General features: G+C 42.5%; 1 protein-coding gene across 1 annotated transcript; it reads left to right on the plus strand.

The window, feature by feature from the left end:
• The first annotated feature begins 705 nt into the window (after positions 1-705).
• TPCN2 (two pore segment channel 2) lies at positions 706-30,477 on the plus strand. The gene is made up of 25 exons (XM_083601898.1): positions 706-1,024; positions 5,718-5,779; positions 6,209-6,285; positions 9,651-9,828; positions 10,162-10,278; positions 12,176-12,282; positions 13,314-13,386; positions 14,880-14,979; positions 15,676-15,741; positions 16,462-16,526; positions 17,200-17,297; positions 17,393-17,474; positions 17,580-17,666; positions 19,209-19,328; positions 20,068-20,127; positions 20,216-20,344; positions 20,715-20,764; positions 21,515-21,614; positions 21,731-21,802; positions 23,171-23,244; positions 23,393-23,477; positions 23,628-23,710; positions 24,723-24,804; positions 25,943-26,028; positions 26,885-30,477. The coding sequence occupies exons 1-25, from the start codon at positions 847-849 to the stop codon at positions 26,961-26,963; spliced, it is 2,310 nt and encodes a 769-aa protein (XP_083458024.1). The 5' UTR covers positions 706-846; the 3' UTR covers positions 26,964-30,477.
• Positions 30,478-61,960: the final 31,483 nt, after the last annotated feature.

Here is a 61,960-nt window from a genome sequence, read left to right on the forward strand (position 1 = left end):
CTGCTGTTAATGTGTGACTGGGGCAGCACATCCCTGCGGCAATGATATCTACCCTATTGAATTAAGTCGGTCGGCGGATGAGTGGGTGGGTACCTGCATTATAGGATGGAGCAGATACTTATACGGAGGTTAACGCCCCCTGTTGAATTCGTCACTGACTGGGTGGGGGTATACAGCTGTGCGGGACTACAGCTTTCTGCCTTTGGTCACACGACGAGAATTCCTCTGAGCATGAACAGAAAGCACCTCCCAGCACAGCCCGCCTGGAAGCATCTGGGAAGTTGAACCCGCGTTTTAACGCAGGCCTGAGCTCCGGAGCTCCTCTCTTTGAATAGCAGAATAGAACGGTAGAGTAGGAAGGGACCGTGAGGGTCATCTAGTCCAACCCCCTGCAATGCAGGGCTCCTTATTTGCCCAACGTGGGGCTTGAACCCGCAACCTTGAGATTAAGAGCCACATGCTCTATCGTCCGAAGATTCTTCGGATCAGGGAAGATCCCGCGGGTCTGGCCCTTTAGTCCCCCTCTCAGCAAGACCAGAATCGCACGGGAGTTCGACGGCCGCGCAGAAGAGGAGCCCCCGCGGCTGAGCAGCGCTGCGAAACGGGCGAACCGCGCGAACTGCCCCCTTCTCTCCCTCCCCCAGCGGAGGAAGCCCCGCCCCGCCTCTGACTATTGGGCGCCACAGCCGGAGAGGCACTGAGGCGACAGCCCACCCTGTGGGGAAAGCGGCTCCTCCCCCCGCGCGGCGCGGACGGAGCGCCCCGGGCTCCGCGCCAGAGTCCCGCCCCCTCGGCTCGCGCGGCTGCCTCCGCCTCCTCCAGCTTCGGGAGCCGCTTCCGCTCGCCATGGAGGAGGCAGGCAACCCCGAAAGAGAGCCTCTGCTGGCGACGCCGCTGCCGACGGCGGCTCCCGGCGGCCCCCGAGGGCTGCGTCGCCTCTACTCGGGCGGGGACCGCGCCGCCCCGGGCGACGGAGGATCCGGCGGCGGCTCCGAGGCCTCCCGGTCTCCCCCGGGCGGGAACGGTGAGCCCAGGGGGGCGTCGGCGTCGTGGGGAATCGGGGCTGCCCGTCGACTGCTGGATCCTGATTCTGACCCTGGAGGTGCCCGGGCTTGAGCCAAGCCTCGGAGTTGCATCCTGGGATGCCCAAGAGCCGTCCCTTCATCCTCACCTGCATGGGGCTGATTGGACGGGGGTGGGGGGTGAGGCGCCTGCAGCACAAGCCTCCGCATGCGCTCTCTCTCTCTCTCTCTCTCTCTCTCTCTCTCTCTAATTTTTATTCAGTTTTCTGTTTTACCATTTAAAATACCCATTTAAACATCCTTAAAATACCAGTGACTTTCCTTCTTCTCTTTCCATGGCTCATTTTGCATATCATAAATCCCTGCATCTTTTACAAAAACTAAACCATTCAGCATTCCATTATTACATCCATCTCTGCATGCTTTCTCTCAATAGGGCTTCGTCTCCTGGGTAAGTAGGTGTGGGATCTCGTAGCTTTCACAACAGAGTAGTTTGTTCCTGCTCAGGGAAAATGGGCACTGAAAATGGGCGCCCTTGGTCAGTAAGGCCTGCATGGGTTCTAAAGTGCCCCTGAACATGTGCAGACAGGAGGACTCAAGGTCCGCTACCGGCACCTCAGAGACCTCGTGAGGCATTTTCAGAGCAGCAAATGCAACTTTCTCAGGATTAGAAATTAATCACTGTTACAGGCTTTTGCCCCACCATTTGCTGTGCTGTAACCTTAGCCTCCTGTTTATGACGGTCTCTGCTGGTGTGGCAGCATTCCTTCTGTTTTACTTCTTTGCCTGCTTAAATATTGTTGGGTAAGCTGGAGTTACAAGAAAGAGCAGAGAGAGAGAGAAAATTACATTTACAGCATGTAGGACAATACCTATAGAGCCTGTACTTTAGATGGTACAATGAAACATCAACCTTGGATGCATACTTCTTGTGCCTTGTGTCAACTTCTGTGATGGAAGTGGTACAGCAGATCTGCTAATCGACTGTCTGCATTTCTGGATTACAGAGCCATTTACTAATCCATCCATATTAAACCATACAAACAATTCCATGGCCTAGAATGTTGCAGGTCCAGTGCCACATCCCCAGGGATACTGGGCTGTGAAGTGATACCCTCCCAATAAATACAGAACAGTAACTCCACAGTTCACATAACAGTAGGAAAGCAATCACTTTTCATAGCACATGTTTATATATTGTTTCAGCAAGGATTCCATGCACTCCCATCAGTCATTTGCATTTGCAATAGCTAAGTCTAGCTCAGACTTTTGTGCCTTTTCCCTGAATTATTTGAACTCTATGAAGTACTATCGATGCACAGTGCTATGATAAATGTCAGCATAGTGACTGGCAGCATTTACATCCAAGTTTTTAACTGAGACGATTCATCTGTGTTGGTGATTCAGTTCCACATCTTGAGAAGTCACTCTCCCTATAAGCTCTAGGGCACACCCAAGTTCCACCCACAATAACATTTGGAAATCATTTGTTCATACTTTCCTGGACAATGTGAATACTTGGCTTAAAAGAAGGGCACAACATTTTTAGAACAGGGTGGCTGCGTTTGAAGCATCTAAGAACATACAGAGAGCCCTTGCTGGATCATGCCAAAGGTCCATCTAGTCTAGCATCAGTGGCCAACCAAATGCCTACAGGAAATCCACTAGAAGGGCATGAGTGCGGCAGCACTCTCCCTATATGCATCCCCAGTGACAGAGGCATACAGGGTTCAAAATTAGCAGGGTGTCAGGTGCATTTTGCACCTAAAGATTCTCCATTTACAAACACCTCCAAAAGCCTGGGTGCCATTTTTTGCACCTGGGTGCCATTTTTTGCACCTGGCTGACACTCAAGGATTACTGAAATATACGTTCTTTGAAGCTTCGTAGTATATGTTAAGGATAGACAATATGTTAAGGAGTTTAACAATAAAGAGTAGAGTGTTTTGAAAACAGAAGTATGGTACCAATATTTTTTAATTTTAAATACCAAATTAAACATGTATTAACAATTTGTGCTAAAAATGTAGTATTAACAATGTGTCACTTATGTGAATTGCATATTATCAAAGTAATAAATAAAAAGTGTTGCCAACTCCCCCCCCCGCCCCCCCGGCGACTAGACATTCTGTTTTGCGCCCACAACTCAGATCCCAGGAGTCATTTGGCTCCTAGCTTTTCTATCCCAGTTTCTAACACTGGAGGCACACCACCTTCGACACTGAAGGTACATCACTGTGTTCAGTTCAGATGCACCATTCCTTCTAATGTGGAACTTTGTGTGGTGGTGGGAGTAGTTCTGCAAGTTTGCAGCAGAAGTTTGTTTGCACAAGACTGATTGACTGATGGCCATAGTCTAGCCCTCAATTTCCTCTTTTTCCATCTTCAGGGCAATTTTGCACTTTAAAACGTTTCCTTTAAAAAATATTAATTGAATAGATTGACTTGCAAATGGTGCTTTTTAAAATGTCGGGCAGCCTGTGCAAAGCAGCATAGGGACAAGACCCATCATGGCAGCACTGGCATTTGTTTCCTGGTATATACAGCTGTCACTTCAGTTGCAAAACTGGAAGGAAGGGAAGCTCACTGGGTATCTGAGCTGGGCAGCCTGCTGTGAGCTTTGCAGTATGTTCCAGAATTTTATCTCCTGCAGACAAGGAGCTAGAACATGGGAAGTCTTGCAGATGTGGACCACAACTTCCATTATCCCTAACCATTGACCATTGATGATGCAATTTGCAGTCCGAAACATCTGAAGGGTACCATGTTGGCTGTGTCTAGGATGGAGGTTCCTTCTCCTGAGCTATTCTGGATTTAGAAGGGCAATTCATAAATATATACTTGTCTCTTGAGTGCTTCTGTTGCATTCCCTGGTGTCCACTTTTAGGATTTGGACCCCAGTCCACCAAGAACTTATTCACAAGCCTCATTACAATGGCTGGGAGTAATGCAAGAGCACAGCTGTTCTCTTAACATGCATGTTTGCTTCTAGAGCTTCTTATCCCATAGAGCCTGATATGTGATCTTGCTTGTTGGCTCACTGCCTATTTGGGGTGCAACTTTGTATCCAAAAGGTGGACAGTCTCAGACTTGCTTGTTACAGGAATGGCTTGTTGCTGCTTTCCTGTAATTGCTTTCACCATGCTGATTTGTCAGTACTCCCTCTGCTAATTTACTTGCCTGTATGCCCTTGCTGGAGAAGAGTGAATGTAAGGACAGCACTAAATGAGGGGTAATCTGCTGCAACCCTCTATTTACAATTGCTGCTGTTTCCTTGAGTTAAACCCTTTCATCTTAAACAAGAGGGAAGCGGTAAACAATGTGAAAATTACCTCATGTATGAGGCAGTTTTGAAGTAAATCAAGAGTGTCTTAGGTTGCAAGCCTAAGAAGACATATTAGGGAGGAAGCTCTGAGGAGCACAGTGAGAATTACTTCAGAGCAAATATGCAGAGCATTGCGCTGCACGTGAAATTTCTCATTGGACATGCTTTAGCATGTAGATGTGATCGCAGCTGGAAATCAGAAAGGAAATAGGTGGGAGCCAGAACATTCTTGTTGCATCCTGTTAACCAGGAAACTGTCCAAAATGACTGAAATCATGATCAAAGGGGTAATTGTGAATGGCCCCTCATATTCCTTCTGGACCACTCAATTAACATTAGTTTTTGAAGGTTCAATCACACACAAAAAACTGAAGATTAGCTAGTGGTACCTCGGGTTAAGTACTTAATTCATTCTGGAGATCCGTACTTAACCTGAAACTGTTCTTAACCTGAAGCACCACTTTAGCTAATGGGGCCTCCTGCTGCTGTTGCTCTGCTGGAGTACAATTTCTGTTCTCATCCTGAAGCAAAGTTCTTAACTGAAGCACTATTTCTGGGTTTGCGGAGTCTGTAACCTGAAGCGTATGTAACCTGAAGCATATGTAACCTGAGGTACCACTGTAATTCAAAAATACTTTTTTTCTTGATGCCAAAGTTCCTGAAATATGACTATATAGGATTCTGGCTCTTTAGAAAAAGAGGACTTTTGGGGCACATTAGCAATAAACTCTGGACCATTTCTAAAGGAATCTAACGAAGCAGTATGGTGTCCTGCCATTAAGGCGATGTCACCCACCCATTAGGATGATGTTACCAAATTGTCAGGTGGCCATGCTTTAAGAAAAATGGTCTCATGTGCCATATTGGAACCTCTGCTGGACTATGATTTGCCCAAAGGCTGAAGGTTCTCCATCTCTGCTTAAAGGAGAACATTACAGATTTCTCCTCAATTGATTTTTGTTTGTTTGTTTTAGCACAAATTTGGCACTGGTGGCATCTTCAGTCTTCCTTCCTAATATATGCAAGCTCAGCACAGCAGAGATAGGTATAAGGCTAACACATGAATGTTCACCTCATTACTGCTGTTATATTGGTTTAGATAACCTAAAATCCAGTGCTTGTATTAATACACAGAGCCTTGTCTTAATCCTGATGGTATATCAGTAGAAGGGCTCTCAGCTTCCTTTCCTCCTTCCTTCTATTGTATTCACTGAAAAGAGGCTTGAGATGTGATGACACATAGTCTGACATTCTCAGCAGCCAAAAGGCTAAATTAAGCAATACCAACACTTTGTGCGGGATCTTCATGATTAATGAAACTAGCTATTAGCTTTGTTGGGATCACAGAAATTACTGTTGTATCTTTGCAGTTGCCGATGACCAAAATCCCTACTTGAACCAAGCAGTAGTGTTCATTGAAGATGCAATTCAGGTAAATGTCTCATCTGCCAGGCTATGGCCAAAGTGGAGATAACTGATTAGTGCCCAGCAAAATAAACTATTGCATAGGACTTGAGCATTCTGTTTTCCTGGTGAGCTGCCAGTTTATGGCACATAGTTAAACTAATGTTAGGCTCAGCAGTCCGGTCTTACCAGCTGTGCAGTAAGAGACTGCCCTAAATAATTTTAGGGAAGCTTGATTTCTGCATATTTGTGTTTTCATCTCTTTGGACAACCGGGATTGCATAATTATTGCTCATGACACTTGTAAGAGCCATTCTGTGTTGGGAAATCAGCTTGTTTAAAGGTTAGTGGATGTTGCCTTGAATAGTGCTTGCCTGTATAAATTGATATGGCTTGACTTTGAATAACAGAGCAATTGTGATGCCTGAGTGATCAATCTTGCCTTTCATCTCTCTAGTATCGTTCCATAAATCACCGTGTGGATTCTTACTCCTTGTGGCTTTATCGGCGGTATTACTCAGAAGTTTGCCAATGGTGAGAAACTGGGCTCTTTTCTCTTGCTTATCTCTGATGCTTAAAGCCTCTGTCACTCTCTGACTCCACAAATCCTTGGTTCCTCTGTCAGTCCAAGGCATTTTTGTATTTTCCTAACTATCCCTCTTGGGATTTCCTATCTGGCTTCTGCAAGTCAGCAGCTACGTTGGCCACTTTCATTTTGCAGCACTAACCATGATGCCTCTCTCCAGCACTCCCAAGTTGGTAGGCTGGAGAAAGAGACCTTTTGCTAAACAATGTGACATTGCTACAAATATTGCTGGTCATCACAGATATAAAATCGCCCCTGTCCAACCAGATGCCTGTGGAAAACCTCACAAACAGAATGTGAGTGTAGCAGCACTCCGCAGCTGCTGTTCCCCACCAACCTTTAGTCAGAGGCCTTATTAGAGTGTTTCAGCCACATTTTAAAATTCCGTTTAAGATGAAACGGAATTTGCACTTTTGTCTGCTCTTGTGATAGCATAACACCCCACTGGATGAAAGCAGAGGTATGGGAAACCAGAAATGGTTGAATAGTTAAGACCCAACAGCACAATCCTATGTATGTCTCCTCAGAAATACAACCCACTGAGTTCAAGGGACTTACTCCTGGGAAAGTATATATAGGATTGCAACCCAAGGGTTGAATTCAACATAATGTTAAGCAGAATGTTTTGTTGGCACAATAACCCCCCCGCACCTCCCCTGTGCCCCCCTGCATCTGTTATATAATAATTATTTATAATAATTTATTATTTATACCCCGCCCATCTGGCTGAGTTTCCCCAGCCACTCTGGGCGGCTCCTGTTTCCATCAAAGAAGGCTTGACAAAACGTAATGTACACTCGCTTGAGGATGCTACTAAAATGATTTGTTGGCAATTTTTTTTTTTAAGTTTCCATTATTATTTAAAGCTGAAAATGTATGGATTTGGGGATAGTGTGGGGAGAAGGGGGCAGTCCCATTATGCTGGTGTTAATCCTGTTTAAGTGAATGCCACCTACATTTCTTATTTCTTCCTTTTTCTTTTTTTGGTTATTTATATTTTTTTTGAAGTTATTTCAATTAAAAGAAATAAAGTGATACAGAAAAACAGAAGGGAAAGTAAGGGGGGAAATAACAACAAAGGCACATATGAAAAGAATAGATAGATAAATATGCAAAAATGCAATATATTATATTTCCATACATTCTTATATAAATTGGTATAGTGTTATTATCCTTAATAGCAATGTAAATGTTAATAGCTTACTGCATTTTGTATAAAGGCCTTCCAGATATTATCATATTTATCCAAGCAAAGTCTGCGTCTGTAAGCATTCTGTTCACAGGTTGCGAGTGTTGTCATATTGTCAATTCATTTTTAAAAAGAAATCCTTAAGAAAAATTCCCAGGATTACAAAAATAAATGCAGATACCCTCTACCTTGTTTTAAGTTGTGATACATTCCATGTTATTAATCATCCTTTATTTCTGCCCTTCTTCCCAAAGTACCCTAGAGTGGCAAACAACAAAACAAATTTATTTGTTTAGAAACAAGCCAAATATCCTCACAAGTATTCATTTGAAAGCTGCCAGAATGTATTTTTCAGCCACCAAATGTGTGAGCGAACAGGAATGTTTTAAAATCCTGCCTAAACATTAATAACATAGGCCAATGACACCCTCCCCAAGGGCGTTCCATAGGTCATGGGTTGCTACTGAAAAGAACCTGTCATAGTTCAGCACCAGTTCCCGACTTTGCCAACCTTCATCTCCTAAGCTAGCAAAATGTCACATTTCCAGATTCTTCCTATCACAAGCTTAGTTGCAAATGGCAGGAATGCCAAAATGTGCCGGTGATAATTTAAATCCTCATGGCTTGAAAATGAGGAATATCACTGAAATATATGTGGCATCTATAGCAGGTGTGGGAAATATTTGGCCCTCCAGATGTTGCTGAACTACAACTTCCACCAACTGTTGCCATTGGCAGCACTTGCTGGTGTTGATGGGAATTGTGGTTCAGCAACATTGGGAGGGCCAGAGATTCCCCATGCCTGATCTGCAGTGTTCGCTATTGCAAAAAAGGTTTTATCAGCCACATTTTTAAAGGCCTCTCTGTGACCACTGCAGCAGTAACAATGGTACTACCATTAGGTCATTGTCTTGTTACGTTGTATATTTGATAAAGGGGAGCCACACTGGGGTGAAGGTGTCCTCCTTTGATTGTCCCTTTGCTAGTTTAAGTTTGTTGGTTAACTTTTCTAGTAGGGTGGTTGCCTATCCCCCCCCAAAAAACCCCCACAGCATACAAATCAATATGGCTAATAAGACCCAACACTCGCCCCTCTAATACATGTAAACAAACCATGCTGCAACCAACCAAACACAACCAACCAAGCTTTGGAACATCCCCCTCCCAATCTCTCTCAATGCCAATAAAAATGAACCCATATATAAATAAAACACCTACTCAGGTGATGCTGACCCAAAAACCCTGCACAAACACTATGCAATAGAATAAAAGTTCATTATCCCACCCTCTCCCTCCCTCTCTCTCTCCCCTCTTTCCCCCAGTCGCACAGTGTCTCATACTGAATGTAAATGAACTGTGAAAAAGATTCTAAAGTAGAGACGCTATATGTACTTTCCCCTGTTCGTTGGTTTTGTAACAGAAAAAAACTCAAATAAAAACTAATTTTTAAAAAATGGTTTTACTATTAATAGTCATCGTATCAGCTATTCACACTTGTAGATACAGTGGCTTCATCATGTATCAGTCCACACAAAACTTTCACCCTCTTCCAAGGGCAAGCTATCCTTACCAACCTAAGATATGCATTCGCCTAACAGCATAACATGTGAACCAAGCAATTGCAGGTTTAACTGGCAGCAATAGCTGGAAAAGATATGGTGCTGCAGCTGCCTGAATTTTTTGCTCTCATCATTCGTATGCCCCTCTGGTCCTTGTTTAGAGAACAGTTAGCACTACTTGGATGTGGAGCAAAAGCCTGTCTGAGCTGATCCTGTGAGCTGAAGCCATTTTTATTTGTTTTTTGATTTCTGAACTAAAAGCATGTCACTGAATGTACTAGGTGATGCCTGAATAGCTTGGCCGGCTTTCGGTCCAAAGAGATTGGAATGAAGGGCTTGATCTCTTTCTGCTGTACTATCACTTTGCAGGGAGGTAACTATCGCACATCATCATGCTATAAAAAGGCTTTTAGTTGTCCAGTTAGGCTCAATCCCATATACTATGCATTTTGACTGCTCCTGATATTAAGCGATTGTATGGCTGTATATTCTTTTTGGCCAAGTAGCTTTTAGGAGGATATGTTTTTCATTCAGTAATCACATTGATCTTCCTTTGCTCTTAAAGGATTTTGATTGCCACCATTACACTAATCCTGGCTCTTGCTTTCATCGAAACGCCTTCTTCATTTACTGTCACGTCGGACATACGATACCGCTTGGAACCCTGGGAGCCTCCTTGTGGCTTGACAGAGAGCATTGAACTGCTTTGCTTCCTTGTCTTTATAGCAGATGTCTCTGTAAAGGTGAGCGATGACACATTTAATGCCGCTTAGAAAATCTCCAGGTTCATGAGGTGCATTTGAATTGCCCACACTTCCCTATGTGGAATATATGGAATAACCAATGAATTCCAACATGATTCTGGGCTCTGTGCTTCAGAAATGGGAAAATTTGGAAATGGTTCTTTTGAAAAGCCTCCCCATCGGTGAAGGCTTCATTTTCATGATGACTGGTCCAGCCCTTTTTAGAAAGAGTATATCAAAATTAGTCGCACTTTAGTTTTGTAAATCTTTCTGCGAAAGAAAATGTTACAATGATCTAACAACTGTTTAACATGTATTGTATTGCTTCATCAGAGTTACTTAATAGGATGGGAAGAGTTTCGGAAAACCAAGTGGTTGATGGCCTATATCCTGGTGCTAGTAGTCTCCCTTGCAGACTGGACTGTTTCACTGAGCTCTTCCTGTGGTGAGGTAAGGATTATATGTGTGTATGTCACTGAGGCAGGGGCTCCAGGGAAGGAGGGTCAGATTGAGCAAGCGGCACTTTGCAGTTGAGCAAACAACAAAAACATTTTCACTTTTGCAAAACTTTTGAGTTTGTAATCTGAGAGCATCCTCTGCTTATATACTTACAACTTGGAGCAAGCACAGCTCAAAGTCCCACTCTGCTGTGAAGTTGTTGTCATTGGCCTTTTTATCCTGTCCTCCTCCTAACCTCTTCCTCCACCATGTTATCCTCATGACAACCCTGTGAGGTAGGTTAGGCCCAGAGTCACCCAGTGCACTTCTATCTAAGTGGGAACTTGAATCTGGGTCTCCCTCATTTCATTTTAACACTCTAACCTTCATACTATATTGGCATTTCAGCTGAAAGTTCAAATCTCCATTCAGTCCTGAAGCACACTGGGTAACTTTGTAATGTTTAACTTTTTAATTTTATTATATTTAAAATATCTCTATACTACTTTTCATTGACATGATGCTGGAGCAGTTCACAATATATAAAGACAGTACAACAAAATGCCCATAATAGCAACACAATGTCATTCAAACCACTGTAAACAATAATACATTATAACCAAGCTGTGAATTACTAGCCGGTAAACCCCACAAGGAGAGGCCGTAGCTCAGTGACAGAGTTTCTGCTTTGCATGCAGAAGATTCCAGGTTGGAACAAGGCATCACTAATATGTGGTTGACACCGACAGCTGAGCCAGGTATGAGTGTTTGAAGTTTGCTTTCTTTGGAAAGTATGTTCATTTCAGTGGTGTTTCTACTTGTTGCGTTTTTTAAAATGATTTTGGAAACATTCCTTCTGGTACCTGTACATTCTTCCTGGAACGTATGCTGACTAGAAATAACTCCCACACCAGAAATGAAGATAACCAAATGTTAACATTATGTAAAGGTATGAGGAACTAAAGAGGAAGAGTTTTGTGCTTTGCTCCATCTGCAGAATTTTATGCCAAGGTTATTATTTCAATGACTGCAAAAGATATAAACTTTGCATCTGATGAGCTGATCGCTTGGAGAAGGCCTGAGGTCCTTCTCTCCTTGGCTAGCTGTGTGAGGGTTCAGTATGCCACTGTCAATATCAGTGAAAACAGGTGCAGCTGAAGCAAACCCATCTTTTCCTTCCTCTGTCGGACTTCAAAGCATTCTAAAGAATTCTCAGGTTAACCTGTTCTAGCAGCAACAGCAACAAAGAGTTTTCTAGTGGCATTTAGCTAACATATGAAGTCTTAAGTTGGAAAGTGTCTATTTATTTATTGAAAACATTTTTATGCCACAATTCAGCCACAATTCAGCAGAACTTCCAGGGCAGTTTACATAAAAACCCCCAAAACCAAGATACCCCAAAACCAATTCCCCTCTCTGCAGCAATCTGTTAAAAAAAGGAAATACATTAAAACACCTGAAAGAACATAAAAGTTTTCTGCATGGCCCTTAAATGATAGCATTGTTGCCGCCTGTTGGATATCTCTGATGGGGGAATTCCACAAGGAACACAATCACTGAGATGGCCCCAAAATGAGCATTCACCTTGGTTAATCGTTAATGTTTTCCCTGCCCCCAGTTAATTTGTTCAAACCTTGTTTTTCTTTCTTGTCATCCATTTATACACTGGTAGTCATTACATCATGTGGGTGATCAAATGTTGCCTGTTTGTCTTGTTACCAGCCTTCCAGTTAAAAAAACAAAGAAATTATTCCCTTTTGTGCTTGCATTATATTTTGCAAAACTAAATTTTACTGTTCAGCTTGAGCAGCCCATGTGGGCATTGCATTAAAAAGCAAATTCATTCTCTGGTTTGGATGCTGGCTTTTTTGTCATTAACAAGTGCAAAATTTATCCCCTTCAATCTTAGAGTCTGAGAATACGGCGAATCCTCCGTCCTTTCTTCCTCCTTCAGAACTCTTCAATGATGAAAAAGACACTAAAAAGCATCAAGAGGACATTGCCAGAAATTACAAGGTAATAAGGAGTAATAGAGCAACTATCTTCCAGCCTGCAGATAAGAAATCAATAAATACTGTAGGCTTTACTTCCCCATAGTGGCCCAGTTTGCACACCACAGTTGTTTACCATGACATGTCAATCTGGGATGTTTTGCTCCTGCCCATAGTGTGTGGATAAAACAACCCACGTTTCATGTCCGATTTGTTTTTGGAATGATGATGATGGTTTGTATGAGCAAAACAAACCATGGTCCCCACTTCAGACATAACACTAAGCCAGGGACAGAAGATGGTTTTGTCTTCTATGAACCAGTGGGAAGTGAGAAAACAACCCAGATTATTGTGTTCATGGTAAACCTGGGGTGGGGAGCCTATGGCCCTCCAGATGTTGTTTGACTACACCTCTCATCATCCTTGGCCATAGGCCATGCAACATCTGGATGGCAGTAAACTGTTAATTATGATTTACCATAAAGTATGACTTGGGTCACCACACTACCATAACTAAGGGTAGAAATTGGGAAATGCCTGAAGGAATGACTGGTTGGGAATCAGTTGGAAGTGGGGAGAAGCCAGGAAAACCATCTTGATGATAATCTTCTGGCACAACATTTGCAAGTTGAGGGTGAATTTTGGGGTCTTTGGAGTATAGTGGAAACTTGTTGAGAGGGATCTATCAAGGAAAAGTTCTACATTACCATAGGAAGATGTACAAAAGTACTATGTTCTTATCCTCATTCTTCCCAGGTTTTGACTAAATTTGCTATAACTTAAATGCCTCAGCCAAAGAAATTATTTCCTGAATAGAGGGCAACTTCTTCTTCTTCTTCTTCTTCTTCTTCTTCTTCTTCTTCTTCTTCTTCTTCTTCTTCCTCCTCCTCCTCCTCCTCCTCCTCCTCCTCCTCCTCCTCCTCCTCCTCCTCCTCCTCCTCAAAAATGCTGTATTCTGGTTTATTTGAATGTTGTAGTCTGACATCTCTCCATTTGCATCCTTTTTATATTTTAATGAAAGAACTAATTTTGGCATTTGTGCTTTCTCCCTAATAGTGTTATGCTGCTATTAGCTGTTCACCTGTTTCTCTTTACCATGTTTGGCATGCTGCTGTTTGCTCGAACGAAGGTAACTAACGTGAACGATTCATGTAGGGTTTGGTTGTCTTGAAAGCATTGTCAGAAATGTTGGCAAATGTAATAAGTTTTTTGGGGGGAAAGTATTGCCCCTTTCTGAAATGTCTGCTATCTTTTCTGTGTTTCAGACATAGTGTTATGATAGGTCTGGATTATTTCCCTCCTTTATCAGAAGGAAATAAAGCTTGTGTGTACACACTTTGCTTTCCCAGAGGATCTTTGTAAAAGTTGGATCCAGCAGAATTAGCCTGAAAAGCGGTTAGAGCTGAAAAAAGTGGGAAAGAGTATCACTCCTCCAGCTTCCCCTTTTCAGTTCCCTCCCTCAGCTCTTTGCACTTTCCAAGGGAGAAAGTGGTAATCCCCCTTGCCATATCATGACCAATCATATAAGAGAAATTACATATATGAAACGCTCCAGCATGATAGCTTTCCCCACAAACTGTTCCCTCTAAGAAAAACTGAGGTGATAGTTACCACATGCAAACCACCACAAACTCCAAAATAAATGCCTGTGTAGAAGACGGATGTCTTCATTTCACTGTGTCTTTCTTGAATCTTTGCACTCTGAACTTTGCTGTGCTTTCCCCCTTGTGCATTTAAATACAGAAGTCTTATTCCTGTGGGTATATGTGTGTATATGTGCGAACACACACAAGCCCATGTATATAGTACCAATATATATTTGGTACCAATTCTCTTCCAGCATATTCACTTAGAAGCTGACTGCTTGTAAGGAACAAATCTCTGTAACACAGCTCCAGTTCTCAAGCAGAAGCGGATACTTAACCATTTTGCTGCTTGAATATTTTCTATTCTAGGTGCCCCCCCCCAGCTGCCTTCCTTCCCTCAGGTTTTTAAAAATGTGTTTGCTTTCTAAATACAACACTGGAAAAAATAAAAGTCCATTGGTTTTCTTGGGTTATAGTTTGCAAATCTGCCAGTTTATGATAACGATACAAAAATGATAAAATGTTGAAGAATTATATAGATATTAAAATGCAATATTATATCAAGAATGTTCTTTTTTTTTTTTTGAGATTCTAGCTTAATTCTAGTCATCTTAGTATTCATACACCAGTTCAGACAAGACCACTTTGGGAAGATGCTCATATATGATGTTGTTATGTGCAAGTAGAGTAGAAAAAGTGCCACCTGAGACTAGTTGTATGTCTTGTGGAAATTTAACGAATATCATGTTTTACATTATATTTTTCTGAAGTACTCACCTGTCTATCTGAAGCCAGAAGTAACTGGTTTGATTGTAACATTGTGATGTGTGGCCCCAATCTTCCACAGTCCTATTCTGCCTGATAAGCTAGTTGTGTGTGTGTGTGTTTGTGTGTGTGTGTGTGTGTGTGTGTGTGCGTGGCATCGCATCATGCACTTGGGTCAGGCAGTGTGATCCCAGGACTTGTGCATGCTTCTTAAATGGCTGTGGCAGACTCTTGGCATTGCTTTGCTAATGGCTTGGCTCTCTGTGACTAGGATGCCCAGCAGGACAAGGAATGGCAAGGATATTTTCACAACTTGCCAGATTCATTAACTTCCCTGCTGGTACTGCTGACAACTGCAAATAATCCAGATGGTAAGCATAACTTTCTAAATGTATTCTCTCTCCCCCCCCCCTTACTTTCTACTGTTAAGAGAATTAAGATTTGAGCAAATTCATGTTTTTCATGGTGGTGCAAACTTTGAGACATATGGCTAGGAGTGTGAACGCAAATTACTTCAGTTTCTCTGTGTCTCAGGCCTGATTTGACTACCATAGCAATACAGAAGACCCCCCCACTCCAGTTTTTCTTTAAACTTATTTACTTACGGATTGGAGTTCATAATGGGTTTTGACCTGTAGAGTAAGCTCTTATCTACCCCAGTATGAATTGAATTCTGATTGCCTTTTTCAGTATGCCTCTCTTCCCCATGTTTCATGCCGACTAACTGCTTCTTTTGTCTCTTCAAACACCTAGCATGTTTCTCTGATAGGTGTTCCTTGGTGTTTGCCTTGATTTTTTAAACACCGTTTGGAGAGAAGAAGAAGTTGGCTTTGTGACTGGCATAAGGGCTGGCCATTTAGTATTGTGCAAATCTGGCTTCTAGCAAAAATCCCTCTCATAAGTAGAGGTTCACCCTGAGCTTTATCTGAAAAATAATTGTATACATATGTTTTAATGAGCGCACTTCTTCATTGGCCCAACAGAAGCAGTGTGTGTGCTTGCTTCTCTTTTTCAGCATTTTATATATTCATTATTACTTTCTAACCTTCTTAAAAATTGTTGTACAGTGATGATTCCTGCCTACTCTAAGAATCGAGCATATTCCATCTTCTTCATATTCTTCACTGTAATAGGTAAGCTGCCACTTCATTTGAATAAGATCCCTATTCAAGTCATTCAGTGTGACCTTTGTTTTATTTGTCTCTATATAAGGGTGTTTCCAGACTTCTGTGAGATTGGTACTCCTCATTCATGCATTCCCCCCCTCAGCATCCATAGGACATCATTGGCATTAAAATATCCCTCTCCCCATTTTAACTCTGACTGGTGGGGGAGGAATCTGACACACACACACACACACACACACACACACACACACACAAAACCAGTTTGCAAATTAAGCCTCTGTTTGGAAGCACCTATACTCCTCAACCTCCCCTGTATTCTACCGAAGTTGTGGCTTTCTCTGGGAAAATAAAATAACATTTAGGGACAGAAGAAATTACCTCCCATACACTATTGACACTTAAAATACACCTGATTAAAATTCATTATACTTTCATACATCGTAAAGTTATCTAAGCCAGTCTTAAAAAAACCCAAGGTACCTTCTTCCTTCCTTTCTTTGGAAAGAGTGTACTAGAACGAACAGGTTTTAAAATGTGGCATTCATGTGGTAAAATGATTCTAGCAAATTCCCATTTTACCAGCTTACCTTGGGAATTCTGCTTATTTTTGCAGTTTTGATGCAAATTCCTAGGGCATTCATATGGGTCTCTGTTCAGTTTATAGTTGAACAAACACAGCACAGCTTCTATTTTTTTAAAGGTAAATATTTTTTTTCTTTTCTTAAGGGAACTTATTTCTGATGAACTTGCTGACAGCAATAATATACAATCAGTTTCGTGGCTATCTTCTGGTGAGTAAAGCCTAAATGACAATTTGTTGAAATGATGAAACCTAGCACGGGCTACTGCACGGGAAGTTCCTGCTGTTGGGGTATTTCAACAGCCTTCAGAAATCTGGGTTTTAGGGAGTCTTTGGTAGAAGATTTTGACTATGGCATGGTCGAATACAGCTGTGGCACAGTTGGATCTCATGTGCTTGTGTTGTATGTGTGGCTGCTGCTGCAAGCACATGAGTGGGTGGTTAGGGTCTTTCCCATGTGATCGCCACCTTAGGAGGGAGATGGCAGAGTGAGGAAAATCCACACGATTCGCTCCCTTCCACATATACATGGTTGTGATCTTTACGTACACATTGCAGCTGTCTTGTGTGATGGAGGTAGACTCGTATTCTTTAACATTTCAGAAACCAAAATTGTGAGCAAACATTTCCCAAGGAAATGCTTATCTGGCCACCTCACCTGCAAGAGTGAGAAAATCAGTTCAGCCAATGGAGATGTTCTGAAGGCCAGGAGCTCATGATGGACTTTTCCCCAGTGACTTTTTGTCTTGGACTTGCGGCTTTGATTTGTGTTCTGCTCCATGTGACACTTTCAAAACAGAGCGAATCTTCTCTAGTTCTTTGTGTTCTTCATGCCTGTAACTTTCTCCTATGTGTTGGTGGATATATTTTCCCCCCCATTTCAGAAATCGGTTCAGTCCTCACTTTTCCGAAGGCGCTTAGGAATCCGGGCTGCCTTTGAAGTTCTTTGTTCTCTGAAGGAGACTTCTCTCAATAAGAACATGTGAGTGAAAGGCGTCAAGCACACATAGGGTGGCTAGAGACAAGGAACAGAAGGTTAACGATTCCTTCTCACACATTGTAACTTTGTTTATGTAGCTTGCGTGTCCAGGCGGAGACTCTAGCTCAAGTTCTTCATAGAGTAAAAATGGATCCTGACTGTAAGGAAGCAATCATTAGGGTAGGAATCACCTTTTTTACTTAATGAGAAGTTGGATTTCATTCAAAAAATGTTCTTGACCAACAACATTGGTGTGTTAACTTCCAGTTTCTCTTGCATATGCAGAACCTTGAGTTGTGTCCCCCAGGAGGTCTCACCTCTGCTCAGTTTCAGTTACTCTTTGATGAACTGGACAAACACAAAGTTAAAGAGGTATGGACCTGGCTTTCATTTATGCCAGCTTTTCAGGTTCCCTCCAGGTGTGGTGGCTGAGGCAGACAGGAGCTGTGGCCCAAAACATCTGCAGGGTACCAGCTTGGCAAATGCTGATTATACATTTGGGGCTGGTGTACAAGTTTACTGAGAGTCGTGCTATGTGTTAGTCATGAAAGTTGCGTCTGAATCATGCATGTAACTTTCCTCCCTTTACCTGACATAAAATGTAGAATTTCAATATTCACATTTTCTAGCTTTGTTGAGTCTGAGAACTCTTGAAGGAGCTGCAGTTAATACTGAGTTGTTCTAATAAAGAATTGCTTGGATAAAGTTAATGTGAATAGTTGCAAATAGGGGTTTGTTTGGTTTTTGGTGCATTTGCTTCTCTGCAGAATGGTAGCCTTTCAATTTCTGTTTCCTCTTAGCACTAATGATGTGTCTACTTGAGTGTAGGGCACTCCCATACTTCAGTAGGAGTGGGGCTGCACTTCAAGCCCTGCCTTTGATGGTGCATCACTGTGTCTGCCTCAATGGGCCCTTCAGGCAAGCAGCTGCTCACACATCTAAGCTCCGTGCAACTGGGACTCCCAATGGCTTGGGTGACCTGCTTGTGTAGAGCCTCTGTGTGTGGGCTGCTCTTCCACAGAGGGTTCCCTTTTCAGACCTCTGTGCTCAATATGTGAAGGTTGAGGGCAGTGTAATGTCAAGGGCATGACATCAGCAATGAGAATAGATGTGTGGCCCCACTCCTGCCGCTACCCAGGAGTGTTCTACATATGGCTCACGAAAGCATAGGGCTCCTGTGTTTCCTAAATTCAAAGCATATTTGGAAAATCACTGCTCCCCTACCAATAAAAGAAAGCAAAGCTGAACAGAATATATTATAGCTGGTCAGTGAGATATGAATCCCTGCTTTCTGAATAGGGTCTGACTGCTCCAAAAAGTGTGCAGAAAATAAAAAATGAAGATATAAGACAAAGATGCCCTATGCATATGAAAACTGTTCAGAATACACCTTTCCACCAGTTATATAAGGTTCCCAGGGAAGGACTTCTAAAGATTCCAATTAGTAGTAATGTTGAGCTGGCTCAGTGTGGTAAGAATGGTTTTTTGTTGACTGATTGGCGTAAATATGCCATAACTGATGCAAGTCTATCATTTGAGCAAGATCATCTTCTACTAACTGTACCCCTTTGATTGATGATCAGTGCTGATAACTGGACCTTTTGTTGCATTTTTTGGTGTTTTTTTTTGACATTTTAAGCAAATAAATGATTAACTGGGCCAGCGGGTATTGTGTCGTGCCAGGGAATTAATCTTGTTGCACTCAGTGATTTCTGGGTGGAGACAGTTTCCCTGTCATCCTTTTCTTCTTGGTCTCTAGGGAGGGGCTGCATGCAGGTGTGGAGCTGTCATAGTGCTGTCGCAGCAGGCCTTAGTGATACATATCCTAAGCCAAAGAGATGCCTCCTCAAGGCCATGTGTTATTGAAGAAACAACAGGTCATGTTGACAAGACTCTCATATCCTTTCCTTTCAGCGTCCTCCCAGGCCAGATTATCAGTCACCTTTTCTACAGAGAATCCAAACTGTCTTTGGTCACCGTTACTTTGGCTATTTAGGGAATGCTGTTGCTGTAGCAAACGTTTTGTCTGTGTGCGTAAGTATAACATGTGTCAAATAGTAGTGATTTTACATTAAGGCAAGTTTTAGCAGGGCAGTTTAGTAGCCCAGTTCTCTTGTCATTTTCTGCGAAGCGATTGTTCTCATAAGAAAAGCCCTGCTGAATCAGACCAAGACTCCAGGAAGCATCCTGATTCCACTTGCAGCCAGGCAGATATTCTTAGGAAGCACAGCAATAGCCCTTTCCTGTTGTTTCTCCCAGTAACTGATAATGTCATGGTGGGGAACCAGTGGTCCTCCAGATGTTGTCACACTGCAACTTCCAGCAGCCTTGACCATTGGCCATGCTGGCTGAGGTTGATGGGAGTCCAACAGTATCTGCATGCCAATTACAACAAAACAAAGCAAAAACAAAGCAAATCAGATAGCTGCTATTCTTGCTGGCCCTTGAAGTGCAGTGGCTTTTACTGCACAGCTAGAGAGTTCTTGTCTTCCTATTGGGGGATGCCTGAATCTATTGCAGGAAGGGAATGAGAGATGCATGGATATACTGTTAGGTATGTCCTAACTGTTGAAGATTCTCAAAATATTTGACTGCTGCCATGGTCAGTGGGCGAGAATGCAGTCTTTATAACATAATTATGGTCTGGTCCTTTTTCTATCTTGCTTTATGTGCTAGGCATCAATTCTGAACAACTTTGCTCTGAACACTTCATAATGTTGTAGTTTAAAAGTTTGGTGCCAACTGACCAGTATCCGTTTCTCTTCCCCTTAAGGTGGTCATGGTACTAGATGCAGATAAGCAACCTGCTGCACGGGATGACTTTTTTTTAGGGGTAAGGCCACTTTCTCTGGCGTTCTCTGTAAGAGTTGCTCTTCCAAATGCTCAATTCTTAATGTGCATCTCAATTCTAAATTTTCAAGGTTATAAACTGTGTCTTCATTTTCTACTACCTCCTGGAAATGTTATTGAAACTTGTAGCACTGGGATTAAAAAGATACATATCTTATCCAAGCAACATATTTGATGGCCTTCTGACTGTAGTGCTGATGGTGAGTATTACTACGCAAGTTCCATTCTGGGTTTTTTTTACTGTAAAGATGACCACTGACCACAAATTGATGGCTGGAGGATAGGAAAGGAAAAGAGAATGTACATGTGACTTCACCAGGCCGTCTGTGTGTGTTTTGAGTTTCAAAGTATGACTGTGTTGGTTATATTTCCTTCATGGTTGAAAACTACTTCGTTGGATGCAGAGGAAAGAAAGAAAGAAAACTTTTAGGACCTTGCTTGTAATAAAGATCCCTCCCCAGCATGTTAATAGGACATTTGTCTCTAACAGATATTTTCTACTACTTAAATTTCAGTTATTGAATAGCAATTGAAATTCCTATAGCTTTGCTCTGTTCCTTCTTCTCAAAGGTTTTGGAGGTGTCAACATTTGCTGTCTATGGATTTCCTCATCGAGGATGGTATGTGCTCTTTGTAAGCAATTTCAGCTTTCCGGAAACCAGCAACTTTTGATGCTTTAACCAACATCCACTTTGCTTCTTGCTAGAATTCTTGCTGGGGAAAAGTGGGGCTAGAAACTCGTGACCAGGAGCTGTCTCACATCCAGCTCTAAAATAAACTGCTTTGTCTGATAGTGGTTGATTATGGTATCCCTTTATTTGTAGGAATATAATGTTGATGATTATGATGATGTGGCATTGTAAGGAGGGACATACTGGTTTATAATCTGTATTACATGGGGATCTGAAAGTATCCTCAATGGACAGTGGAAAATCCTTTTAGAGGAAAGAGCAGGCTTAGAGCCATGGGGCTTTGTATGATTACAGCCAAAGTGTTGTATTTCTCTTCAGTCTCAAGCCCCTTTAAAATGGAGTTTGATAAGAGGGTTGAAGACCAGTTGGAACATTGCAGCTTGGAAAGGATAGCAAATAGGCATGATTTTCCTCCTCCACCCCCCCTGCCACATTAACACCTGAAATAGTCATTCTGAGTGTGATCTGAGGATGGGGAAATGACCATGCTATTATCACCTTATAACTCTTAAGGCAAAGGCGTTAATTTAAGACTGTGTGGCATTGTGTTCCTTTTCCCAATACTGGCATGAACATCTTGCTTGAGTAAGATCACACTTTTAGTTGGCTTAGAAAAGCAGATGTAGTTTATAGTGTTGGTTCGTTCTCCCAGGTTTTTTGTTTCTATCTTAATTCTAGGAGACCTGAAATGTTGGGCTTGCTCTCTCTGTGGGACATGGTTCGCCTGGCAAACATGCTGATTGTGTTCCGATTTCTGCGGATCATCCCTAACATAAAGGTACTTCTGCTTCACTGTGTTGCTTTTATCTGAATTTGGGTTATAGTCTCTGTTCTCATGTATAAGAACTATTTTTAAAATTAAAAAAATCCTAATGATTCTATCTCTTTTTCCAGTTCATGTCCTTAGTTGCCAGTACACTGTTGGACCTTGTGAAAAACATAAGATCTTTCGCAGGGATCTTAGTGGTAAGTGAAAGCCAAGAAAGATTCATTTCTCCTTCTATGTTTCATCTTAATGAAATAGATTTATAAAACAATATTTGGCAACGGAATATATGTAAGCAAACTCTGGCCACCCTAGTGGGATCAGTATGGTTAGCATTATCACAGCATTATCTATAATAATGTGTGGCATCATTTATGGTTGTTTTTTTAATATACAAGATGCTTCTATAAAAGTAAAGGGTGGTAGTCAGCTAAATGTTACTCATAGTAAATCCACTGAAATGATCAAACCCATTGGGTAATCAGAGTAAAACTTAATTGGCTACAAATAAGAGTTGTCGTAAAGCAGAGCTTTCCAAACTTTTCACCTTGGTAGCACACTTTTTAGACATCATTTCACGACACAGCAATTCAGTTTTACTAGCAAACCGGAGGTTAAACTAACCCCTTTCCAGCCCCGGGAGGAGCACTTACACACTGCTGCCAACACACAAATGTGTTGCTACACACAGTTTAGAAAGCTCTGTCCTAAAGGGTGAAGTGCCATCTGTTGACATATTTAGGAATTGCAAGGTGAAGATAAATCCCTCAAATAGCTTGTCAGACAATTTGTGGGAGTTTTCTATCACGGAAGCGTAGGAACATATAACTATCCCAGTAAGGCCAGAAGCAAAAGTTTGTTGTTTTTGTTTTAAATAGCCACTTTCCTCCAACTGCCTGTGCCTCTGTTTCCTATCTTCCTCTCTTGTTTCAATGTGCCTATATTTTAGATGGCAAATCCCTTAGGAAAGGGGCCTGTCATCTCTGATCTGAACACAGATAGCTGCTGGAAATGTTCCTATGATTTATTTATTTATTTAAAATTGAGCAAAGCAATAGTGGCTGTCAGGACACTGAGAATCATAATGTGGCCAATGATTGTTCCACGAACCATAAGCTATGTGCTGCAGATAAGCACAAGCTTCCTCTTTATGTGTCCATATCTGTATGTGCCAGTGGGTGTAATTAAGGCTTTTAGAAAGTTTGACCACAATCCTCAAAGCCAGAAAAGCAAGGCAGGTGTTCAGAAAAGGCACATGATGCTGTCCTCTGAATAAGCTCAGAAGGCACATGAAGGAGCATGCACCAAGATCCTGGCGCAAGCCACCCATCCACGTCTGAATGCAGACTTGGGGCTTGTATTTTGCTACAGTGAGAGCAGGAGCTTTGAGGTTTTGCTGTCTTTGCTTCTTTTCCAAACTGCTTATATTAAAATTAAAAAGTGAACAAAGATTAGTGTGCTCTGGAAAATGTTGAGCTTACCTATAAAATGACTATCATCTTGCCAGTGACTTTTCACTGGTAGCTTAGCAATAGAACATAACTGATGCCCAATTTGTTCTTCTCCAGGTGGTTTTCTATGCATTTGCAATAGTAGGGATGGAGCTGTTTAGGGGTGCCATTACTCCCACGGGAAGTATCAGGTAAGTCTCACTTAAATGTGGCTTTAAGACAGAATTTGTTGTAATTTCCATGTGCAAACATAGCCAGTTGCAGAGCAGCATCTAATCTGGTCCTGCGATGCATTGTGCGCAATAATGAAACAACTTTACACTTATTTTTCGTTTATAGCAGTGTCAATGCAACAAATGCCACTTTGCAGTGTGGCACCTTTGAACAGCTGCAGTATTGGCCAAACAACTTTGATGACTTTGCGGTGAGTGTTTTCATTAGGGATTGCTTGTCATTTTCAACATTTACCCGTTGGCTTGTTTGAGGCCTACCAGTTTCCTCTCTTTGTGTTGCTTCTAAATCTCAAATTAGAATAATCTCCATTACGGCTCATTTTTTCGTTCTTGTCCATCAGGCATCCCTGGTGACTTTGTGGGATGTGATGGTTGTGAACAACTGGCAGGTTTTCTTGGATGCATATTCCAGATACTCATCTCCGTAAGTAATGGGCAGAAGCTGTACATTTGGCAGATGTCTCCAAAGCAAAAAAGATCTTTGCATTTTGGGGGGAAGAGGTTTGCTCTGCTTCTGCAGTCTGGAGAGTGCCATGTGCTGCTGCCTCAGAAACTCAGCACGGAGAGATGCATTTTGTAGGCCCTTTGGAAATAACCCTAAAGCAACCAGCAGATAGTCCCTTTATCAGGACCAACCAAGCGAGTGAGGTTTCTTAAAGTTCTCTAGAACATTTTGTTCTTTAAAAAATAAATACTTTTATGGATGGTAAATGAAACAAATAAGAATGAGACAAATCGTACTGTTTGGTGGGCGGGCGAGTGGGGTGGGAGAAAGAGGCACATATCAGGGCATGATAGGAAAGCTCTAAAATCTGCAGTCTTAAGAAACAGTGTAGGATAACCCCCTAATGGAGATCAGGCTGCATCCAGAGTTATGGGGACCATGCTTATTATTTCATTTTTTGAAAATGTGTAAGCTAGGAGATCTATCCCCAGTAGAACACATGGATCCCTTGTGAAGTCCAGAGCATAAATAAAGAGAAATGGGATAGTCTTAAAGGTGACCATTCTGCTAGACAAAAAAGAACTCGAATCTGCTTCATGTCACTTACCAGGGCTGGTCTGTATGTTTTGAAGCTCATGTCTATTCACACAGGCATACATATTCGAAGAAAGAATTCTTGGAATTCTGTGCTTCATCTTTCATAACTGGGGATAGCTGGGATTGGAATATGCCCTGATTGTGGAACTTGCAATGCGGTGTTTTTTGAATGACCTCCTCTGAAGGTCTGCCAGTATGTGTGGGCCGCCTGTCCACCTGCATGAGCAGCACTCATTGGGTTGAATCTAGAGTTGATCATGCCTGACTAACTTAAATCCCATTTATTTCAATGGGCTTAGCCTAAGCATGATTAAGTCTGGATCCAAGCCATTCATTTGAAATAATAAGTGCTATTTGATTATCTTTAAATATATGTATCTGTTTCCCTCCCTAGATGGTCAAAATTATACTTTGTCTCCTGGTGGCTAATTTCCTCTGTCATCTGGGTCAATCTGTTCATTGCTTTGCTTCTGGAGGTAATGCCGATGGGCTTAATTATCGCAAGAGAATTCACTTTTTGTTCTTCTTGAAGTAGCAAACCCTCTGATGGATAAATGGAATAGGCAAGCTATGCTATCGTATAGGCAGTACTTGGAACACAATGTTGTCAGTATGCGGATGACGCCCAGCTCTTTCTCTCCATTCCATCTGAATCAGTTGGGCTGTTCAGTTGCTGAACCGGTGTCCGAAGGCAGCAACAGGCTGGGTGAGGGTCAGTAAACTGAAACTGGAACCTGACAAGAAGAAGGCCCTGTTGGTCCTTAGGGCTCAGGTCCAGGCACAGGGCTGGCAGATTGTTCTGGACAGGGTAGCAAATCACCTGAGAAAGCAGTTATGTAGCTTGGGGCTGCTCCTCAATTCTAAGCAGTTGTTGGAGGCAAGGAATGTCACATATACCCAGATAAAGCTGATTTACTGGCTGTGGTTATTCCTAGACCAAGAGGCCTCTGTGGGCCTCTGTGACCCATGTTCCTGGATGGATTACTGCCATTCCCTCTACATGGGGCTACTATTGAAGATGGCCCGGAAGCTGCAGTTAGTGCAGAACACTGCTGCCCACTTGCTTACGATATGGCAAGAGATATACCACCCCTTTCCTCAGGGAACTGCATTGCCTGCACATGAACTACCAGGCCCAAAGTGTTAGAACCAGTGTACAAAGCCTTAAATGACTTGACACCCAAGTACAATGAAAACATCTTAATTTTTTTATTTTGCTGATGGCCATTTAGACACATCTGTCTAGCCCTACAGTACCTCTCCCAAACAATGTTTAGACTGATTTCAAAAGCCTTGTCCTTGCCTGGACCACCTTAAATCCTGAGACTTAGAGCCGGTTCAAATTGTCTGTCTTTTACTCAGCACAGAAAGGCTGCTGTGGTGATTAGGGGCAGGTAAGTCATGGAAGTTTCACCACCAATTTCCATGAAATCTGGGAGAGCAGATTTCCGCTGCTCCTGGTGCACCTCACTTTTCTGGGGCCTTCAGCTGAGGCTTCCGTGAATGGTTGCTTCCATGAGTAGAGTCATGCTTGCCTGGTGGGTGTGGAGATGAGCACCTCTCAGAAAGACCACCTGAAATAGCCCTCTTCCCATTCTTTCTCTTGACTGGCAGAATTTTATCCATAAATGGGACCGTCTCTGCCATCGACCATCTCTCTCAGAAGTTGAATACCAGATGACAATGGAACTCATGTTCCGGTGAGTATGGAGTGCTTAATCTTATTTCCTGATTTAAAACACGTTTTTAGGACTAGTTGAATGGCTGTTGACACTAGAATTTCCCTAAGGGCTGCGAAGTTTGTGTTGCACAAGTGATTGTTTCTTTAACTCTGTTAAAGATCAGAATATTCAATAGGGACCAACCTTATAGACACAGTATGGTCAAGACACAGTGTGGTACCAGATTTTAGAAAGATGTATTATTTTCCCTGATTGAAAGAGAGTGAATCCCCTTTTGATGTTGGATTCTTTTATATTCTCTGCAAGGGCATATGGGATAACTGTAAAACATTTTGTGGGTGAACTGTACCTTGAAGACCAACTTAGAAAGTGTGTGCCACCACAGAGGTTATTAATGTTCAAGCGACTGTAGAAGTTGCATCTAGAGTATGTAAAGGTAAAGGGACCCCTGACCATTAGGTCCAGTCGCGGATGACTCTGGGGTTGCGGCGCTCATCTCACTCTATAGGCCAAGGGAGCCAGAGTACAGCTTCTGGGTCATGTGGCCAGCATGACTAAGCCGCTTCTGGAGAACCAGAGCAGCGCACAGAAACGCTGTTTACCTTCCTGCCGGAATAGGTTTACCTATTTATCTACTTGCACTTTGACGTGCTTTCGAACTGCTAGGCTGGCAGGAGCAGGGACCGAGCAACGGGAGCTCACCCCGTTGCAGGGATTCGAACTGCCAACCTTTTGATCGGCAAGCCCTAGGCTCTGTGGTTTAGACCACAGCGCCACCCGCGTCCCTCATATCTAGAGTACATAAAGGTGTGCAAAATCTGCGCTGAGACATTAGCTCTGTTGACTTCTAATGGCTCCTGTTTTGTCCTTCTAGGGATGTTTTGGAAGAACCCACAGAAGAGGAGCTAATTGAAAAACTTCACCAGCACCCACATATGCATCTATGTAGATGACACAGGTGGAAGCAGCAGTTTCTCCTAGTCATGCCTGCATGCAGGTTTTGTAGCAGAAGGAAAGATATCGGGAATCTTTCTGAAAGAAGTACTCTATATCTTTGATTTTATTTTTGAATGGTGCCTGTAGTACATGGTCTTTAAAGGTTTGTTTTAAACGGTTCATTTAAAACATTATTTTTTTAAAAAAAATCCTAATTTGACTTTATTTTAAGTTGACTTTTATAAGCTTATGGCACTGTCACATTAAAAATACAGAACTTTAAAAACCTTGGAAATAATGTGACAGAGCAATTAAGTCTTTTAAAGAAGGGAAATGCATTAATGACACTGCACTTTAGAATGGAAACTGTGGAAGATGTAGAACTACTATGCTGGCTTGCTGCTAGCATTTGAAAACATAAACTCCGTAGATAGTTGGACTTAACTTTTTCTGTTATTTTTGTGTGTGTGATGTGCCACGGACAATGCCTTGATAACGGGGAAAGTTCTTGGGAAATTGCATCTTTTATCTTTTAAAAAAGTACGGTAAATATTAATGCAAAAGCGTGAGGATTGAAACAAGATGCCATTATCCTGGGAATTCTTTTCCAATATCATCTGCTCCAAAGTGGTAAATCTATGAATGTATACGCACATCAAAAGCACAGTCTTCTCCAAAATTCTAGGTTCTGTAGTTTACCCCTTAGAGAACTGCATTTCCTGTCATCGATGAATGAACTATAGTGCCCAGAATTCTTTGAGAGGAAAATATGCTTTGAATGTGCTTTAACGGTAAAGTGTATACGCAGCCTAGGTTAGAATGAAGAATAATGCAGTGCCAGTACAGCATCTTCATAGCAATTGCACTCAGTTGTTCCTGTTGCTGGGTTTACACTGAAGCGGTTTGAGAACCGCAGACCTGCTCTCCCTATTTTAAATTCCCACACATGCCTTATTAAATGGATTGGCAGTTTCGCAATAGTTGAGCGTGATGGATTGTGCCTCCTTCTTGTTGTTGATATACAGATATATATATATATATTTATATGCCTTGTTGCAATAAGGGAGACATGTGCGTTGAAGCAGGCTTCTGTGCACATATGCCATGTCTTGGTTTGGGAAACCTGTGGGCAGATTTGATGCTCACCAGATTTCTAGGAGGAGCCACCTCTTTCTTGTAGCGTGGAGGAGAACGCACAGCCTCATTCGCTATCTTAGGCCGCTATCTGATCATGCACAATGCCTTGTGGAACATGACTGCATCTGGATTGGCACCACTATGGTTTTTATATGGCAAGTAGAAGATGAGAGGGAGCACCCCTTGCCCCTTGGGGGTTTGCTTCTACACATTCATAAAATTGTTAGACTGCTGAGCGCATGTTTCATTCCTAATTGTACTACCCTGCCATAGTTCTGGCTATTCCCATTATCATCCTTTTGTTTCTCAGGGGTTTGGTTTTTTGCTAGAAGGTTACATACAGGATCTTGAGGTTGCATGGAGCTGTAACTTCCATACATTGCCATGCTTACGAAGACTGGTGCTTAAAGCCATGTTTCAAGTGTAGACTCTGAAGTTATTGGTAGTGTGAAATAAAACTTCTAGACAGCCTTTGGTATTTGGACGATTGCATTGCTGTTGAATCCCATTAGACAAAGGTGAAACAAACATCCATTTTATATTAGTAAAATGAGAATTCGAGGCTGTTGTGCCATCAAATTTTAAAAAACAAAAATAGAATTACAGTACAGTCGGAAAATCTCAGTGCTTTTAATTGTAGTAGTAGTAGTCTAAATATTTGTCTTGGGCATTTAGACAAAATTCTCTCGTGCAGGAATGAGCTGTGGTTCCATCACAGCATGTGTGCAATACCTTGGGATGCGAGTCCTTGAAAGAATCCTAAAAATACAGTTTTAGAAGTAAAAGTAGTTCATTACACCATGATATAGACAGCAGATGTTATGGAGACTATCCCTGCCGGGTAAGGAGTTCTGTGTTGTGACACATTGCTTCTGATATCCATTCCTGTGATTCATTTATTCAGCAAGAGCTACTAAATAGCCCCTTTCTGTTATTTTCATCATAAGGCATCCTCTGCCCCCTTTTCCCCATTCTCCTTGTGAACTTCATCTAGCAAGTAGATTCTAGATTCATAAGCAGTTCTAAACCAAGTAACCTCTTGGCCATTGCAATCCCGAAATTTTAATTTCTTTAAACTGTCTGTTGGGATCCTTTTTCCTCTTTAGACATGCTGTGCATAGCTTTGAGGGTTTAGTAACTTGGAGGTCCCGTGCCAGGCCCCTGAGAAGTGCCACTTGTCCCCAAATGACAACCTGGGGGGGGGGGAGTGTACAGAAAATCGAACAGGGACAACAGAATGTGTTGAATAACCTGTCGCACAAATTAGGAACACTGGCATACCACGTTCATTCCTCAGGAAAACAGTTCCAATCTTTGCAGTTGACGAGCAAAGATAAATGGAATTGTAAAAAAGAAGCAATGAGTAGTGATCCCTTTGTAGCAATTTCACATGTATGCTCCAATATACCAGCCCTGGGGTATTCCTGTCTTAGCATCAGTAGAGCTCTTTCAGGGCAAAATTCACGTTCAGTACAGTCATATGGTAGAATACTTCCAGCCAGTGCTGGATTTAGGTTTGATGAGGCCCTAAGCTACTGAAGGTAATGGGGCCCATTATATGTCCAGCTGTCCTTTGTCAACAACAAAATTCCGCTGTTTTTTGTTTTGAATATATGCTATATGGTAATTTATGGACCTAATAGGTATCTAAAGTCATTTGCACATAACAAATGTATTTTATCAGAGTTTTTGATCCAGTACATCCAGTACATTTTCCCTTTACATTTTTTGGGGGCCCCCAAGATAGTGGGCCCCTAAGCTATAGCTTGCTTAGCTTATACGTACATCCGGCACTGCACCACTTCAGACTGCACATAAAGGATTGCAGTTCTGAATGTTCCCCTCATACAAAAATAAAATAAAAATACACCTGTGTGTACAAGGCTAGCGCATTGGGAATAACGAACATACCATAGCTGTCTCTGTGACATGCTAGATTAATTTACCTGGTTCTTCATTTATAATAAACTCATGGGAACTTTGGGACTTTTTTTATGTTTCTCCATCTAATAATGGCTAGGGCATGTCTTAACTTAGTTTCACCTTTAGTTGTGAACAGTATGTCTCTGTAATTTTTCACCTTTTCAAATTACAAGTAAAATGGGCATTTTTCTATACTCTTAACACCAGTTGGGGCTCCCAAAAAGTTCCTCTTATGCAACTTTCAATAAAATAAAATAGTGCCATTTGACCAGTACAATGTGCCCAATATATCAATGCAACATACCTTTTATTCATGCTCTGGGATCTTTTATAGAAAAACCACTAGGATTGTGTATTTTGTGATTTTTAAAAATGCATTAAAAATTAAGTGTATCAATGCAAGTCCATTACTGAGAGCACAAGAATTTGAATGTAATTACTTGTTAATATAGTAAAATATTTTTGAAACAACTGGAATCCTCCCATTTATTTTGTGTGTGTCACTGCTTGTTTGAAATTGGGCTGTCTGAAATATTAAGCTGTCCTCTGGTTTTCTGAACATTTTGAGCATCTAGTTTTTTGGGGGCAGTTTTATCTGAGGTGGGTTACTGTCAACCTCTTATTCGTGCATTGTTTAGCTCAACTGGTGTTGCCACATTTTTGCTTAAATTCCTGCCTTATGAGTCGGATTACACAAGCAAGCAACACAGTAATATTTGCTCATTCATTTTTTATCCTGTGTTTCCTCCATGGAAATCAGGGTACCATCTCTTCCCCTGCTTGCCAAATCAACTATATCCTTAAAACATCCTTTGAGGTAAGTTAGGCTGAGAGAGAGTCACTCAGTGAGTTTTATTGCTGATCAGGGAATGGAAGCAAGGCTTTCCCAGTGTGGTGAAGGGCATAGCTCACTGGCTGAGCTCCTGCGTTGCATCTGAAAGGTTCAAGGTTCAATACCTCTAGTCAGAGTTGAAAATGTGTGCTACCTGAAACCCTGGAAAGCCATAGCCAATGAGTACAGACAGTACTGGGCTAGATGGACCAATATGCTGATTTGGTATAAGGCAGCTTCCTGTGTCCTAGTCTATATCGCATGGGCTCTCATTGGGGAATGACTTTGATAATGTCAGACCAGTGCAGTTATTTACTGTGCAGTGGTACCTTGGGTAACAGATGCTTCAGGTTACATCCGCTAACCCAGAAATAGTACCTCGGGTTAAGAACTTTGCTTCAGGATGAGAACAGAAATTGCACAGTGGTGGAGGGAGGCCCCATGAGGTAAAGTGGTACCTCAGGTTAAGAACGAACCTCCAGAACGAATTAAGTTCTTAACCCGAGGTACCACTGTATATCTAATGCACAGAAAACTACTCAACACAACATAGTCTGACGAGGATGAGTGTTGTTACTTTTACCAGGAGGGAACTGATGAACTGTACAAGAAATGATAGTTCAAGGCCTCGAAAAGATTGATGTTAATGTTAGATTTGCAGATAACAAAACAAAATGTATTCAAAGAGAACCCCCTGCCTTTGTCAGCCATGTATACTTGAAAGTATGTCTCTGTTGTAATGGGTAAGATAAGATAAGATAAGATAAGATAAATTTATTGTCATTGTCCGTATATACACAGTATACACAACAACGAAAATCAAACACCCCCCCAAAGACCGGGTTCACATACACATTTACACGTATCTCCAACACTCTCATCCTATTCAGACATAATCTATAAAACATAACATAATCCAGAATATAACATAACCTATTTAAGGCATAACATAACCTAAACCTAAACCTACAATATTGCTGCCTAAGGAAACAAGATGGTTTTATAGTTTTGTATGCAATCTGCATGCAGGTGTTATAAGCTGTAGTCACAAAGTAGACCCATTGAAACAAATGAAGAAAAGCAGCAAGCCAGAGAGAGAGAGAGAGAGAGAGAGAGAGAGAGAGAGAATCATAGAGTTGGAAGAGACCACAAGGGCCATTGAGTCCAACCCCCTGCCAAGCAGGAAACACCATCAGAACACTCCTGACATATGGTTGTCAAGCCTCTGCTTAAAGACCTCCAAAGAAGGAGACTCCACCACACTCCTTCGCAGCAAATTCCACTGTCGAACAGCTCTTACTGTCAGGAAGTTCTTCCTAATGTTTAGGTGGAATCTTCTTTCTTGTAGTTTGGATCCATTGCTCCGTGTCCGCTTCTCTGGAGCAGCAGAAAACATCCTTTCTCCCTCCTCTATGTGACATCCTTTTATATATTTGAACATGGCTATCATATCACCCCTTAACCTCCTCTTCTCCAGGCTAAACATGCCCAGCTCCCTTAGCCGTTCCTCATAAGGCATCGTTTCCAGGCCTTTGACCATTTTGGTTGCCCTCCTCTGGACACGTTCCAGTTTGTCAGTGTCCTTCTTGAACTGTGGTGCCCAGAACTGGACACAGTACTCCAGGTGAGGTCTGACCAGAGCAGAATACAGTGGCACTATTACTTCCCTTGATCTAGATGCTATACTCCTATTGATGCAGCCCAGAATTGCATTGGCTTTTTTAGCTGCCGCGTCACACTGTTGGCTCATGTCAAGTTTGTGGTCAACCAAGACTCCTAGATCCTTTTCACATGTACTGCTCTCAAGCCAGGTGTCACCCATCTTGTACTTGTGCCTCTCATTTTTTTTGCCCAAGTGCAATACTTTACATTTCTCCCTGTTAAAATTCATCTTGTTTGTTTTGGCCCAGTTCTCTAATCTGTCAAGGTCGTTTTGAAGTGTGATCCTGTCCTCTGGGGTGTTAGCCACCCCTCCCAGTTTGGTGTCATCTGCAAATTTGATCAGGATGCCCTTGAGTCCATCATCCAAGTCGTTGAGAAAGATGTTGAATAAGACCGGGCCCAAGACAGAACCCTGTGGCACCCCACTAGTCACTCTTCTCCAGGATGAAGAGGAACCATTGATGAGCACCCTTTTGGTTCGGTCAGTCAGCCAGTTACAAATCCACTGAGTGGTAGCATAGTCAAGACCGCATTTTACCAGCTTCTTTACAAGAATATCATGGGGCACCTTGTCAAATGCCTTGCTGAAATCAAGGTAGGCTACATCCACTGCATTCCCTTCATCTACCAGGCTTGTAATTCTGTCAAAAAACGAGATCAGGTTAGTCTGACATGACATATGTTTGATTTCTGTTTGAATCCAAGGCTGTGGCTATGGGAGAAACAAGGCCTTCTGGGGTGTTAATGTTGTGAGCCCCTCCAGCATAGACACTTCTCATCTTGTTTATTCAACATGATCCTGTTGGCATCTGGGGGCATCTGATTGGCTCCAGCTAGATCGTCTCCCTCTCAGCCTTCGCACTGCAGAGATTCATCGACCTCTGGCTCCGACGTAAATCAACGACTCAAGCTTGCTCACTTGAGCACACTTTACTTAGCACAGTAAACTGCACAACAGAAGAGGCTTGAGGCTGTAGATACATACTAAAACTAAGGATTTATTTTACATAAATCAGAACAAAGAACATGTCGTCTCTCCTTGTCTTCTCGGAGAGAGACTAAAAACAAAAGCAATACACAGAGCGGAGGTTCCGCTCACGGGACCCAGCAGTCTGTGCTAGAATGTAAACAGACATGTGACATGTAACAATCCCACATATCTGCAACAAAAGGTGGAATGGAACCTCCAACAGATCCATCCTCATGCCCTGTAGAAAAAGCTTGAAAATCATTATCAGTTTTTATCATAATCTCCCCATCTACTTATGCTGGTCTATGACTGTAATAAAGATTTGATTTGATTTGATTTGACTCCTCATCTACTCAGAAACAAGGGTCATTAAGCTCAGTTATGCTGACTCCAAAGTAAATGTGCATAGGTATCATCTTGTACCAACATTGTTCTTTTCACTGTCTACCCCACTGTCATCTGGTAGAACAGAACAAGTTCAACCATGGGGATAGAATGTAGTGCAAAAGATGACATCTCCAACCTGTGTGTATGTCAGGCTGACATACCAGTGGTGTGTAGTGTTTCTGCATTTTCTGTTTTTCTTATTATACCAAAGGTCCCAATTCATAGCAGTCATGCAGGCATCCATTCATTTCCCAAGATGACTCCACATCTGAAATTGACTGCAAGACAGATACCGATATCTATAATTCTGCAAAAGTAGACCTGTTAATCACAATTTCCATTTTCTCTTTCATCATCTTGGACTCCCAACTACTAGAAAATGGGAAACTAGTGAACCAGCAATCAGGTATGGCCAAAGAAAGGAACCTAGGAATGTTATTTATTTATTTAAATATTTATTTATTTATATCCTGCCTTTTCCCCTGACAGGGACTCATGGCGGCTTACAGCTAAAACAGAAACGTCTAGAAAACATATGGTGGGGGGGGGGGGAGACACACGACAATCTTATTCATGAAACCTTAAGAGGCTAGCGTCAGCTGACAGTTGGAATAAGAAAGAAAGGAAATATGTTAAATTGTTACAGTCTAGAAGACAGACAAGTTGACTTCCTAAAAGAGACATATTTTGTCTAGTGAAAGAATAAACAAATGGAATCGCCCCCTCTTTTTTCCTTTGTCAGCGTGGAAGCTTGGCTAGATGGCCGTTCTCTTTCTGGTCCTGAAATGTACGTGAGAACTGTAGTGCAGGATTGGGTCCTGGCAGCTTGGGTTGCATTTCTATCCAGCAGAGGAGTGTGGTTTTGTTCCACGGAGATTTGTGATGCAAATCTGTAACACTATAGTGTTGAACTGCCACGGCCTTGGGTCATGTCAATATGGTGGTAGCTCTTTACAATAAAGATCTCATTGAGGTGAGCAGGAGAGCCTGTCTAACCTGTATTATTTTACTCAGTTACATCTCCTTTCTGCATTTTGGGTTGAACCGGTTCCAGCCCTAATGTGCTGCTGAGCTGTTGCCAGTGCGCTTTTTATTAAGCAATGGTCTTAGAAAGTAAAACCCGAGTCTTTAATGTGGCCTCTCCTACCTGTTTTAATACTGGTGAGAATAATCTTATATTTCACCAAACCTATGTGTATTTAGTTTCTGGCTTCCTGGATAATTGAGGGTTCCTATTAAAAAGGCCTGAACAATCCTTGCTATAGAAAAACGGCTCTAAAGACCTTCTCTGTTTGGAATTAAAGGTGAAGGTGTTAAACCCAGACAATAAAACTCAGATCAAAGTAGCCAACAGAAGGAGGCCACAAGAAGAGCAGATTGTCCTTTCGACTCCATCACATCACAGAAGGTGCCACCTCTCTCTTTTCGTAATTGAATTTCATGAAAGAGGCAAAGCCATTCTTTCGAAAGGTAATTCAATCGGGCCGCTGGCTGGATCGACAAGGAGAGCACCTGCTTTGTTTGCTTTAGATTTTGGGCTGCAGACCCTCCTGGCCTGATGGGGGTTGGCTAATCCACTACCCCAGCTTGCGGGGGCAGCAGCAACACCTGTTGCCCAAGTGTGCTGTTAACCCAGTTCATATTAGGCAGGTTTTGGATTCTGTAACTATGCTGTGAAGGACATTCATCCTTCCAGCTGTGTCGGTTGCAGCAGAGTTGAATAGCACAAGACCATAAATATTGATAATGGCTTTTTTTTTGGTATGGCTATAAACTTGCTCACATGGGGGAAAAATAGAAGGCTGAAATGTCTGTTCACAAACTGGAATTATGTATCATATGGATGGAGGATATTCTCCAATACAAGTCTCATTTTATTTTGGGCCTGATTATGCCTCCTCCTACAATCAGGGCCTGAGGGAGCAGCCTGTAACCATGCTCACACAACCATCGGGTGACAGTCAACTTAATTTTACTCCTAGTAGACCCATTGAAATTAATGGACCTAACTCGTAGAATCATTGAACTGTTGGAAGGGACCACAAGGGTCATCTAGTCCAACCCAGTGTGGGGCTCGAACGCATTACATTGCGATTAAGAGTCTCATGTTCTATCGACTGAGCTATCCCAGCTGACAATCAAATACTACCCTTATTGGTTCAGATCCTGTCACGCATTTGACCCGTGTCAGCAAAATGATAGTTGAGGACTGCAAGAAAACAGAACAGATATTTTAAAATGCACACACAATGCCCTGCCCCCACATTATTCTTACTTCATTGATAGGCTCATCTCTAATACAAAGACTACTGGTGGAAATCCTTGTTGCTTCCATAAATGCTTCTGTTGGTCTGTCATTTATGCAATTGTCACTGTCCCTATTCAGTGTATTTCAAGCATGATAGCTGCTCTGTAGGGCACAGCTTTATCTATGAGAACTTCTCGACTACAGCTACTGAGGTTTGGGTGATTCAATACCAGGCAAATGTTCTTAACTTGGCTGGAGAAAGCCTGAATATTTTATCAGACTCTTTATCAATAGTTATTGGATACAATTCCTACCTCATTGCTAAATATGGAAAGTGGAATCCCCCATTGAGAGCAAACCAACTAATTCAAACATCCTGATCTACTATGCGGACTGGAATACAGTTACTCTTCAGATCGTGTCATGTATGTCTCAGCTCAAAGAAACGTATAGGGAAATGCATGGTTTAGGAGGAAATTATACAAGAATGCATATTATTGGTCAAGTTTAGGGGAAGTGACTACAATCAAAATGCAAATTTTCTGCAATTTTTTTTAAAGGGATGGAATCAATAATGACTGAACACATCCAAAGCTAACACGAACTGGAAAGAGACTTATTCATTTATTCCCTAACCCAGCATTGGTCCCATCAAGAAGGAAGTGCCTCTATAGGCCATATACATATGCTGCAATGCAGGGCAAGTACAGAAATACGGTAACTCAGAATGTGGTAATGGGTAAAGAATTCAGCTTCCTGAGAGTCAAAGTTTTCATTTTAAATAAGAAGCAGGTACCTATCTTTTAAAGGCATGTTTAAAGGTATGGGTGATGCTTTCTGAAATCTCAGAAGCTGTGCACCCATCTTTTCTAACTATTCTCCAGTCTTCTGAAGACAGAGATAAACTGCCTTCCTTTGCAGACCAGCAGATTTATTTATTTTATATAAACGTCAATTCCACCCTTCTGGTACTTGCACACTGTTGTGTAAGTCTGCTGAAGCAAAAACAACAAAACATATTGTGGCAAACAAATTTATTGCAGCAGATTTGAGTCCATTTTGTTAGATGCATAAAGTGTTATGTCGGTTGGCAGATAGATATATTCACATACTTATTCCCCCCCCCATTTCATTGTCATTTAGTACCCCCCTGCAGCCTCTCTCTCTCACACACTGCTGTATCCCTGATGTGTATATATAGCCAAGCAAAGATAATACTTCCTGCATCTGATGAAGTGGAGTTCAGTCCATGGAAGCTTATGTGACAATAAATCTGCCGAGGCTTTTAATGTGCTGAAACTCTCGGCACAAAAATAAATCTTTATGCTTATATCCTGCAGAGTCATCCTGTTTGAGCAGGGACTTCTGCTTGTGCAGTTGAACTTCCTCTCCTCTCCTCTCCCCATGCACTCCCCCAATCTATTCTGGGGGAGGAGGAGGTGGAGAAATTTGATTGTGCAAGCACAAGTCTTTGCATGAATGGGACAACTTGATGGCTCATGCTCACGGAAGCTGCCTTTTGCTCCTTGTTCTGTTTTGATGCTGGGACAGTTTGTTGATATTGCATGCCATAAGGATTACATGAAGAAGGCTCCTGAATGCTGGCGTGCAAGGCTTCAGGCTTACATTGGTGTTGGAGGAAGGAAGGCCCTAGACCTGTGTTTTTCAAACATTTTGAAGTGGGACTCGCCACGAAACTCACTCACCTCTCCACACGTTGGATGCCATTTATTTTATCTTTCCGACATTCATTTCACACCCAAATTAGCATGAATGTGGTTTCTAGGCACACTCACTCATCCGAGGAACTGACCAGACCCAGAACTGCTTAGCATCCACAAAGTGGTGGCCTCATGGGCCTTGAGATCATACCCTGGAATCTGGCATGCATGGAGGGCACCACTTATGTGACAACACACTTATCAGGCAACGGGGAAAAAGGACCCATTTGTTTCACCCCTCTGCCTGAAAAGGGGGATGGACACAAAGGGTTCCCTTTTTCAAAAAGATAGAAAAAGGGCTCCTTTCCTCTCCCATCTCTTGCATACCAGGCAGGAGGGGAAGGATCTGGTCCCCTTTTCCAAATCTTTTTACAGAGGATGTCCAGTGAATGCGCTGACTCTAGTGTGCTTGACATCCTCTGTAAAAAGTTTTGAAGAAAGAGAAAGAGACCCTCTTGCTACCTTCCTGCCCCTTGGCCCATCCCTTCTCACCCCACCAGGGCAGTGGCAGAAATCTGTGGAACATCATCTTCTCTTTCTTCTATGTTTTACAGAAGTGGAAGAGCTGGCCCAGTTGCATCTGTGCCTCTGGGAAAAGGATGATGGCAGCCACAACTGTATAGACCCCCAGCCTGGAGCAAGGCGCTTGCTCTGTAAAAAGCAAAACAAAGAAAATAAAGGAAAGTTGTTGTGGCGACTGCTGCCATTGGGGTCCTGTAGTTTGGGGTCCTCTGGACTGCAGGGCCCCATACCAGAGTCTCGCAGTCTGGCCCTTGAGGTGCCACTGCAGGGAACAGGGCAAGGTGGAAATACTGTGGTTTATTTAACTCCACCCATTGGTTCAACTCAATTGAACCAGGGAATATCTTGGCTCAGACCTCACTCTCTTAACTACCACCTTTATTCTGGTTTTAAGGTCAGGTACTTCATATCTAGGGAAGAACATCATATGTCTAGATTTGTAGGCCTGAGGCTCTGCTGAGTTAGGTTTCTGGAAGCCAGAGTTTTCCCTGCCACTTGCTTTGTACTTTGCCGCATGGGGTTATTATTTTTCCCTCTGTTTTGAATGGTTGCCATAATGTTACTGTGCAAATACAATTATCAGAAAGTGCTCCGTGTTACAGAAGATACCCTGAATATTTCCTTAGGGTCACCTAGTTCATATTATTTATCACCAATCATATGACACAGCAGGTGCTGCCTTCCTGTAGTCCAAAAGTGCCACTGCAGTGAAAGGGTCACATGCAGTTTGGGAGATGTCGCCTTAAAGTTGGTTCTGTGTTTAGCCAAGATTCTGCGGAATGCCAGTATGTTGTTGGCACAGACAGATCCCTAATTACTATCTCTTTTAAATACATTTAAAGTGCTGTGCAAATCAAAAAGTAATTGCGGTGCTTCCATGCAACAAAATAAAAACGCCTTTGCAACTCAAGTATTTCTGCCCACGGGGCATTTACCAGAAAGAATATTGAGAAATGTGGGTTTGATTCATGTAATTGGCTTTCTGCATTGCCGCCATGAAGGGCTTGTGCTGTTCTTTACATCAAAGCATTTTCACTTATCCTGAGTGCTCACTGAGTAGTAAAGAGGGTGGAGTTGTATTTGGTGCCAAACCAATTTTGGGGGTTGGCTGGCCGCATAACCAAAGATGTGTAGATATGGAATTGCCTGTGTCTGTTGGGTCCCCCAACCTGAGCAGCAGTCTGGGCTTTGACTCAGAACTCATCACCATGAGATCCAGATCTGAAGCTGATCAGCAGATTGGGGAGGGGAGACCTGGATGCAGAGAACCCTGAATAGGAACTTCCAGAGTCCATACCTTCCAAGCCTGCACTACCTGAGAAAATGTACCCCAGTGGGGCAGCAAAAACTCCCCCCCCCCCGCAGAATCCTGGGAATCACAGTTTACAATTACCAGTGTCTTTAACAAACTACAGTTCCCAGGGTTCCTTGAAGATGGCATGGACTTTAAATGTGTTTTGAATGGCTATGGCCTTAGAATTTGTTGACACAAATTGTTTTCTTGGAGCTTTCCATGTTGCAATCCTTTGGGCCTCTTATCTAGGACATTTTCACAGAGTTGGCACATCCATTTTGGAAGCATGGCAGTTTAAATTCTATCATGCAATTGCGCACTCACTTGATTGATTCCGTGCATGTTCTACTTATTTCTGAAAGCAAAATCAGTTTGGTTACTTACCTGTGCTTCTGGTTGGAAACTATAGCATGCAGCTACAAATATGAGAACTGCCCCTGGAAAAGCTAATTGCCTGGACATTCTCTTGGACTTAAGGACTGTACTGATATGCCACAGTTGTTCCCAGATATCTAAATGTCAGAAAAGACTTCATTTCCGATCAGTGGACATCCCAAAACTTCTTGTTGAAACCCAGTAAGGTTCTGCTTTATTTTAGTCTGTTGCACTATAGACTCTCTGGACAGCAGTAATCTGGTAGAATTGGGCAAGCATCACAGAACAGCAGGGGAATGCTGTGGATATAGTCCATCTTGATTTCAGTAAGGCTTTTCACAAAGTCCCCTATGATATTCTTGTGAAGAAGCTGGTGAAATGTGGGCTGGATGAGGTAACTGTTAGGGTGGATTTGTAGATGGCTGACTGACTGAACCCAAAGAGTGATCACTAATGGTTCCTCATCAGCCTGGAAAAAAGTGACAAGTGGGTTCTGCCACAGGGTTCTGTCCTGGGCCCATTGTTGTTCGACATCTTTATATATGATTTGGTTGAAGGAATTGAGGGGATGCTCATCAGATTTGCAGATTACACCAAACTGGGAGGGGTAGCTAATGCTGCAGAAGACAGAATTAGGATTCAGGATGGCCTTAACTGACTGGAGAACTGTCATGGATGCTGTAGCTGAGATTTCTGCATTGGAGGGGTTGGACTAGATGATCCTCGGTATCCCTTCCAACTCTACAATTCTATGATTCTATGCAATACACCACTGATGCACTATTATTATGTCACGAATGTGTTGCAGAACACCCTTGTGATAAAACACCGGTCCAGGTGGTGGTGGTGGTAGAAATACAGCTTCCCACTGGTGGAAGGGCTGCAGTAGTAGAGGACGTACTTTATATACATAAGGTCACAAGTTCAATCTCCAGCATTATTTTTTTTAAAATAATTTTTATTAACTGGCCAATCACATCAAATTAAATCACATCACATAAATTCCAAATTACAAAGCCAAATTTTTAAATTTTGTTGGGGGAACCCATACTTCAAGATCCAAAGGGGGATTCAGATCATCTTCTTATTACTGCGTTAATGTCCAAATCAGTCCCAATCAGTCCAAACAAAATTCATAATTCTATCCAGTCTTATCTTGGTATTTCCACATCATATCTTGTTCATATAATTTCTATTTTTTCTTTACGATCTCTTCTGTTAGTCTCCTTAAGCCGATAAGCAAAATAATAATCCTGTGTGGATTTCCCGTTCCTCCACTAAGTCTAGATGGTTTCCATATATCTCCTTCGTAGATAACATCGCTCTTTCCATCATAAATTTGGCTTTTGTCGCTCTTAAGTCCCACCGAGAAGTTGATCCACGATATGTAAACAACTCTATTTCTCTCTTTCTCCTCCCAGACCCAAGAGCTCCAACAATGCCTCCCAAAATGGCGACGGCATTTTTAACTGCATCATTCCAAAACTCTTAGCTTTCCAGCTTCATCTTGAAACATTGCTTTGGTTCGAAAGTTTATCTCCACACAGCCTTAAATCCACAGCTTAAGTCCTTAGTTTCTGACTCATTAGGGGAGGGGATTCTTGTTAAATCACATAAAAAAAGGAAGGCAGGTTTTTCCCCCCCTCCCCCCTCAGTCATACCGTATCTTGACGTATCTTCTCATATTTTATTCTTGTCTTGTTATCAGAGATCTCTTCTGTCAGCAGTCTTTACTCCCCTTTTTCCTCGAAGCATGTGCAATTTATCTCGTCCAAATTGTTTCTTTTGAAGATGCTTGCAACTAGCGGCGCGAATCAGGGACGGCGTCCAGGAGTGCCAGAATCCCACAGGAGGGCTTTGTGCCTAGTGCCCCCACCCCCACAAATTCGGGGGTGGTATAGGGCACAGCAGGCAAGGGCCGTCCCCCCCACAATCCTGGGGGGGGTTAAGGAGGCTAATTACCCCCATCATAGCCTCCAAATTACCTCGTGTGGGTCGGAGAGATGTTATTGTCAGCCATCTTCCAATGCGCCACCTAGTGGCCCCCCCAATCTCCAGCATTTCCAGGTAGGGTTCAGAAAGTCTCCTATTTGAAACTCTGGACAGCTGATGCTAACCAGTATGGATAATACTTAGCACTTTGGACCTGTGCACTGATTTGGTGTAGGGCAGCTCCCCATCTTTCAAATACTTTAGCCTTCCTTCCAATTTGGGGATGTGGCATGATGGAAGGTTGATCCTTTCTCCCCATGCTGCATCTGTGACCCATGTCACCCATCCCACGGAGTTGACATTATTCTGCCTGTATGTTTCCAAACTTTGGCTGACAGTTTGCCAATGTGGTGGGAAAGGGATAGCCCACTTCTTTTCATGTGCCACAGCATGCTGCAAATTGTGTGCACCAGCTACCGGGGGGGGGGGATGCATCCCCACATCTCTGAAGTCATGGGTAGTTTTGACTCCCAGTGGGTCTGAGATTCTGAAGCTCAAGACACCAGATCCAGCAGCAACATCTCGTCCACTTTATTGTTGTGGTTGGTTGGTTCAGAGCTGGAATTGTTTCCCCTGTTGTCACTTTCTTTTCGGAATGTCCTTTTGTCATTTCAGCCTACAAGATGTTGCTTGTACTTAAATATACCATTGCCAGCTTCACTGAGGTACCACAAACAGGTTGGCCTTTGTGAGAAAACAGAACCATTCTGAAATGAAAGCAATGAGGGAATATCTGTGTCTGGCATAGACACAACCTGCAAAAAAGAAAAGGAGGTGAAAAAAAATCAATGCTTTGATCAGCTATAAAGAATAACAGCTGTGTTGAGAAGGTTTGTGGTGGTTACCTGGCATTATCTCTTTTTGCAAAGGAAAGTACATTGTAAACCGGTAAAAATTAACTGCCAGAGCACAATGCTGTTTTTGTGACTTAGGAATTCAGATAAAGCTCTGCTTCTCTTGGCAAGCGGATGAAAAGAACAGAGTATTTGCATACAGGTGAGGCAAGGCTGTAGTCCAAGCCATTGCCAGGTATGCAAAGTCCTTCCAGCTGTGAGTGCTATCTTTTAATTAAACTGGATAGATTTCCACCTGACCAGTGTGTGGGAGGCTTCAGAGATGGGGCAATACCAAGAAACGTCATTGGATGGCAGCAAAGCATTTGACACATAAACACCTGGCACATCCAAGTACCACATGGTGACGTTCCAGCGACTGTCAGTCAGTGAGCTGTAGACTGTGGACCCAAACTCCTAAGCTGGCTCAAAACTCTGACATACAACAGAAAGATTTTGAATGAGCCGTTCTCAAACATTGTCACAATAAGCCTCTGTTAGCCAACTGTTTAGGGTCCTCTATCTCCGAAAGTCGCTGCCTCTGTCACCAAAGAAGGTTACTGTACCTCCAGTAGCTGTCAGGGCTGCCCAGCTTGTTGAATTTCTGTGTCACATACAAGACTCCCACCAGATAAATTGGCCAACGGATAAATTGAAATCTATGGAGTAGATTAGTAAGGAACAATGTGGTTGGCAATGCTCACTCTTATTCTCCCAGTCAGGCATGCCAGGCAACAGATAAAAGGAATAGCCAGAGAAACCCAAAACCACACCTGCAATTCTGTGTACAAATGAGGCACCACTTGTATACTTGTAAATGTCAAGCATTGATTGAGCTTTTCAAGAGGCTTTAAAACTATTCAAATGATTGAAATCTACAAGGTGTTCCCAATTGCAAATGCTGCAAAAGGGCAATTTTAATTTACCAAAATTTTCCATGACCCTGTAGCGTTTAAATTCTAAGGTCTCTGCTGTTTGGCTTTAGTACACTCAGGACTTGTGTGATATTAAAAGCATCTAATCCAACAGGAGTCAGAGGCAGGAAGCGAATCCTTTGTTTGCCTTGGCTTGCTGTGACATCAGAGCAGGTTCGCCAATGGCATAAAAAGAGATGGGACAAGAAGAGTTCTCAGAGGAAAAAGATTTTACAGGTGACTAAAAACACAGCACAGCATATTAACAGGCCCATTTCTCAACATTATATAATGCTGTGCATTTGCTTGCAAGCAGAGACATAGGCAAACCCTGCCCTGAGGAGCTTACAAATGAAAAAGAGCAAGATTAAACATGGAACAGTTTAGATAAGGAAGGATATGAGCATTATTTCATTTCTGTATATGTTTAAGCCGTAATCCCAAACAAGTATGTGCCTATTCCCTGACAACTATTGTAATTAAAATAGGTATTCAAAATGCTATGAACAATAAGAGCTTGATTCTGCCACATAGGAGGGTGTCAACCCATCTAGCAACTTAAAAATCTTACCTGCTTGCTCAGAGAAAGCTATGAAAAACAAATTGGTTATTGCAATTTGGCACTGAATGCCCCTGGTTTGGGCTTTGGCAAAGGGAAGCTGGCGGAAATTTCCACAGCTTCATCTGTGAAAGTTCTTCTTTCTAGGCAGCTCTTTGATTGAAGGGGTAGTATTAACTCAGGCACAGCCTGGCAGTGTGTGGGGGAAAAGATTATTCCATGCATAAAATGGCATAAAATTGTGATCTTTCTCTCCCCATATTCCAATTGGCCAGACTCCCAAGGAGCAAAATATCATACGCTCAGACTATTTACTGATCAGTGGCCTTTTTAATGGATTTCTCTTTTTCAGCCACGAAATAACCCAAAGTTCTAAAGTAGACTGGTATTTTCTGATGTTTGACATAATAATGATAATGATGATGATGATGATAATTTATTTATTTATATCTCACCCATCTGACTTGGTTTTCCCAGCCCCTCTGGGCGACTCCCAACAGAATATTAAAAACATGATAAAACATCAAACATTAAAGACTTCCCTAAGCAGGGTTGCCTTCAGATGTCTTCTAAGTTGTTTATTTCCTTGACATCTGCTGGGAGGGCGTTCCACAGGGCGGGCGCTACTACCGAGAAGGCCTTCTTCCTGGTTCCCTGTAACCTCACCTCTTGCAGTGAGGGAACCACCAGAAGGCCCTCGGAGCTGGACCTCAGTGCCTAGGCTGAATGATGTGGTGGAGACACTCCTTCAGGTCAGAATATAACATCAACTGAATAATGGACCTCAAAAGGATGGGTAGCTCCTAGAATTTGGCCAACATGCTATTTACTTGACTCAGTACTCACTTCTTGCCTGCAGTAATTGATGCTGAAAAGCCACCAGTTAATATGGACTGTGAAATGATACTCCACTGGTACTGAGCTACAAGGTGCCCTCAACCCAGGGGTGTATGGGTGCACACATGTGCATGTGAGGGAGCTGAGATGACAGGGCTCTTCTGTTTATAACTGCAAATTTTCTGGAGAAATTTTTATAAACAGGATCTGCTCAGCCAAAGTAAGGTTAGATTACTGGTGTTACATAGCCAGACCCTTTCATGGTTTAGCTAATCACTTCTTCATTCATTTGGAAACCTCAGGTAATTCAGGAACATGCTTGAATTTCAAGAGTCAAGGCACACAAGAGCTCATTCTCTAGGTAAATGTCTCCTGTCTAGCATTCAGATAAAACATGATGGTAGGAAACACTGGATTTATTTTGTAGGCTGAGGACAGGACATAGGCTTAGAATGACGTTCTTTTTTTTCATCTAGCCAGCAGAGTTGATTAACTTTAATAACGTTGCCTCTAATGTTTCATTATAATCTCATTTTAAGGAAATGTTTGAGCATTAAGTATTTTTTCCCACAGCACTAAAAACAATATGCCTTTCCTTGCCAAGCATTGCATTTGCACATATCCTCTTCATTTCTGCAGTGTGGAGGTAATGTTTGGAGGTTTTCCATCATCTGGCTGCCAACTTACCATCATAGATCATTATCAGGATTCATTTGACTGAAGTATCTAACGCATAGGAAGGCGTGTTCCTGACTCGCTTGTGATTTTAGCTGTTGCCCAGATCTTACTGCCAAATGCTGCTTTGTCCAACACAATACAAGGTAATGCACATTGAGTTGCAGCCAACCCAGGTTTACTCAAGAGTAGACCAATTAAATTAATTGACCTAAACTGGCCATGTCCATTAATTTCAATGGGTCTACACTGAGTGAGACTAACCTTAGATACAACCCGCTGTTACCTCTCTCTTTACACCAGTGTTTCTCATAAAGGGCACTTCTGTATCTCTAAACATTTGGGAACAGACAGTAGGCATGCACCCAGGAAGCAGCAAAGGTTGGGGTTCCCTAGAATTTGTCTGTCACAGCTTTGGACTTGCCTCTACTTTTCATTATGTACTCCCCACAAGAAACACCCCATGTGACAAATGTACCTGCAGAGAAAAGCTAGTAGAAGTATTACATTATTTCAACTAGATTTGGGGCTGTATGGATTCTGAAACATTTCTCCATAAACCACATGTAGACCGAAAGCTCATACTTTGCTTCATCATTAGCCAAGGTCATCACAAAGCCCCCTTCCTGGTAAGCCTTCATTAATTTGTATTTTCTCCAGATGCATGTGTTCATGTAAATGATGTTGTAAGCCTTCTTAAATTTCCCAAACTTAATATTTTGGGCCCAGTTGAGTATTGATAAATATCCCAGTCTATAGGGATGGATGGATGATTTCTGGACTGTGTCAGTTTTGCTTGAGTCCACAAGTCTGTTGTGATGTCTGTTATGTCCTGTTCCCACATCAACGTGTGATTTATTTCTTTCTTTCTTTCTTTCTTTCTTTCTTTCTTTCTTTCTTTCTTATACGTCATGAAAATTTCCATTATTTATGAATTTGCCTCCAGCGCAAAGAATGTGCATTTATAGACATATTTTAGTATTTTTTTGTTTAGCTGCGAACTGTAGTACAAAATTCAGAGAAGTGTGAAAGCTGAAGACTAACTACATTTTCATCTGCGTATTAGTTTGGGAAATGCAAACTGCCTTGATCTCCCTGACTGATGACTTCTGCTGGGAAAGAGATAGGAGGAATGCAACCCTGTTAATTCTCTTTCACCTCTCAGCAGCATTCGATAGCATTGACCATGGTGTCCCCAGGAGTGTTTTTGAGGGCTGGGTGTTGGAGACACTCCACTGCAGTCTCTATGGATAGCTCTAGAAAGTGGCAGTGGCAAGTGGCAGTGGCAATTGCTTGGCCCCACTGAACATGACCTGCAAACCCGATACTTCAAGGGAAACACCCACCCATCTGCAACAGCTCAAATCCTCACTCCAAAGACCCTCTCCTTCCCATCCAGGAGCTCCTTAGGATTAAGCCTCCATTTGCTAGCCCACAACAAACCCATTGTGTTCTGCAGAAACCAAATCAAAACACCAAGCTTCCTTGGTATTAGATGGAAAAAAGATAAATATATGTCATCCATACATTGGTGGCAAAGTGTGCCCAATCCCCAGATGATCTCTCCCAGCAGTTCCATGGGGGACAACACTGAATGTGGTGGAGTGCTGCAAACCAATGGTCAATGTTCTGAGCAGGAATCTTCCAACACCACCTCCTGGAACCAACCCTCAAGACTATTCCTGTCAAAATGTCCAGACATTGATGGGAATGAACATTGCTGAGAGGTTCAGCAGAACCAACAAGGACATACCCCCATGTCTAGTTCCTTGTGGAGATCATTTCCCAAGGAAGCCAAAGCTGTCTCAATCCTGAAAATCCAATTGAAGATGGCTTGAAATAGTCCCAGATTGATAATCTGGTTCATCCAAGAATGTATATGTACTGGAATTGACCAACCTCAGATTAACCCAAGGCAATGTGAACATTCTGATGGTTCATATCAAGGAATAGATGTGTCACATACATCACATGGCCAAGTGCTTACATTCTTGAAAGCCTGAGATTTCAGTTTCTGGCACATACAGTGTGCAAAAATGTGTGGAGGCCGTATGCACCAAGTCACACACAGTGCCCTGAGGGTTACTCAAGCTGATGTAGCTTGACCCCTTCACCGAATGGGAAATTTCAAGGGAGACTCTAACTTAACATATATTATGACCTTTGCTGTTTCTTCTTCCAAATTTGCCAGAATTGCCTGCCTTGGAAATGTCTCAGTGATAGATTCCCTAAGTATATAATTTAATTTTACTAAAATATAAAAGAATGTCAGGAGCAGGTCTCATAAGCCAAAACCATTTACTGTACATATTCTCAAGTGAGCTAGAGGTAAAATCAGATTTTACCTGATTTTACCAGTAAAATCAATTTATTGTGGTGCAGGGAGTAAAGGTCACATGGTGTTAAAACCAGTAGCTAGTACCAATGCAGATCTAACCAATCTGTTAATAATGAGTTGGATCCAGACCTTTGGAACATTCCTCAGCTCCTTACCTGATGTAGGAAGAAGCAGTTCAAAAATCAACATATAAATGGGCCAGAGATAGCAGCCTTCTGAAACATCGTTTTAGTTCTGCATTATGGCACAATTGCTGTTTTTTTTAATTTATTTTTATTTCTAATTAATGGGGGATGTTTATTAGCTTCCCCAACCTCTTATCCTGTCATTGCTCTGTGTGAATATTGAAATAGGCAATGTAAAATGCTGGGGACTCTATTAACTTCTCAGTCTTAAGCTCAGTACAAAACATACACAGTGTTTTAAGCAGTGTGATGTCACAGGATTAAAAAAGTCAAGTTTCTGGCTTTTAAATCTGTTGAAGAGTACTCCTATTCAAAAGCATAAATAGTTGCTTAAAAAAATACTTATGTTCTTAAATACATTTTTCTCCCATTTTTAAATTAAGCTCTGGTGGTATAACTCTCTTTTTATAATTTGGCACAGATGCAAAATGGGAAGCTGTCTTATGCTGATTGGTCCATCTAGCTCAGTATCACTCACATTAGGGCTTCTCCAAATTTTCCACTCTATTTGCAGACAGAGGAATTGGAAGGACCATTTCACTGAATTTCTCCTAGAGATGCCGTAACATCAAAAAGGCACAAATGCTTATCAGTTTTGCCCACTCAAAAGATCTCATGGAAATATAATTTTTAGCAAGTTTCCCCAAAGCATCTGAATGAAAGAATGCTCTTTGTGCAAGCAAAAGACAGGACTGCTTGCCTTCTTTAATAACATGCTGGCTTTGGTTTGGGTGGTCACACAGCTTGAGATGGTCTTCAAGAATACAAGAATATCTTAGACTGGAGCTAATAATTCACCTGATTATTGCTCTCCTTGGCTTTTCCCTAGATCAGGATGAATCGACTGAATTTATGGATGAATTCCGTGGTGGCTTCTTTCTTTCTTTCTTTCTTTCTTTCTTTCTTTCTTTCTCTCTCTCTTTCTCTCTTTCTCTCTCTCTCTCTCTCTCTCTCTCTTTCTTTCTCTCTTTCTCTCTTTCTCTCTCTCTTTCTTTCTTTCTTCTTTTAAAGGTAGGGTATGGAGATTGCTCTCCAAAGCCATCTCCTAATGCAATGTTAATGAATGGAACACATATTTTGACTTTTTAAACATTTGTGGGACACTCTGCTCTTGCAACAATCACCTTCTTCCTTGCCTCCTTTCCTCCTTTCTTCCTTGGAAGATAATTCCAGTGAAAACAGTGTCCCAAGGACACAGCGTCTGATAGGCTATCAGGGGAATCTGACTGCCTGACAGATCCACAGGCTGTCAGCACAACTGCCGAGCTGGTTGCCAAGAAGGTGAGATGCCAAATACCAGGTGAACCTCTCTGCCAGCTTAGCACCTCGAAGCCATGTGATTGCTGCCTGGCAGAGGGCTGCTTTTACACGCTAGCAGGAATGGAAAAACAAGCGTGCTGCCTTAATGCGTCTCCTCAAGCAAGATGATGATTTACATGGGGAATTTAAAATGCCAAGTTAGGCATTTTGCAAGTTGGCATTTGCAATGGATTTGCAGTGGCTGTGCTGTGGGCTGGGGAGACACCCCACTGCAGTAAACTGCTCATGTGCCTCTGGCCTAGGCCTCACATACAGCAGATGAGGCGCTAAACCTATGACTGCACTGTGAAACCTGAGGGCCAATCTGCATTTTCCAGAGGCGATCAGTGACTGGGTCTCCTGGTGTCTTTCATTCTTCTCCTGGCTGTAGGGAGCACTGAATGTGATCAGAGCAGCACGGCTGAAGGAGCGGGCTTTAGCCGCACCCGCTTGTTGTTTTTCTAGAGGAGGGGTTGTAGCTCAGAAGATCCTGGGTTCAGTTCCTGGCACCAGCAGGTTAGGGCTGAGAGAGACCACTTCCTGAAAACCAGGACAACTGCTTCCAGTCAGTGTAGACAATTCTGAGCTAGATGGATGAAGGCAGCTTCCGATGTTCCCTAATCTATGCCACTATACCAAAGCTGTTATAAGGGAACAATACAAATGAATTTTTCCCCTCCGCAGCTTACAGCCAACGTTGGAACTACAGGGAACTGGGGAGGGGACTAGGCCCCTATGTTTTGTGCTGCCCACCCCCCTTCTAGTTTTAGAAGACCATGATTTAGCCAAAATTTGGGAGAGTGAAGAGTTGGGGGTTGTGGATTTTAATAAAGTCCCCTAAAATTCCCTTCATAATTTGCGCCCTGTTTGGCGGAAGGCATATAGTCCACATGCACACCATACCTTTAATGCATTATACTACTTTAAACAGTTGTGGCTTCCTCCAAAGAATTCTGGGAGCTGTAGTTTTTTAAGAGAGCTGAGAGTTATTAGGAGACCCCTATTTCCCTCCCAGAGCTTCGATTGCAAGAATGATTTAATAGTAAATCCCTCTTCTCAGGGAACTCCGGGAATTCTATTATTATTGTTATTGTTATTGTTATTGTTATTGTTATTGTTATTGTTATTATACAAATTCATGGAGAATAAGGCTACCAATGACTACTGGCCTCTGATGGTGGCTATGTTCTACCTCTACAGCAGTATATCTCTGAATACCACTTGCTAGTAATCAGAGGAAGCTGGTTGGTCACTGTGAAAAGAGGCTGCTGGATTAGATGGGCCCTTTGTGTGACCTAGGAGGGCTGTTCTTATATTCTTAAAGCTATATAATGAAGTTGCCAGACACACCTCTGTGGGACGGGAATTCCACGGTTTATAGGCTGCCACAGAGACTACCCTCTTCTGGGCCACTGCCCCAAACTTCTTAGGGTGGTTGAACTACCAAGAGGACCCCTGAGGTGGTCTTTCAGATGCAACCTTTAATGAATTCACCTATTGTGGGGCACTCGGAAGAGATTCCAAAGCTGTCCTCCCTGGTTCAAATTAAGCCAGTGCTAGGATAGTTGTATCTGTATGGCTGGGAGGTTCCAAGTGATTTGTGATGTTACGAGATCACTAGATCTAGTTGAATCTGTGCATAGTCAGAAGTTTTCAGTTCTGTTCTTTTTGGAGGGAGACAATAAAGTTCTTATCTCACTTCCTGACTGGTGTGGCCTCTAAATCTTCCATGACAACTGGATTGCAACTCATGGGTTTTGGCATTGCCAGATTTGTTTGTGAGCTAGAAACTGAGCAGGCAAGAACCAGCCTGCCTGCCTCCTGCTCCCTCAGCAATTCTCTAGCCTCTATTCTGTTCTGCAGAGACCTGCAGCGAGGCTGTGATGAAAACCAGGATGTTGACCAGACAAATCAGGACCCTGGGCAGCTCCCAGTGGGTCCTACTATCTACCTTTTGGAAGATGTTGTCTCAGCAAATGCACAGAATCACAGCAAGCCTTAAAAAAACAAAAAACTTCTGGTGGCTTCTCCCCTCTAGGAAAGCTGTTTGCAAGATTGAAAGACCCTGTAGTTTATTCTGCATTCATATGCTGATGTGTGATGGGAGAGCAGGAGAAGTTGCAGTGGAATGAGCCTCTGATTGCAAAGATGATTGAAGAACAAATTGAACCCTGCCCCCCTACCAGTAAAATGGCCTCATGGGCCATTTTGAACCCTCAGGTAGGCCAAGTCTGACCTGTGGGTTGGAGGTCCGGCACACCTGTTCTAAAAAAAAATATTTCACCATTTGACCACCAACAATGAAAAAGGTAATTTAGAATAACCCATTTCATAGTCAGTGAAATGGTTTTGTAATGATTGTTACCATTTTGAGTCAACTCTAATTCAGTTACTTGTGTAATCTACTACTCTTCTGTTTGTCACAAGATTGAAAAAGACTACCAAGAACTTCCAAAGCATTTCTACGAGGCTCTCATCTTTGTTTCTTGTTTGCTCATTATACCTGTTAGCAACAATTCAGATATACCTGTTAGCAATAATTCAATCCCCAAAGAGAAAAGAAGTTCTTGATTAAATTGTTTCTGACAGATATCATTAAGCATGAACATGTAAACCCAGAGAAAACATGTGAAGGTACCAAACCCAAGATGTAATGATAAAGACGAATGCTGCTGCCAGATTTTTATTAAACTTTATATAGTCAATTGATTGAGTTGCTTTGAAAATTAATGATTGAAATAACCTAAGGGGCAAAATATTGCATGTACCAGCTAATTAGAGGACAATACATCATAAAAAATAAAAGTTACCTTACATAAAAAAGGAATCCATATCATCATTGTTTAAAAAGGTCAGCCATCTTTTGGCTCAGTATATCATGCACTTCAGTCTTCATTCTTTATTCAACATTTCATGTGCATGAGTTAATTTGGTTGCGTGGACAATGAGCATAGCCATTTAGCCTAAAACAGGACACAAATTAGACTAGATGGCCCTTGGGGTCCCTTTCAACTCTACAGTTCTGTGAGAGAGTGGAGGGAAAGCAGGCTGAGACAGCCCAGGATCCACTGGATCCTGAGCCAGTCTCACAACCATCGCATGACAGCACCATGCCCGATTTGGCCTTGATCACTGCACCACCCTGGAGGTGATGCAGTGATCGGGTCCAGATTGGGTCCGGTGATTCTTCCACCAGGGCTGCTGTGAGCAGTAGGGCTGCGAATGCAGTGATGGCCTCATTACTCTTAGCTGGGTAGAAGTTAGAACGCGCCTTAAGTAAGAAAAAAAAGAAAGAAAAAGAAAAACCATCAATGAAGAGGATTGTATCCAACTAAGCAATACAGTAGATCCATCCACTATTCAAAATACATTGATACCAGTCATGTCTGCTTTAAGTCCATTGATTTCAACAGGTCCTATTGCACCCTATCAAAAAAATTCTAAAAATCCTGAAAAGAAGGACTGAACTGTTCATTAAAAAAAGAAAAGATAGCTGGCAAAAGGAGGAATTGAGCCTGATTCAGACGATGTTGTGGTGGGGAGGGATGCTTTAACCCTTTACTGCTGCCATGGCTCCAATCAGAATTTTCCCCACCCCCACCTGTTTGTGAGCCACCTCCTTATCGGTCAAGAACTTTATGCAAAATTCCGCTGGTAACAGCTGGATTTGCAGGTAAAGTCCAAGCAAGTGACTTGTGCATTAATATCCTAGCATGTGCAGTTCAGAGTCCAGTCAGATGTTTTCAAGATTGACGTCCACAGCTGAGAGCAGCCAGTCAGATGACTAGGATTCTCTTCAGTGGCTTCTAGGTATGCCAGGAGCGTGTTTCTGAAAAAAGACTGACCCAGTCCACCCCTCTTTTTTTTTTTTATAGGCCGGGCTCAAAAGACAACTCTAAGCCAAAAATGAGAGTGACTTAAAAATTAACATTACATCTTATATATTTTGATGTCACAGAGTGCATATCTGTGTAGATATGTCTGTTAGGCTTTTTAGGCACTACAAAATCCTGCTTTGTGAAATGTGAGTGGATCATTTCCATCCAAGGTGGTTATTTAAAAAACAACAGCAACAACTTCATAGTGTTAAACATTTGGTGCCTGATTTTGCTTGTTTTCCTCTTCCCCCATCCCCTTATCCCTTGGTATCATGTCTTTTTAGAATGTAAGCCCGGAAGTAGAGAGAGTGATATTTTTTATTGATTTGCAAGTCACTCTGTGAATTTTTCTGGCTAAAGAAAATGGTATGTAAATGAATAAATCAATGAATGAAGAAGCAAATGAAGTCACCTGTGTGATCCTTGTTATGCACATGATGGTCCAGACAGTTTTATTCTTGGGAAGTCCCTTCCCCCCCTTCTTGACAATCCTAAAATCCCATTTCCCTGCTCTCTTCTCCTGTGCTTCAATGGGAGCTGCATGCCTAAGGCCAGTACTCGGCACAACTTGAGCAGCTTCAAACATGCAATGCTGTATATGCAGGTAACTCAAAGAAATGCAGGTAATTTCACTCTAACACATTCCTTACTGAAGGGCAGCTTTTCTTTCTGTCACCTCAGTTCTACTGTACCCTTCAGGAACCAGAAATGTACCCCCAATGTGGAGAGCGACTGATGCAAAGGCTGGAGGCAGGTAATCAGTTTCTCAGAGGGCTGACAGCCGTTTGAATGAACGCTGGCTGCTTTTGGTGAGCACACTTAGCCCAATTTCACCACGGGTTAATTAGGTTTTGCAGGGTTTTGTAGTGTTTCAAAAGCCTACATAATCTGTTGGATCAGAGGCGCCCACAGGACAAAAGAAACACGTGCGGACACTGTGGGCAGCGCACAGGTCTCTCAAAAATGATCGCCCAACTCTAGCCTCAAAGGACAGTGATGTGTTTGGTGGTATTGCTGTCATGCACCCTGAGCCCAGTAGTTGTTGTTGAAGGGGGTGTGTGTGTGTGTGTGTGCCAACTTAAAACCCCTCTCATTTTTGGAAAGCAAATCCTCTGCTTCCGTACTGGCCCCGCTCTGGCATTTTATACTTTGGAGCCAGCAAAGAGGCTCGGGGGAGAGAGGGCCTTGACAAAAGGCTAGCCAGGAAGCCAGTCGCAGTGCCTGATCCTGCTGCCACCGAATACAATCTGCCTCTTGGCACCCAGGACTTGCAGCTGCCAGGCACTCTCCTTATGTGGTCACTGATGTTGGCTCCGAGGCAAGAGCAGACAGAGGAGGAGGGCGAAGGCGAGCTCATTCATCACTGCCAGGAGAGAGAGAGAGAGAGAACGAAGCCAGTGCCAAGTCACTATGTAACTAGGCACCTGTGCCAATTTGCTCAGTAATTGGATTGCTATTTGAAAAATTAACACGGTCTCTGGAGCCTTTTGCGTTTTGTGTAAAAAAAAAAGTTTTTGCAGTTGAAATGGCAGAGTAGGCAGAAAATAAGCTGTGCGCGACGCCCGACTCCTCGGAGGAGGATGGAGAAGAGGGGCATTTTTAAAAGAAGTCATTTGGTTACCTTCCAGAATATTATAATGCCTCTTCTGAATCCACTTGACTATGCTGGCAGATGCGAGAGACAAAGGACCAAAATACAGTATGCCGGAAAGCTGTGATCTTACTGCTTGCATGAGGAATTAACTGGCTTCCACACTGCCATGGTCCAGCAATGCAAACATGGCAAGCTTTTTTTTTTAAAGAAGAAGAAAAATAACGAGAGAGAGAGAGAGGCTTTAATGCCGTTGGCCTATTCGCCTCCTCAAAAGGGAGAAAATGCAAATAGGTATGAGATGCCAATATTATACGCAGATGATTATGTCATGGAATTATGCCCAAGGTACTGAAGTTGTGGTTGGCTCGAAGGACAGGGGGTTGCGAACGTCTCCCAACCTGAAATGTGCCACCTGAAGTTGGCATGATAGAGGCATCATTTCTTCTGATGTCTTCCTACATTTCTCTTTCCCTCCCTCCAACCCTCAGTTGTCTCTGGGAAAGCAGCTTGGGATGACAGTCAAGTGCAATTGTTGGTTTTCTTTTAGCATATGACAATATGGATTCCAACCCCTCGCCACACCCCCAAAAAGTAGTACATCGTTTAAAAAAAAGTTTTCAGATTTATTTATTCAGGGCATTTTACAAATGGAATGAATAATAAAAAAAACACCATTGCAATACAGAATTATTATTATTATTATTTTAAGATGACCAAGTAAAAAAAAGGAGAAATAAAAACTGAGATGAAAAAATCCTTTAAGAAAGACAGCTGGGTGGACTTCTGAGAAGGATGCAGCATAGGTACCAGGCATGGTTATTCACTACTGGAAAAATTAACATGAATGAAACATATCCATGGTTAGGTGTTTGCGTGAACCCAAGAAGAGCAAGTTTTTACACAGAAAGCATAGTGCTGGGGGTGGAATGTAACACTGTATATTGCTTTAACTTAGGTGATATCAAGGAAAATTGTGAGCCTAGAGATGTCTTGTCTGGCTTCCTGAAACTGTGCCACAACTCAAAGCAAGGCTTGGGGTGGGAAGGGGGAAGAAGATGAAATTTCTGCCCCTAGATGGAGTAATCTGCACATTGGAATTTTTTGACATTTTGGGAGAACATAGACAGCGATGTGTTTAGAAGCCTCATGATGTTTCTTGTCTGAAACTCCCCTTATTTTAGAATTATTCATAAAAAAAACCTTCAGCAACTTGGAAAAAAGAAAGTACAGCTTTTATCTGAGATGAACTGGTTGATGAATCTAGTTCCATTATTTGGCAAGCTACATACCCCATGAAATGAATGCTGTTTATTGCTTACGTGGCATAATGCTGATATTTCTGAATTAAAACAATCCTTATGGAAGAGAGCTGGATTTTGTTATTCCACTGCATCATAATATCTCTTATTTACATTCCAACAGGAGGCTGTCACTTTTTAGAAGCTGTTTTCTTTGTCATCAGATAGAGAAGTAAATAGGAAACTTCATATTGCAGTCCAGACAATCAAGCCCTTATTCATTCTCATAGATAGATAGATGGAATGGTCAAGTGATGAAGAACTCTAGCTTCATCCTCCTTCCCCATATCCTAGCCCTTGCTAACCTCTCAAATCGCTGCCCTGCAATCTTAACACAGGCTTCTTTGACCCTTATCCATCTGTGCTCCTCACCACAACATGTTGAAAGAAGTCAGAAAGACACGAGAATGTCTTTTCAGCTTGGCTATATTGCAACGTGACACTGAACACTGAGGTGCACTTCTACACATCAGCTTTTCACATGCCTAGGATAGCTCTCTCGCAGTGTTCTGCATCAGTTTCAAAGGCTTAGGTAGCTCATAGTTTTCTCGCCTTGGTGTCAAATGTTCAGGGACCCTCTCTGGATGTTACGCCGGAGGCAGAAGAGATGGGCGACACAGTTTAGCTGAAATGATTCCTACTTAGGTGTAACGTGCAAAGCCACTGAGTGAGCAGTGCACAAGGGCCACAACCTTCATTTAAACGTGTCATTTCTATCATTTCAAGAACACTGTGGTTGTGTTTTGTCTAAACAGGGACCTCGATGTCAGCATTTGAAACTCTTCTCTGCATGTCACCTCTGAGGGAGGTTGAGAGAGAGAGCAGGCCTTTTCTATGGAAGGCTCTCCCCAGGGAAGGCCACCTGATGCCAACTTTGTCAGAGTTTTGACACTAGGCAAACACTTTTTTTTGTTTTCTCGGGCATTTGGGCAGCACCAATGCTTGGCTGTTTTTACTCTGATTATGGGTTGTATCTAATGAAGTCATCCTGTTTGTTCCAGGATGCAATGGCACCCCCCTCTCTCTTGTCTCCTTGTGCCCCCACCTGCTCCAGAGGGTTGAGGAACCCCCAGAATAGGTTTGTGTGTCTGTGGATAGAGAGGGGAAGTTCCATTGTGCAACTTCATGAACAAGACTTGGTTGGATACAATGCTGATTTGAACATGCCTGTATATTTTCTACCGTTGTCGTATGTTGTTTTTGCAAATTGCTTCAGGACTGTCTGTTGTGGGATGCAATTCAAGTAGCTAAAGTAAGTAACTGTGTGGAGGAAGTTCAACTTAAACTGTTCAACTTAAAAAGAAAAACTAAAGCAGGCTACATGAAGCAATTAAGCAGATGAAGCTTTTCCTAGCGCATTATCTGTTGGTCTGCAGGAAAAACTGTGTGTGTGTGTAAACACCTAAATGAGAGGGAGGGAGGGAGAGCTCACTTTTAATGCTGGAGAAGTGGGACCAGGCTTAGGTTGGAGAACAACTCCCTAAAAGCAATCAGCCAGCAAGAGCAGTACTTGCACAGCTTAGTTCATTTTTCTGCCCTCAGCAATGAAGAGGGAAAGCTGCCTGCAACTAGTCCCCTACTGTTCTGCTTGCCAAAGGAGAAAAATTGTGCCTTAATTCAAATGGGCTGTAATTGGTCTCTTTAAATGACTAAGTAGATACTTGTGCAGTGGGTGCTACTGGATTTTTTTCCTTATCAATGAGACGATGATGGGCTAATTCATCTCAGCAGCAGCAGCAAATGGGCCTTGCAATTGCCCCCCATATAAACATTGGCCTGGTTTTAGGAGCATGTTTGACCTTCTCTCCCTTTCCCTGCCTTCTTCTGCTTCCTGTCCCTGTTCCCTGAGGTCTGCCTGCTCTCTATTTTCCCCTTCCTTCCTTCCTTCCTTCCTTCCTTCCTTCCTTCCTTCCTTCCTTCCTTCCTTCCTTCCTTTACAGCAACCCACCGTGTCTCACACACAGCGCCATACCTCACACATTTGCCACTGCTAACAACAACCTGTCAGCTCTTTCTTTGCGCTGTGCTAGGCGCTCTTTGTTTTCGCAGCCCAGCAAGCCTTGCAGCTGTTGTCCGAGGCCTGCTCCGCCAGCCTGTGATCAGTCAGCTGCAAAATCCTCCCTGAACAACTCGGTATTCACAGCTCTAATCGGGCCAGCGGACTGTTTCCTCCTCTCTTGCAGTAAATCTTGATCACTTGCGCTCTGCTCGTCAGTTAGTGGCGCCAGCTCTTTGGGCTGTTCTGTCCTTTTCCCATACTCTGCAGCAACGTGTGCTCTGAATGCTAACGTCGGCCTTGTTTAGACTCGCTGCTAACTCAGGGCTGTGATCCACAACTTGGAGAAGTCCAAATTCTTCTCTCTTTTTTTTATCCACCTCCCTGCCCCTTCCTCACAGCTTGCACGTAGTAGAAGCAAATTTCTCGCTCTTCCAAGGGAAGGAAATAAACATTCCTAAAGGATTCCCTCTGCCTATTTCATATTTTACCCATATAAGTTAATTATGCGATTGTCTTTTCATTTCCCTCAAGGAAGGCTGCTGTTCTCTGGACTTTATGGAGTTTTTGGGCCAAGGATGAAGATAAGCTGTACTGACAGATGCAATAACTAACAGCAAGACATCCCTACAGGAAACTGGCGCAAACATTAATCGGACCACATGTCCGAGTTGATTAACAGGCAGCATCGTTTGTAATTTAAGTGACTTGTATCTGATTCACACATTTTTTTTCATCCGATGTAGGGAAGTCAGCGTGTTAATTTTAAAGGAAGTTTTACTCAGCAAAAGTCACTTTTGACTCTTTAAAATGTGGTGGTCCTTTTCACATGATGGCCACATCCCCACATGAAGATGGAAGGGGATTGTTGATGTGTATAGACATCATAGCATCAAAAACACCCATCTGCATCCCTTTCTCCTTCCATTTTTGCTGACAGAGGCAGTTTCCTGTCACAACAACCATATGATGTAGGTTTGGCTGCCCGAGATCAGTAAACATATAGGTGCATAATTATTCGAAGCTGAACCTGATTTCCCATATTCAAACCCCAGTTTGTCCGGGTTGTACCGCTAGGGACTCAGCTAGACTGGTAAAGAAAAAGTGTTTTATATGCGTTGTATATGCATTATAACACTGTGACACCATATGGCGCTGTGGAGTTCTATTTTTGCCAACGAAATTTCTCATACAAAGTTTAACGCGCTTAACTGAAATGCTTCCTTCATGTGTCTAGAGATGCAGCCTATGTCTCAAAAAGGCTGCGAAAACCTCACTTCAAAAGCTTGAAACCTGGAACACCCCCCCCCTTTCGGAATAGGCTTAACAATTAAGGTAACCTTATATCTTTATCACAGTTATATGCATCTCTCCAATAAACAACAACAACAACAACAACGATGATAGTATATTATTTTTACCCCACCCATCTGGCTGGGTTTCCCCAGCCACTCTGGAGCAGCTTCCAACAAAATATTAAAATACAATAGTCCTTCAGATATTAAAAGCTTCCCTAAACAGGGCTGCCTTCAGATGTCTCCTGAAAGTCTGGTAGTTGTTTTTTCCTTTGACATCTGGTGGGAGGGTGTTCCACAGGACAGGCTACTAGGATGCATGAAAGTTTCTCTCTCACATAACACAAAACTCATGGACATCCAATGAAGCTGAACGTTTGAAGATTCAGGACAGATAAAAGACAGTGCTTCTCCATGTAAAGGTAAAGGGACCCCTGACCATTAGGTCTAGTCGTGGCTGACTCTGGGGTTGCGGCGCCCATCTCGCTTTATTGGCCAAGGGAGCCGGCATACAGCTTCCGGGTCACGTGGCCAGCATGACTAAGCTGCTTCTGGCGAACCAGAGCAGCGCACGGAAACGCCATTTACCTTCCCGCTGGAGCGGTACCTAATTATCTACTTGCTACTTGCACTTTGACGTGCTTTCGAACTGCTAGGTTGGCAGGAGCAGGGACCGAGCAACGGGAGCTCACCCCATTGTGGGGATTCGAACCGCCGTCCTTCTGATTGGCAAGCCCTAGGCTCTGTGGTTTAACCCACAGCGCCACCTGCATCCTGCTTAAGGCTGTAAGCAGTTTTAATTACTGTATTACTGCCCCCTCTTTCTAGTTCAACCAAAATTTGTTGTAATCATTCTGTGCTGTACTCCGTGAGAATTAGGTGGCAATCACAACCCCAGTTACCTGGAATTTGGTCATCTGTCATGCATGCTGTAGCTGCGATTCCTGCAATGCAGGGGGTTGGACTAGATGACCCTTGGTATCCCTTCTACAATTCTATGATTCTATGAATAATCCCTATGAATAAGGGATTCAATAAGATCTACTTATGACATGGTTAGGATTGTGCTGCAAGTGCCCTCAGAGTCGAACTAGGTGTTTCTGGAAAGCAGTGAGTTGTGATGCTACAATTTACCTAAGACACCATGGTTGTGGGCTGCTGGGCCATCAGGATACATCTACAATCCTCAAAGCTCTATCCTGTTTTTGCCATTAGGCTGCAATTCTGTTCACGCCTACCTGTGATTAAGTCCTGTTTAACACAATGGAATTTCCTTCCGAGTAGACATATTACAACACAACCCTATTGACTTAGAAACAAGTCCCATTGATTTCAGTGGCTCTTACTCTAAGGTAAGTGGTAAAAATGCTTACCTTTACCTTAGCTGTGTAAAATGCTGCGTAACTTTGCTATTTTTGGCCAGCATTGTTACCAGCTTCTTAAAATGTCAGGCTGGATACTTCCTGGGCCATCCAGAGGTTTGGTCATTGACAGTCCTGACTGCTGTTGTAGCCAAGCCTCACTTCCTTCATATTGTCATTATTTATTACTTATATAGCCCCATGTACATGACCTGGCACTTTTCCATGAGTGAAAGACTGCTCCCTGCCCCAAGGGGCTTACAATCTAGACATATGCACAAGGGAGATAACAGAGGAAGGGGAAGGAAATGATTTCATTCTCCCCACAGGCAAGTCTTCCCTAATGAGTCTTCAGAAGAGTTGGACCTAAATACCTAATCAGCTATGGGCAATGCTCTGATAATTAAGTGGAAGAAAATGTTGAATGTGGATGTTTGGTTTCAAAATTAGACATGTAATAGAAAGCAATATAAGGAGACTCTTGTTCTTTTTCAGTGTGAAATTAATGCAATGTGCATAATATATTTAACCCTAGAGAGAGGAATGTTAAGTGGATGAATTTTTGTGCTTCTCTAGAATGGATATCCTTCAGGTATCGTGTGTGTGCGTGTGTGCGCACACACTTTTAAAATTTCAGCATTGTCTTCTTTATTTATTTATTGGCTTGTCACAATAATATTAAACTTGTCAATACTAAAGACTGAATTAAGGGAGGAGTGGGGTATTTGTAACTGGATCTGTGTGATCACATCCTTTCCTCCTCCCATAATATCTTCTCTTGAGTCTTGCTTCACTTCTCTCACTTAAAACAGAGTGAGAAGGAACTGCAGAGAGCTGGTTATATCTTTGATCAGTGTTTTCTCTGTCTCTCTGAATCATTAGGTCATCT

The sequence above is a fragment of the Podarcis filfolensis genome (genome assembly GCF_964270895.1).
Source record: "Podarcis filfolensis genome assembly, chromosome: 1".
Taxonomy (NCBI): Eukaryota; Metazoa; Chordata; class Lepidosauria; order Squamata; family Lacertidae; genus Podarcis; species Podarcis filfolensis.

Excerpts from the sequence above, each read along its gene's own strand:
- TPCN2 (XM_083601898.1), top strand. The coding sequence starts at position 847 with ATGGAGGAGGCAGGCAACCCCGAAAGAGAGCCTCTGCTGGCGACGCCG. Across the intron at positions 1,025-5,717 it reads GTCTCCCCCGGGCGGGAACG|TTGCCGATGACCAAAATCCC; the intron begins GTGAGCCCAGGG and ends GTATCTTTGCAG. Across the intron at positions 20,128-20,215 it reads GGGATGACTTTTTTTTAGGG|GTTATAAACTGTGTCTTCAT; the intron begins GTAAGGCCACTT and ends TAAATTTTCAAG.